The sequence below is a fragment of the Solanum stenotomum genome, chromosome 8 (genome assembly GCF_019186545.1).
Source record: "Solanum stenotomum isolate F172 chromosome 8, ASM1918654v1, whole genome shotgun sequence".
Lineage (NCBI taxonomy): Eukaryota > Viridiplantae > Streptophyta > Magnoliopsida > Solanales > Solanaceae > Solanum > Solanum stenotomum.
The window spans coordinates 20,568,170-20,640,258 of NC_064289.1; the positions used below are offsets into that span (position 1 = coordinate 20,568,170).

The following is a 72,089-nucleotide window of genomic DNA, read 5'->3' on the forward strand; positions in this document are numbered from 1 at the left end:
ACATATGATTTCAGCATGTTAATTAATGTATGTTCTGAACAAAGGCTGGCAAGATTCGGAAAGGTTCCGGCATTTTGTTCAAAAGATTTCCTAATAATCTTATTTGCCTAATCAGTGGAGACAAGGCTTAACAATTGGATATGATTGAGCAACTCCACTAATATGCTTCTAACAGGTTTTTTTGCCAAGTATCATCAACTAAGGTACAGAAAATGTATCTCCAGGCTTTCCACATATCAATTGGTCGAGCACTTGGCAAAGTAGCTGATGAAGCCACAGGCTAGACTCTGTAGGTATTTTCTAGGTGATAAAGCATTACATTGCAATCCAGCAAAGACTTATCCAAGCATATGCTAAAAACAATTGCAGTGAAATTGATTACAAACCAAACAACATTATATATAGCAGGACTTGGTTAATCTCCACGCATTAACTAAAACTAAGCTATAAATCTTATAGAAGCATGTTAGGGTCACTTCCATGGACCGATGACGAAACTATTAAGAAAAATAAATCCACACAATCAAGTTGCTAAGGGGAAGTAGTTTGAGACTCCAAACAAAAAGTAGAGCCAAGGGAAAATTAAGAAAACTTGTGCTTTGTAACAATAGAATATGAAAGTATGTTGGAAAACAAGCATAAGCCTAGCCAAATTGACAACTTTGTTGCTGATTGATAACTAATGACTACACCAATTGAGGCAAATGTTTGCATATAAAAAAGACATAAATGTCTTGATACCAGCATCATGCTCAACCAAATCTAAGAATGAAGTGCTTGCCAAGCAAGCAGAAGATTGAAAAACAAAGGTCTAAGCAAACAAGCACTTGTAGTCAAGGTTGTGGCCTAGCAGTCGATAATAATGTAGGTGAAACCCATGGATCAAATCATGGCAAAGACTTTTGGTGACTTCTTCCAACGAAAAAGAAAAAGACAAACGAACACTTCCTAGTAGCCAGACACCCTGAAAATTCCTAGAACAGCTATGTAAATGGATCGCTGCACAGAAATCCTGAAATTTCAAGCTTTGCTACAAACCTAGCCAGCTCACTGGAATATTCACAAGAATCTCAGTCAATTATATTGATCATGAGACCCGCCCTTCCCCCCATGACCCCACAATATTTTAATTTCAAGGAAAGTAACATGGATAGCTAAAACATAAATTTTAATGCAAAATAAAGGACATGACTAAAAGAAAATACATATATTACGGAACTATCATATACCAATAGGAGAGAGAGAGATCTTTTATATAATCATTTAGAGAAACTCAAAGAACCTCACTATTGAATCAAAAGATCAAGAATGTAACCAGTTGGGAGCCAACTAGTCATAAAATAAGTCTAACCAACATATCTAGCCAGTGAAACCTAATTCCCAACAAATTAAATTGGACAATGGAAAGACAATTTTAGAATCTGAGCTTCCTTCTACATAATAAAAAAAAATACTAGACAAGAAAAGATCAGACTTTGTATACCTACCATTAAATTCTCTTAAAGAGTAATTGAACCATCATTGAATAAAACAGTACTCCATCCCCCCCACCCCCACCCACCTCAATTCTCTCTCTGTGTTGTCCATCTCTTCTCAATGTCAGAGCACAAAACTAGTAATAAAACCTGAATACTCAACATATAAAGGCATATAGTATAAGTACAACAGAGAACATAAAATTTAATCAGCATGCTACAAGACATTCAGGTAAATTGACAATGTCATTTGTATAAAACTTCAGAACCAGCACCCAATTATCAATTCATACAAGAAATCCCAAACTTAAAAAAAAAACTCTTCATACCCCAAAATAAAACTAATCAAATCTCCTGAGATTTACATAAAAAGAACCCCACTTTCAGATAAATCACTTCACAAGACAAAAACAGAACTAAATTAAACAAAAACCCAATAAAAAAACAATCTTTTTTAACAAAGATCCAACCTTTGATATAAGAAATCAAAAGGGGCTAATGGATTTCAAGAATAAACAAAAAAACAACTTACAATAAACTCAAACTCACCCAAAAAATCTTTCTTTAACAAAACAAAAATTGAAAAAAGCACAAAAGAAAAGGAAAAAAAAAGATACCCACTTTGTACCAGAACTAAGGCTTGCAGCCATGAAGAACTTGGGAGATCTAAGACTGAGCATAGGTGGAAGAGCAAAAGAAGAAGAATACTTGTGAGATTGAAAGTTAATGGCATTCAGCTTCAAAGCCATTTCTCAATCCTTTTTCTTGCTTTTTTTTTCTGTAGTGATTTAAGCAGGATTTGTTTCCTCCACAGAAGTGAAAGCGAAGAGCAAACTTATATGAGAGAAAAAAGCCAAATGGTGGGTTACTCCTACACCAGTTGGACTCACAAGTGTCTTTCAACAAAATTTTGCCCCCCACTGTTTTTCTCATTTACCTGTGGGTAACATTAAAAACAAAATGTTTTTATGTTATACCGTCCTATTTTATTTGAGGTAGTTTGATTAGGCATGAAATTTAAAAAAGAAAGGAAGAATTTTAAAATTTGTGGTTCAAAATGAGTGATAGAAATTTGTGTCGCTGTAAATTATTTCATTAAGGGTAAAATAAATATTTTATAGTTAAATTGTTACTTGATATAAAAATATATCATTTTTTTGGGGACGGACTAAAAAAGAAAATAAGTCCAATAAATTGAGATAGAGGGAGTATGTTTTATACCGTCAAACATCGTTATAATGACGGTGTTAAATAAAAATATTACATTAGTAATAGTTTTTTTTGAAAAAAATTATGACTATAATTAATGAATATTGTTTAAATAAAAAAATCATTTTAAATATTTGTATTTGAAATTTATGTGTATGATAGTAATAAATTTATTATGTGTATGGTATTAATTATCATAAATATAAGAATAAAATATTATGACATAATCTTTGACTATAAGTGTTATAAGAAGGTTAATTTACAAAGAGTGTACAATTATAGCAAAGGTAGAAAAGTAAAATAATATTGTAAAGAAATAAAATATAACAGAAAAGATTAATTTTGTAGAAAACCGTTAATAGTAAAATATTGTTATAACAGGTTTGACGGTATTTGCATTATTATTATTATTATTTGTTTTTTACATTTTATTAAAGAAAATTGCTTGATGTGGTGGTAAGTAACTTGATTGTGTTTTTAGGGTTAAACTTTTTTTAACTAAAAAAAGAAGATATAAAAGTAAGTGTGTGCATTTTTTTTGTTTGGTTTTGTATTATTTGATTTGGATTTTTTGATTTTTGGTTTTGAAAAAGTGAAATTCAATCCGAATTAAAATAAATTTGATTTGTTTGATTTTTCTCTTTTCGGTTTGATTTTTTTAGTTCGCTTATTCGGTTATGTCAATAATTAATAAACATATCAAAGTTATATTTGCAATTTGAAAAGAAAAAAAATATAAGGAGAAGCAATAATATTGAATCTCTTAAATATACTTTCTAATATAAATAACAAGTAAAACTTAAAACACAATACGTAAAAGTATTCCAATGATAATTTATAAATGTCCAAACAAAAAATATAAACTAAATCATATTGAAAGGTGGTAAAAAGGAACAAAAGTGATTACCTCCAACTTAATTCTAAACGATTTTTTGGTTTTTGATTTTGATTTTTATAAATCTGAAACCAAACTAAAAAAAAACAAACAGGATATTATTAATCCAAAACCAAATAAAAAAATTAAAAAATCAATACAAATTAAAATTTAATTTGATTTGATTTTTTTATTTAATTCGAATAGTCCACATCCGTGCGTAAAAGTCAAGGGCATGTTTTGAATTAGCGTGTAAATATTGACAAAATAGAAAAATGAAAAGAATTTTGATGTGGTCGAGGAAAGAGTAGAGAAATAGTGTTAATTTAAAGGTAGAATAAACCTTTGCCAAGTATATTCCACTTGGCATTATTTATTGTTATTTGCATTGCATGACATCCATTTGTTTACTTCGTTTCTTTATTATTTGACAAGTTTTCAAACATGCACGTTGCAACTTGCAACCCCACCCCCCCTAACGGCCTAACTACACCATATATATATTAACGGCCTAACTACACCATATATATATACTAGAGGAGCATAGCCCGTGCTTAGCACAGGCCCAACATTTTACATTTTTAAAGTAGTAAATGCTTGATGATACACAACAGTAAGCGTCATTGGCTATATTGATACAAAAGTGTGTCGCTTAGTTTACATAAGAGAACACCTTCATAGATAATATAGACATTCTTAAATTAATTAAAACAAAATAAAATCATAAATACCTAAAAAATGGCTCATCTAATCCTCAGATCTTAAACTCAGGTAAGAGAGTTGAACTACTTCTAAAGAAGTGCATAAAATAACTATTCAACATATGCGCCAGGGTGAGGCTGATGATACAAACACAGCTGAAATATGTTGTTCAAAACGTTGGACAAGTCTATTTTCTCCGAGTCCATTATGGTAAGGAATAACATCAACAAAGGTTGTTCATAAGGTTGTGCATCAGACTCTAGTTCAGCTTTTGTTGACCTCTTCTATGAATATGTTCCAAGATTTGAATTCACAATGTAGTACTACAATGTTAATCAGAGTCATTAGCTGAGATAAGACCATCATTAAGCCAGTCATATTGGCCACAATTAAGGCAATATATAGAAAAACTACTATGTCAAGTAGGGGTCGAACCTATGACTTTCTGCTTAGGAAAGAGATACTCTATCCGCTGAGCTACATGCGTTTATTGTGCTCTCTCCTACGTTAAGACTTGTAGGAAAGCATTTTCTATTCTTTGAATTAATTTTTAATATACTTGTTTTATTCTTCACTTTGTGCCACAAAACATGTTTTTGCAGTAAAATAATTTACAGAGAATTTAGATAACACAATACTCTAAAGAAACATATCATCATAAGTTAGAATTGCAAGGAAAGAAGAAAGTCTAAGTTACATTATATTTCAAGCTTATCAATTCAAAAGTCAGGAAAAGAATCAAATCTTGATAGAATGTTTTACTTAAGAAACTATTTCATTGTGCAAGAAGATACCACTCAGTACATTGTTCCCTAACCTGGAATGGTGTGACTCTAGTTAACTTTGTGTTTCAGGTCTCCGGATAATTTTAATAAAATATTTCCAAAAGATAAATAGATGTTTATCCACAAACACATGCAAAGATAATTATTAAATTATAAATATTAAAAAATTAAGGCAGTATATGTTTGTATTGAGAAGTCATGGCCTTCTCTACTCAAATTCTCGACATTCTCTATAGGGTCTAAGAATAACTTATTTAACAAATAAAGATTATACCAGTATGTTTTTAAAATTATATTTATACCATCTATATTAGTTTTACAACAACATATTCCTCAATATGTACTCATACAAATGATCTATCAGCTACAAATCAGTTAACTTCATTAAACTCGACATTCTCTATAGGGTCTAAGAATAACTAATTTAACAAATAAAGATTATACCAGTATGTTTTTAAAATTATATTCATACCATCTATATTAGCTTTACAACAACATATTCCTCAATATGTACTCATACAAATGATCTATCAGCTACAAATCAGTTGACTTCATTAAACATAATTAATAGGCTCATTAATTTCAAAAAAATAAAATTAATAGGCTCATGAACCTACCATTGTAAATATATAGTATGTTAGTAGCTACTACCTTTGTCAACCTTAGTTTAAGCTTTGAATCAACTCTATAAGCAAGCCCTCGTACTTGACTTGAGAGGGCTATGGATTGCACTTACATGTGATCAATTCCTCGAAGAGATCCATTAACAACAATGACATTTTATACATATGTCACCTGTGAAAATCAATAGCCGCATAAAATTAGCAGAACTGGTATTGATACTAAAGTGCATTTTTGTTTAAATATTGAATTTCTCCTTTCTATCCCTACTGTTAACTACATAATCGAATTCCAAACAAAAAATATATGCTAGAAATAGAGAAAGTACTTCTCTTTTGAATTGTAGATTCTAGTCACCAGCTATTTTGGTTCCAACTGATAAACTGGGCAAAACCCTCCAAGCTAGCTATTCTAAGAACTTAAGTTTTCATCTGAGTTCTGAGTTCTGAGATAGATTACATGTTATCTTTTGGACATTTAGACATCTCAGGAGAAACTTTAGTTGGTAAATGGTTTCAATTATACATTTGGCATCTCAAAAGAGCACCTCATTTGTTATATGATTGCTTGAATTTTCAGAGCTTCTTTGTTCTTTCTTTAATACATTGTCAAGCACAGTTTTTTCAAGATTTCATGTATGGCATTTTATAACGAATTTGTCAAATACTAAATAAAATGAAAAAATTGTAGTTGATTGGTTACATTCATTGCTTGATAAAGTAGGTATAGAAGTGTAGAACTATGAGAACCTAAAAGAAAAAGCACCAAAGCAATTGTTCTGAAGCCTTTCTCTAGTCCCAAATGGACAGAATCCCCAATGTTTAATTTAGATTATAATTTTTTGTTGATATCGCTAATTCAAACTTATCATGGATGTGGTTACTGTAATACAGTGACATATTCAAAACAGATTGCTTGTTGTCTCTTTAAGCCCATATTTGTTCATGGCTAACATGCTTTTCTGTGATTCACAATTTCGTTAAATATGTTTAGAAGGAAACTAAAGCACACACAAAAAAAGGTGATCCAAGCACAGGAAAACGCCGACCCACAAAATTTTGAATTCACATACCAAAGCAGCAACATTAGAACATTCATGTCCCAAATTGTATAATCAAATGGGAAAAATATATATCCTAATGAAAAAAGAGACACCCAAAACAGGAGAAAACATAAACAACATTTATCCAGATTTGAGGTAAAAGAAAAACACAGGAGTGCATATTAACAACATTTATCCAGCTTCCACGTCAAAGAAATAACATACTTGCTACAATGAACCTGGAAAAATGAGACACATCTGTCCATCACTTGTCTTGAAACTTACATACATGCATATGGAAAGAGGAAGAACAATATGTTTTAAAATGGTCAATAGGAATAAAAGGAAGAATTCAAACTCAATATAGAACGTCAATGATATTAGCCAACTATAATTTCCAAATTAATTTTGATAACTAGGCTAAGGGTTCAGAGCATAAATGTAGGATTTTGAAGCAAAATTAAGAGAATTTCGATTGGCCTTAAATGGTTTTCTTAACTCTTATCATCTGCAGATTTATACTACAAAGAGAATATTATAAGTAATTATACATCATAAATGAGCATACAAAATCAATTTATTGACACCTAGGGCAACTCTACTTCAACTCACTAAGGAAACATGGTTTTTCTTTCTTATTTATACGACAATAGAATAAGGACAATCCAAATGCTAGCAAGCACATAAGTTATGCAGAGCCTCCTAAGAAATTAAAAGTTATAAGAAAAAATTGAGATTCTACTGCTCAACGTGAAAATGAAGTCTCAATTGTCAAACTAAAGAGATCAAATACATTATTTGCTACTTTAGTGTTTAGCAAGTACATAAGTAAATGTTTTTACACTCGAACTCTTCTTCTACGTGTTGTGTGTGCTTTCAAGCAATATGACTTCTTGCTAAATGAACGATTTCTGACAAAGTGCCCCATACCCGCACTAAGGGGTAACTTGAGATAAGGCATAGAAACAATGAGATTAATTTGACTTGAGTTTTTCTCTCCTCATAGAGTCTTGGTTCTAGTAAAGAGAAAACATCTCTCTGTAGGAAAAAACACTTACTCCCCCCGTGTTGAAAAATAAATAAACTTATTTAAGCACTAAAAAGCAAAGCAACAATAAGAAATGGAATGGGAGAAGCTATAGTGTAGATCACTTTTCACTTTTTCGATAGTCCAGACTTTGCCAATGGTTCTATCGAGTGTTCCTCTGATTCTTTTCATCTATCATATGGATCAAATCACAGGATCTCTATATGTATGCGCTGAGGAGGTGTGTCACCTAGACGAAATGTAAATTAAAGTGGAAGATGACTAAGGATGAAACAAACTCAAATTCCTAATAATGAAGTGAGTGAAATGAGTTAATGAAATGTAATTTGAAAATCTAGTATTGCCCCGCAACAAGTTTTGAGAGACTCTTCACCTTAGAATTTAGAGAGAAGTGCAAAAACAATACTACATGAGTGTAGAAAGTAGTAGCCACAAAGAAGAAGTCGTATTCAATAGATTATTATCTTAAACTTCTGGAATTCCACCTGACTTGTTGACTACGTTGGTTGGAAGTAGTTCTATGTGAAGAACATGTTATGTATATAGTTCGAATCAACTGACTTTTATATTCCTTCAAAGTTTAAAGGAAATTTCATCAAATAAGTGACGTGCAGACGAAACCCGACCTCTAGACTTGAAGGCCATTAACATGCTAGTACAAAAGAAAACACAAAGCATTCGTCTATCATTCAATTTTTTGAGAAGTAAAAATAATATAATCGCTAATTTGCAAAAGCCAGATCCTTAATAGTTTGGTGAAAAGACAAAAGTCCGGTGAAAAGACAAAAGTCCGGCCTGATTTGTTTGGATCTTTTTTTCTCTTTAAGTGTCCTAATTGAATCAATTTCATTAAGATGTATCACATGAATTGTGTTCTTGACAATTTTTTGCATATTTTCTATAGTGGTCATTTATTAGTCGCAGTAAAAATCAAAATCAAATAAGCAATATAAAACTAATGCATGATTTTACATCTAGACAGCCTCAAATAAGATTAGGTTAAGTTATTTTTCTATGGAAAACTAAAATTGGAGTCTTATAAAACTACATTCTATAGCAGCATTTACTTTAATCCAACAACATGGCATCAAAATTAGAACATACATGATTTGGTGGGGAAAATTTTCAGCGCCAAAGGGGAAAAAAGACCATACCTGTGACAACCAAGAAAAGATGAATTTACTGGAGTCCTAAATGATCGATATAATCTTGAACACCAGCCTTCTTCTTCATTTTTACCAGAGCCGTGGAAGTCGAAACATTAGTGCCTCTTCCATTATTTAGCATTGGAAGAAAGAAGAAATGAAAGCGAGTGAAAATCAATGGAGTAAAGAAGGTGGAATCCATGTGTCACAAAAAGAGGAAAGGGTTTGGTAAAGAGTAGTGTAAGAGTAGTGTTGCACTATACGTGTAACAATAGATCAAACTAATAAATAAGAGTAAAGTACACATTTCTTAGCTTGTTGTACAAATTGTATTGCTTTGATAGTCCTATTAACTCCCACTTCTATATAGGAGTAATATATATATATATATATATATATATATATATATATCATAAAAAGTAATATTTTGTAAGGTACATGTATTATATACATTGTGATGTAAATATAGAGTATAAATAAATGCTTCCCTTATTAAAATTAGTAGAATATTTTACTTTCGTAAACTTTCTCACACAAGTTAGACAGAAAAATAAGGAAATGATTAAAAGAGAGAGAAAAATATCTGTCATTTTACAGAAAAAGGTTGAAAGTAGTTTTGAAGTATTGCATAAAGATTTAAATATACTTTTTGTTTATTTATTTTGCTAAAAAAAAATTATTGTTATATTTATTACTAACTTATGTCCTTTTTTTAACGATCAATATTGAATTTTAAAAACTATGTATATTCGACATGACAATTATCTAATGATCCAATTTCAAATTCCGCTCCCAATCAAATAAATTCCCTCACCCAATTTTTTGTTTACTCGACTCACTGGAAAAATATAAAATCACTGCTAAAAAACTATCAAAAAATAAGGCCAACTTGTAAAATATTTTTTAATATGCAAATCAACCTCAGGATGTTGGTTTCTTATTAAAAAAAATTGCAAAAGTTCAACCATTGGGGTCGATTTAAAAAAAAAAATACTTTTGCAATTTTGTTTTTATTTTATTTTCAAAAATAAACTTTGAGGTCGGGTATTTTTATGAAAAATAAATTTAAAGAGTAAAAAAAAAGTCTCATAAAAGTTGGGTAATGTACTTAATTGGAGTCAGAATTTAAAATTAGATTATATAAAATTTAAATAATTTTTAAAAAATTGTTATTGATCGTTAGTCAAAGAACATAAGTGAGTTAAGAATATATAATCGAAGTGATGTTTTTAACAAAATAAGTGAATGAAGAAAATATTAAGACCTTCTACCATAATCGAGGGGCATTATTGATCCTTTTTGGTTCATCTTATTTGTATTGCAATAACACATTGTCATATTTAAAATGAGTTCACTTTAATTTAATCTCCCCATATTATTTTTAATGTCAATGAGAAGAATATTGAGGGGCAAAAACAAAAGAAAGAAAAACATTTTCTTCTATTTTGTTTTATTTTATGTGGCATTTGTTTTTGTGTTTTTTTATTAAACAAAAAAACATTTCAAGAAGAAGAATATATTTTTGTATTTAATTTTAGTATTATTATTTTATAGCCACAAAAATATCATGGAGCTAAGATCATAAATTTAGATAGTTTTGTTTATCTTAATAAATTTGAATCCAATTAAAAAGGTTTACATACAATAAAGAAACTTTTACAAAAATATACAGTTCAATACAAACTATCTATATAATCCATAAATTTAGATAATTTTGTATACTGCACACAATATTCAAACCTTATATAAAAGTATTATTATATATACATTTTATACATAATTATACAATATATACATACACATATTTTTAATGTTTAAATTATATATTTACACTACATAAATATGTATAAACATTATATGCATTTATGCTCAAGCACACCTTCGAATTATGACTACATCTCCATTTTCAACACCAAAATCAACACACACACACACAAAAACAAACAAAACAAAAAAAAAGGAAGAAATTTGTAGCCTATACACAACTAAACAACATATTTCATTTGTTCCTAATTACCTGCCCACTTTTGAATTGACATAACTATTAAGAAAATAATGATTGACATAATGAATTTATCATTTTACTCATGTTAATTATGAAGTGAATGAATTAAGAATTTAAGATTTTCAAAAAGTTCTATCTTTTTCAAAGTAATTAATTAAGGGTATAATTACGTAAAAAAAATTATCCTTTTTTGATTAGTCAAAATGAACAAATAAAAAGAGACATGTAAGAAAAGAAAAATTGAACAAATAATTAAGGACAAAGGGAGTACGATTTTTTTTTCTTCTCCTCATGATCAATATCCCAAAATGAAAGAAGAAGAAATAAACAAAAAGTAGAACTTTAAATCTACTTTTGGGATTTTCTACGTTTGTCTTATTTAAGGATGGATTAAGACATGAAGTTTCTTGATTTGTGATATTCAGTAATTATACGAAAAAAGAAAATCATTGTTACTGCATTTGTTTGTATTAAAAATTAATATATATTTTTACAAATTATAAATTTGTGGATTAATTTTTATTTTTAACAAATGTAAATTATGATATGAAATTTTTAAATTAATTTTTTTTACAGAATTTGAAATTTCATCTCATGATATGAAATTGCATGTTCAAACGTCTATTAAGATTTAGAGTTTATTAAGTGGTTGTTTGGATTGGATTAAAAGTTGGTCAAACCTACTTTTAAGTAAGTTTTGATTTCTGGAAGTGTTTGACAATATATAAAGTAACTTAAAATAAGTCAAAAAAATGACTTAAAATAAGTTAGAAAATGGTTGGCAAGGTTAAAAATAACTTAAAATAAGTTTAAATGATTTGTTAGGAAGTGTTTGACAAGGTTAAAAATGACTTAAAATAAGTTAAAAAATAAAAATAGATATTTCTCTACTTTTTATCTTTTGACTTAAAAGTCATTTAAATTTAACTTAAAAACTACTTTTTTAAATCAATACAAACAAGCTCTTAGTTAAGCGTTTTATAAGCCAAAAGTATGTTCTTGTTTTTCAAAAGCACGTCATTCTTAAATTTGATTGGTGTTTGGCAAAATAAAATAAAATTGAGGAATAACATTAACCGTTTTTCTACTCTTAGAAAGAAGAAGATTATTGTTACTAGTTACTACATAATTTCAACTATATTTTTTCAACCTAACTTTAAATACTATTTTTATTTTTGATGTGAAAATACCTACTTACACTATTTTGGTAAAGCATATACTTCACTTTATTCTGGTGCACTTGCATTGAAGCTCCAAACAAGTGCAATGTACTCCCTAAAATATGTGACAACTTTAAAGAGCCGTAAAGTCTTTCAAAGGCATTTATGAGAGGAAAATTTGGTTGCCTTAAAATTCTTATTCCCCTACACTTAACTATTAAGTAAACATCAAAAGGACTAAAGTGTTGTTATCTATACTCCCTCCGTCTATTTTCAGTTATCATATATTTATTTTTGAGAAAGTACTGAAAACACTCGTAAACTTGACGTAAATTATTAGTTTTATCTCTGAATTATTGACAGCCTTGAAAACACCCTAGACCAACTCAACTTAAATACATCCTCGATCTACCACATGGTAAAACAAGTGATCTCAAACTCTTGTAGGAATGTGAGATTTTTAAAAAAAAGTCGAAAGAAGTGTTAAAATATTCCTAAACTTGGTGAGAATCTAGGGGTGCATTTCACTCATGTGGCAAGATCATGGTTGTATTTAAGTCCAGTTAGTTAAGTAGAGTGATATTTTAGGGCTATCAATAATTCAAGGATAAAACTAATAATTCACGCCAAATTTAGAGATGCTTTAAATACTTCTCTCTTTATTTTTTAGAATCAAACTATATGTGTAATTAATGTATATAAATGGTATGGAAAATACTAAATATAAGTTGTGATCGGCTAAAATTTTCTATAACCTTGCCAAACTCTGTTTAGCATTTTTCAAAAAAATTGTCCCACACTATCCCATTAATGTTCCCCTATGAGTATCCTATCATATTTTCGTGTGTTATTTGTTTATTTTGCTTTTTTATAGGACCATCTCAACAAGATTCCAAGTCTCAGGCTAAATTTATATTTTAAAAAAATTGAATGACTCTAGAAGACTTTTAAGTTAAAAATCAAAATTAAGTGACTTTCTGAGAAAAGAATTCATAATTAAGTGATTTTTGAGTTAAAAATCAAAGTTAAATGACTTTCTAAAAATAATTCATAGTTGAATGACCATTTAAGATATTATCTCGGATGGATCATCCCACTTAATAGTATTTATTAAAGACATATAATACCAAAAAAAAACAAAACTAGAAAAATCACTTACGTTTTTTGGAAAATAATAAATACATTTTTCTTACCAAACACACCGTTAGAGTGAAGATAAAGTAGATGTTAAGACATACATATTAAATTTAGTTGTTTTTACTCCATCAAATCTCACCCAAATAGTGTTCTTATTTGACGAGTTTAGTTGTTCCAAACTTTTTATTTCTTTTTCTGAAAAAAAAAAAAGAGGGCATTAATTAACGAGTAAAGGGTTAATTAAAAAAAATTGAGGGTATATAAGAATCAATTTACATGTCATTTGCAAAAGAAAAACTATTAGGCTAATTCTATAATATAAGAGAAATTTTTCGAGTTTTCTTTATGTATCTGAGCGCACATTCCCTTTTTACTAGTAACATTATCAATTTTTCTTTATTTCTTTATGACTATAATATAAATATATAATAAGGATAAAGGATAAGATGATCGTTAAAATGCAAAAAAGATTGAATGTGCTATAAGATGCAGTGGCTTTGTTACTAGAGGTATTCGTCATTATAGGAAAGTCAACTAAGCAACGTATCCTGGTGAATTTGTATCAAACCAAAATACATTTCATTATTAATATGTTTTAGTCGGTTAGGAGAAGGCGAGAAACAACATCTTCTTGTAGATAATATCATTGATGGTTATAAAATTTTGAAAGTGTGCATTGTATATTGAGTCGTTAGTAGCGTACACATAATTTTTCATAATTTATGTCAAGCAATTGTTGCATTTTGTACTTGAGTTTGGGTTTGTACTTGAAGCTTTTTCCAGCTCACTTGCATTACGTGAAGACAAACTCTAAAAAGTTGTAAATTTCACGTTTGAAAGAAATTGTTGGGTAGGAAAATTAGGGATATGGTTGGAATGCTTCAACTAATTATTTGGTTTCAACTTCCAACTATATCATAAAATTTATGGCATTCATAACCACACATTTCTCCTGTTTTATAGTACTATATGATATTTTTTGCTTTTATATTTAGTCCAAAATAAATGATTTTTACATTACTAAAAAAGTCTTACTCGAGTTTATGATATTAAATAATCTTATTAATTATGTTTTGAAAAATCTAAAATCTGATTATTACTACATTATTTAATTGTAGGGAATTGTTAAATTAGGTCTTAGACTTAACTCACACTCCAAAAGCTAGGTCAAAGGGAGGAGGATTGTCCAAACCTTATAAGGAGTTCACCCATCTCATTAACCACCAATATGGGACTTTTGTCATTCTTTAATAGGAATATTACACAAATCTCATAGTTTTAAGAGATCGCGTCCTATTTCTGTTCTTTTTCAAATTACAAAAATCTCTTAAATTTGGTGAAATCCGGATACATTCCAAAATGTTCTGATACATCACTCAACGTCCCAATACTTCGCGTCTTGGTTTCGGATACATCACTCAACATCCTGATACATCACGTCCCTCCCGATGCATCATGTATAGTGATGTATTGCGTCCCGATACATCGTGTATTGGTGTATCCAACCGATACATCACATATAGTGATATATCCGATCGATATATCCGAGAATAGGAGAGAGTAGGGATTTTGTAATTTTTTCAAATAATAGAAAATTTTAGAGAATATAGTAAAATAAGTTGTGTATTTGAATAATTTTCTATTGATTATAAGCATCATATTATAAGAAAAAATAATGAAAAGAAGATTTTGTTAAAATAAACAAGAAAAACAAAATTATATTTTCAAGAAATGAATTTGGACAGTTAGTTGAACCTCATTCAATTTTCACTTTTTACTCAATTCCATTTTATGGTTATAAGTTATGACAATTATATTCACGAGTTTCATGAATTGTAGAATCATAGTAATAATTTTGTTTGATGAGGTGGATGTATCATGTATCAATGCAACTACAAGTTTTCAAGTTTTTAAACGTACGTAAGAATATGAATGGGAGTGAAGTATTTATTTTATGGGTTAGCTTTTTTCTTGTTTGATCATAAATTTTATCGTTGTGATTGGATATACGTTTTACTTGAAAAAGATTTGAACTTCTGTGAGTAAAAACAATTTTTTTACCAAAATTTGATTTGGATCGGTTTTTGAAATTGATTTTTTAAAAAGATAAATTCTTAAAATCTGATCCAAAATATAAACTGATATTTGAAGATAATTTTTTAAAATATAATTCAAAATTTATGACCGAATGCTAACTTATTTACTAATAAGATATATAACTCAATGGAACACATAATTTATCTATAAAGGATCGAACCTAAAATCTATGATTAAAAACAAAGAAATAATATTTATCACTCTATCACTATTTATGTTATTGGTTACAAGAAACATTTCTCCCTCCAAGCAATAAATTAGTAATGTGCATCAGAATAGTTTCATTATACACCTATGTCAAAAAATAAAAGTAGCTATGAATTTCTATTCCGTTCGTCGTTCGATTGATTAATTTTTTTAGATAATATTCTTTTTTTAAAGTAAGTTTCTTAAAATGAAAAAATATAATTTTCATAATAAGAATAGAAAAACAAGTGATATTTCATATTTATTTGGTACTACACACCTTACTCTTCGTCTCCACCTCACATGTAGCCTCCGTCTCCATCCCTACCACTCCATACCTCACCACCGCACACCTACCTCTCAAATTAAAGCCGCATGATTAGTCCTCGTATGGACTTAAACAAGTGCCCCGAAATAAATTAAGTCAACTTTTTTTTTTTTTGTGAATGCTAATTTTCTTTAATTTCATAGTCTTTTTTTTCACTCATCAAAGTGGAAATTATTTTATTTTTTATTTTAATATATATCAATAAAATTGTAATCCTTAGTAAAGATATTTGATAAAATGTAAATTGTTTATAGTTAGTTGGATCAGTTAGTCTGTTAGAAAGTTAGTTACAAGAGCAATTAAACACTGTTAGTTAGGAACTGGGTATAAATAGTGCATTGTTGATAATGAAAAGTTCAAATCGGTTATTTCCAGTTTACACTGTTACTCTCAATTTCTCTTCTTCTTCACTTCAGTATCTCTAACATAGCTAGAGGATTAGCTTTCAACATGGTATCAGAGCAACTGGTTTCGATGGAGATCTAGCTGAAACAGAGATAATTCTGAAGTTTTTTTTCCCTTCCGCACACTTGAGAATTGAAGAACAGTTGAACCGACCCAAAATCAATTTATTGATCCAAAGATGACAACGACTACAGTTGAAGAATCAGATCCAGAGAAGATCGAGAAGTTTACAGACATTCATCTAAGAAATCCTTTTTATCTACATCCATCTGATACTCCAGGTAGCATTCTGATCCCTCAACAGCTTACTGGCATTGAAAATTACACTGGTTGGAGCAACTCTATGAGAGTAGCGTTTTTAGCAAAGAATAAAATTGGGTTTATTGATGGTAAATGTCGTAAATATCAATACAAATGAGATTTAGAACACGAATGGGAGAGATGTAATGCTTTTGTATTGTCATGGATTACCAATTTAGTTTCGAAGGAGTTGTCAAATGGCCTAATGTTTTCACATAATGCACATAGTATTTGGAAAGATCTGAAAGAGAGGTTTGATAAATGTAATCTAACTAGGATTTATCAAATTCATCGAGAAATCAGTACCATAAGCCAGGGAACATCTAATGTTTCTGAGTATTATTCTTAGTTGAGAAATCTCTGATAAGTATGTATCTCTGGTACCTTTACCAGCATGTGAGTGTGATAAATACAGAGTATATGCAGAACACATGGAGAGACAAAAGCTTATGCAGTTCTTAATGGGATTAAATGACAATTTTGCTCAGTTGAGGAGCCAAATACTTTTGACAGTCCCTAGCCCAAGCCTTAATCAAGCCTACAGTATGATAATGCAGGATGAAAGCCAAATGATACAGTCTAGTCTGATATCCAATTGTGTATTGCCTCTACAGAAATTGGACATCAATGAGCCTACTGTATTAGCTTCAACTCACAATAACAGATTCAACCAAAACACAGGTCAAAATACAAGTTTATGCTATGATTACTGTCACTTAAGGATTCATACAAACGCTAATTGTTATAAACTCATTCGATATCCTCAACATTACAAGTTCACAAAGAAGAAAGGAATTGATGATATGAGTAATAAGGGTCAAATCTCAGGGAATGACATATCACAAGTTTTTGGAGGTAATAGAAAGCCTCAGATCAATAATGCACAATGCACAATATGCTGAGAATTTGGATACCAATAGGAATACTGATGTTAATCCCCCGTCCCTCCAAACTGTGCTAACTTTTACTTCTAATCAGTATAATCACCTGTTGAAAATGCTTGAAAAGGATTATTCATCACAAGAGGCTATAGCCAATATGGCAGGTATTGCTCACACCACCTCTCCATTACATACTTCTTATATTTGTTTTGCTGCAGGTACTGATACATTTCCCTGGATTGTGGACACTGGGCCACACATCACATGGTCTCTAGCTTGAACACTTTAATCAATCCAGTTCATGTACATCCTGATTCTAGTAGTGTGTATCTACCTAATGGTCAATTGTCTATTGTTACACATACTGGTTCTGTGAAGTTCTTTGAAAATCATGAACTACATAATGTTCTGTACATTTCTCAATTCTCCTACAATCTCTTATCCAATTCAAAATTGTCAAAGGACCTGAATTATTGTGTTTCCTTCTACCCTCAATACTGTATTTTTCAGGACTTTTGCACTGGCAAGGTACAGGGGATTGGTAAGGAAGAAAAAGGTCTCTACACACTACTTTCTACCAAGAAACCATCACATGTCATTGCACTCCATTCCAGTCCTTCCTACTCACATGATTCTACTACTTGGCACTTGAGATTGGGACATGCTCCTGCTGCTGTCCTTTACAAGATTGATTGTCTCAAACATGCTCTTCAGCATACAACATCTTTTCATTCTTGCCCTGTATGTCCTCTAGCAAGGAAAACTAAGCTTCATTTTCCTACTAGTTCTAAGAAAACTGTTTTACCTTTTGAGCTTCTTCATATGGATGTTTGGGGACCTTATAAACAATGTACTTATAATGGTCATAGATTCTTCCTTACAATTGTTGATGACTATACTAGAATGTCTTGGATTTTTTTGCTGAGCTATAAAAGTGAAGTTGTGACTTTCATTTCAGCCTTTATTACTCTTGTTAAAACACAATTTTCAGCAACCATTAAAACTGTGAGATCAGATAATGGCCTTGAATTCTTCAATCACCAATGTAACAATCTTTTTACTTCCCTTTGTATAATCCATCAAAGTACATGTGTCCATACACCCCAACAAAATGGCATAACTGAGAGGAAACATAGACACCTTCTAGAAATGGCAAGAGCTTTAAGGTTTCAAAGCTCACGTGGGGGGAATGTGTACTCACTGCAACTTTCATCATAAACAGACTCCCTTCTTCTGTTTTGAATGGTAAATCTCCTTATGAGGTTTTTCATAATCATGCTCCTAACCTAAATCACCTAAAAGTTTAACTTTTGGTTGTCTTTGTTATGCTACCAAACCTTTTATTACTAACAAATTGTCTCCCTAAGCCATTCTTTCTATCTTTATGGGTTATTCAGACACTCAAAAGGGTTATAAACTTTACAACATTGCAACCAGTTCATTCTTCATCAGTAGAGATGTTTCTTTTAGAGAAACTATCTTCCATTTTAAACATCCCAAACACACTTTCCTAGACTATATACCATCTCCCCATTTTTCTTCTTTTCCTATTCCTATATCTGCATTTCCACACCCCACTGATGATTCATTTCCCACTACTGCACCACCAGTTCCCTAGATTACACATTCACCTCTTATTTCTCATTCACATGTGGCTCCTACTGCATTGCCTTTACCTCCACGAAAATCTTCCAGACCTACTAGACCACCTATATGGCATGTTGACTATATTACCTCTTCCACAACCCCACATCCCATTTCCTCTTCCCTGTCATACTCACACATCACTCCATCTTACCAGGCTTATCTTTCCACTCTCTCTTCATCTATGTTAGAGCCTACTTCTTTTGATCAGGCTGCTCAGGACAATAACTAGATTCTTGTTATGGACCAAGAAATTCAAGCCGTCAGTGATAACCACACTTGGGAAATTGTTGATTTACCTGCTAACAAAACTCTTATTGGTTGTAAATGGGTGTATAAGATCAAGTATCAGGTTGATGGTTGTGTTGAAAGATATAAGGCTCGACTTGTAGCTAAATGATTCACACAACAGGAAGGTTTAGAATATCATGAGACTTTCTCACCTGTTGTAAAAATGGTGATAGTTAGATGTGTTGTGGCTTTGGCTGCTCAACATGGTTGGTTTCCAAATGGATGTGGCTTCCAAATGGATATCTACAATGCTTTCCTACAAGGTGATTTATTTGAAGAAGTGTACATGGTCCTACCTCCAGGTTTTGGCAGTCAGGGGGAGAACAACAAGATGTGTAGACTGCTCAAATCTTTGTATTGATTGAAACAGGCCAGCAGATAGTGAAATTTGAAACTAAGTACTGCTCTTACACAGTCAGGCTTCACTCAAAGCAAACTAGACTACTCCTTGTTCACCAAAACAGATGCTAATAGAGACATAATGATAATTTTGGTATATGTGGATGATCTTTTGATTACTGGAAACAATTACAAGTTGATACAGGAAGCTAAAGATATATTGCATAATAACTTCAAAATGAAGGATTTAGGTGAATTGAGATACTTTCTTGGCATTGAATTTGCTAGATCAAAGAGTAGAATATTAATGAATCAGATGAGGTATGTTTTGGAGTTAATATCAGAGTGTGGTTTAGCAGGAGCAAAACTAGTTTCAACTCCTCTTGAACAAAATCAGAAACTTACAAGTTTAAAGTATGATGAACATTTTAACCTCATGGATGATACTGAGTTGGAAGACAGAAGGAGCTATCAAAGATTGATTGGAAGGTTGCTATACTTGGCTATAGAAGGCCAGATATTTCTTTTGATGTACAACACTTGAGTCAATTAATGCATGCTCCCAAACAATCCCATTATGATGCAGCAATACATGTAGTGAGGTATATTAAGAGACAACCTGGTTTGGGTTTATTAATGAGCAGCAAGAAGTTAGACAGAATAAGTTCTTTTTGTGATGCAGATTGGGCTTCATGTGTGGTGTCGAGGGAATCTGTAACAAGCTTTGGCATCAGAATATGTGAGTCTTTAGTTTAATGGAAATCTAAGAAACAGAATACCATCTCCAAAAGTTCAGCAGAAACTGAATACAGGAGCATGGCAACCACTGTTGCAGAGTTAGTTTGGTTACAGGGTCTGCTACAGGAAATTAAAGCTAAGATTACACTGCCTATGGAGTTGCAATGTGATAATAAAGCAGCATTACAAATTGCTTCAAATCCCATGTATCATGAGAGGACAAAGCACATCGAAATAGACTGTCATTTTATTAGAGAACAACTACAAAAAGGGCTCATCAAGACTGAATACATAACAAGCAGGGAGTAGATGGCAGATGTTTTTACAAAAGCCTTAGGAAAACAATTGCATAGTAACATGTTGATCAAGTTAGGAATGTTGGACATATTCCACCATCCAACTTGAGGGGGAGTGATAAAATGTAAATTGTATATAATTAGTTGGATCAGTTAGTCTGTTAGAAAGTTAGTTACAGGAGTAGTTAAACATTGTTAGTTAGGAACTATGTATAAATAGTGCATTGTTGATAATGAAAAGTTCAAGTCGATTATTTTCAGTTTACACTGTTACTCTCAATTTCTCCTCTTCTCCTCTTCTCCTCTTCCTCACTTCAGTATCTCTAACATAGCTAGAGGATTAGCTTTCAACAATATTTAATTCATTACACCAAATCGTTGATTTGGAGATGGAGATGACACAAAAAGAATATCAGGAGTAGTTTATTCTTGTTTTGATTTTGGAAGCTATGAATAAAATATCCAAAACTTAAACAAAAAACAAACAAACATGTTTTTGTTCAAAAATAAAAAATAAAAAATATTGGGAGTAGTATATTTAGATTTAGTAAATATTTTAGGATAATACTTTTTATTTATGTGCGAATAACAGACTCTACTACTATAGCACCTTAACATGGATCGGGTTTTTTCCTATCGGTACCCGTAACTCTTTCAAAGCCCTCCAAAATCCCCTGCTAAACCCTAGAAATTTTGAATTTGCCTAATTCGTTTCTTCAATTTCAACTGAAAAAATGGAGGAATCACCACCGTCCTCCTCCTCTAATGGAAGAGTTGACGTTGTTACTGAGACAATGAATCAGTTGAAAGTAGCAGAAGAAGGCGATGATGGAAGTCGCGTGCAAGTCACGTGTTTCTCTGAAGTCGTTAACGATGCTACTCTCTACTTTCAGATCATTCGTCTTCAGAATCAGGTTTTGTAGCTCCCTTACTCCAATTAACCAAAGATTATCGATATGCATTTTCTTTTATATAACTATTTTGTTAGTATAAAATTATCAGAATTTAGTGAAGTTTTTTATTCGTTTTTGAGGTGGTAAAGTAAGCACATAGTAGTATGTTAGAGGAATTTGGGGGAAAAGTTGAAAATTTATGGAAGATTTGGAATATGATTTTTTGGGGGTTAGGTTTTGTTTGGCAATTCGGGACTGGAAAAAGACGAATTAGTCACTGTTTTGTCAAGAGTTATATCCAACATGTGCAAATAGCATAGTAATGTATTGGGTAAAACGAGAGAAGGCCGGCTGACATAGTTTGGCCTCCACTTGTGCTGGTCCATAACTACAATACTTTGATAGCTAAAGGTGTTTGAAAGAAAATGAGATTGACCTAAACTCACATGGAGGGGTAAGGGAAGCTGTCAGAAGAAATCTACCATTTCACAGAATCAATCTGGACTTAGTTTAAGGATAAAACGCAACGGAAGCAAAGTATCCAAATAAACTACCAACTCATTGGAATTAAAGTATGGCTACTGTTGTTACAGTTATAAGTGTTGGCTGAGAATCTTTTTTTGTTTGGTTAAAGAGTTTTCTATATTACTGTAGGAATAGATTTGCAATTCAGAGAACAAAAGTGATATTGGAATGATGTAGTTCCAACTTCCAAATCGAGCAAAAGAGTTTCCAAGAATTCATACAGCCAAAGCCCATTTGGTTGTGATTGAGTCTTAATGATTGATTGATTATGTTCATAAATCGATTGCTTATGAATGAAAATTACAGCTGAAGCCACAAGAAAGTTAACCATCGTGGTATTAAAAGTACTCACCGGACAATTGTTTTAAATACTTCTGATGTCAGTTTGCCATGGACTTGGTAGTATGTGCGAACTGGTGGTTGGTTCAGTTGAGTGACATTCAATATGCTTTGGGATTTTTTCTATTGCAATTGAGGTGTTTCTTCAATTATTATTTTCCTGGATGCATTAGCACTGCTGCCTAAGAACATCGGGTCCACCAATTTCACCATAGCAGCCTGTCTTAAACTCCTAGTAGCCTAAGAATAAACAATCGTCGAGATTGAAGAAGCTTAGGGCCTGTTTGGATTGGCTTATGACTTATAAGCCAAAAGCCATAAGTTAGGATTTCTAACTTATGACTTTTGGCTTATTTTTGTTATTTTGACTTAAAAATAAGTGCTTATAAGCACTTTTTAACTTTACCCAAACACTTCAAAACTGCTTAAAAACTATTTTGGCTTAAAAACACCTAAAATAAGTCAATCCAAACGGGCACTTAGTTCAGTAATGATTCAAATTGATCAATAAAAAGTTGTTCAAGTAGGAATTTGAAGGTTCATTATTTCATTAAGCAATTTTATCGGTTGGGCATGGGGATCTATATAATAATCCAGAGAAAATAAGAAGTTAGAAAGTTAGACAAAACGTTAGAAGTTTACATTTGACAGCAAATGCAACAGAAAATTGAGAATTACAGATAATACAAATGTTAGCATGTTGAAGGATCAACTTTGCTGATGCATTAATGACCCATTAACATCTTCTATCAAGACAAAGTGAGATGTTGTGTATAGAATTAAGAGAAGTATCGAAAACACCCCTAAACTAGGTGTGAATTATTAGTTTCATCCCCAAACTATTGACAGCTTTAAAAACACCCCTCTACTTGACTAACTTAATTTAAATACACCTCCGATCTTACAACATGAGTGATATACACCCCTAAATTCTTGCCAAGTTTAGGGGTGTTTTCAACACTTCTTTCGGCTTTTTATTAAGAGTTACATGTCATACAAGAGTTTGAGACCACTTGCTATGTCTTGTAGCAAATCGGGGGTGATCGGAGGTGTGTATTTAAGTTTAGTTAGTCAAGTAGATGGGTGTTTTTAAGATTGTCAATAATTCGGGGATGAAACTAATAATTTGCATCAAGTTTAGGGGTGTTTTCAACACTTCTTTCTAGAATTATTGAATTTCTTGATTAGTTGTTGTGGTTGCTGATTTTTGTTAATTATGCGTGTGAAATGTCTACAAGTTTTAATGAATAGGTTACTCTTTATTTACAATAATTTCTTTTCATCCTCTATAGATATATGCATGGATTGGTTGCAACTCCACCAAACTTGGGGATTTGTATGCAGCTGCTCCAACAAGACCTGTAAGTTTGGAACTTGATATATATTGCACTTCAATTTTTTCTTTATACTGCCACCTTTCTCGTCATCTATGTAATTGCTTTTGAGTAAAGTTAATGAGAACTGAGAGTCAATACTGATGATTATACTCATAAAGAAAAAGTGATATTGACTAAATAAGTTTTCGGAAATTTTTTTGAAATAAGTAGGGAACAAAACAAGACAAGAACTCAAAATTTCAAAATGAGATATTATAAAATTGTACAGAAATTTGCCGTACTCTCACATAACCTCTCTCCATATCCCCTTAAAATATTTAGATGTTGAGGTGGGGAATGAATGTTAGATTTCAGAGGAGAGAAGGTGGTTGTGATTCGTCTTGTCTATTTCAGTTGTCAAACTCTTTATGTCATGTGCAGGGCAATACTGTTAGCGTGAGTTCCTTGACAGGAGGATCATCTGATAATACAGGAGCTGGTATTGCCCGTAGAATAGGTATATTACTACTTAAAATAAGTCAGTCCTAGACATTATTCTCTTGATATATCGTCTGACATAGATCCTTGTGCAGTTCTTAAGACTGGAATCAATGTTGTACTTGCTTCTAATATCCCCAAGAACAGCCCCATGCTTGAGGTTTGATCTCTTTCTGTTCCCACTCTGTTTATCTTCCTTTTCTAGTTTCTATCTCTGAATGTTTGTGTTCCCTTGTTCAAAATTCTATTTGGACGTCATTTCCATTTATATAGCTGATAACTACATGGATTTGTAGATATCTATTGTCCATAAAATTACATATCTCATATTGTGTGTATATACTCCAGCTGTTAGCGTGATTGTAATTTCCCCTTTCTTGCTTATTCAGGCAGCAGCTGAGAAAAAGTTGGTGCAAAAGCTTATCAGTCTAGGCTACGGAAAGCCTGGACCTCGAGGAAGATCTTCGTAATAGATGGCCTTGCATATTGAGCATGTAGCAGTTAAATCATTGTGAGAAAATTGGAAAACAGAAGAATGAAAAGCCAACTATACCATGGATACGACATTCAACAACCACATTGAATCTATTAGCATCAGCAATGAAGAGGAATGATGATCGCATAGGAACTTGATTGTTGTACTATGCTTATGTTCCTATTACTGAATACTAGAATATTGGATGCGATAAATAGCTTCGGAAGTGCAATTTTCATGTCTGTGTGATGAAGTGATTGACATATTTACGAGATCATTAATTGATACGTCTAATTTGTTTACTTACCCTCTTAATGTTTTCTTTTCTGAGTAAAGCCCTATTAAGAACTTGTGCTCGTCATTATTGATAGTGGAAAGATAATTGTGAGCAAGGCTAAGTTTTCCCAGATCAAATGTCAAGACTGATGATATATCGCATTGGAATTATGTGCAAAAAGAGTGTATAGGGACAACAATTAGATAATTTTCAGTACCATGGGAAAATAATCAGATTCAGATGTCTAAAATTGTACTCCAACAACCTAAATTACAATCCATAGCCAAAGCCCAAAAAGGCACAAGTCTCAGCAGGTAAGAAACACTTGACTAATATTCGAGGAGATAAAATTAAGATTCCCAAAGTGTCACCATCGTCTGGTTAAAACACCGCCAAGGCACGAAGCATGGTCTCAAGACCTCTGATATGGAAAAATAAATGAACATGATAGATCACACACTAAAGATGATGCTAAAGTACTTTAGTTCCTTGATCATATTCAACAAAGTACCTCAAAATGGAATTTGAAAACTAGATAGGTCTATTCATTTGAACCAGCAGGACCAACAAGGACTCCTTGTGCAGAGCCTTCCTTTCGACCACCTTCCTCCTTTACTTCAGCATCAGGTTTTCTGATTCTAATTTTATACTTGGCCTCAAAGTCTGAAATCTCCTTTTTCTTTTTCTCCAAGGCTTCATTCAGTCGAGCTATCACTTCCTCAATTCCTTCCTTATTGCGTTGAACAGCAGGAAGGACCTCCTTGATGGTTCTCTCTACAAGAACACCTCCAATCATCCTATAACACCGCCTTGCAGGATCAAGTGGTTGTATAGCATTGATCACGAGTGAGTGCTCACTAACTTCCATTTCTAGTTCCGTAATTTTAGAGTAAATCTGGGTGATCTCAGACCTCATGGAACTGTAGACGTTGGCAACTGCTTGCTCATTGATTGGTTCTTCAGCTCTAGCAGCCATAGCGCTGAGACACAAAATAGACTATGTCAAACATCATATCTATATCAGCAACTCCAATCACAAATAGTGGTGATGAAAGAATCAAATATCAAAGTCCGCCGTATCAAGACAAAGGTAATCTCTACGAATTCATGTTATTAGGGCAAAAGAGAAACCAAAAGGACAGTAGAATTCATGTTATTAGTAAAAGCCTCCAAGAAATATAGTTGCATAATTGAAACACAAATGAAAACATTTGCTTGGAAGGGAAACTGAAGCTAGGACTTCTTGGGGCTTAGAATTGCATGGAAGCAAAGAAGAAAATTAACTGACAGGGAGAAGTGGAAAACAACTTTTCCTTTTGATCAAGGGAGAGCACGAAAACAATGGTACGTCAAAACATGATTCTCCTGTAATGTCTTCTCCAAAATCATTCTCATATCCATTAACAAGACCCCTATTCGATATTCAGTAAAAACACAAGAAGACCAGTTGACTAAACTTTCAACAATATGTACCATGATATTACCTCTCACAGCCAATATGAAATACTATATAAATGATTCCATCTACCAAATACATTTCCTCAGGAACAAGTCCTTAGATTTGTTGGCAGTATTCCCAGATTTCAGTTTAGCCCTCAATGGTTGTCATTATCTAGTATCCGTACATCACTAAGGGTCACAATGGAACCCAGAATTAATACATATTGTCCAAATGATGAAAACGTGCGGAACAAAATCAGCACAAATTTTGGATTCTAACTTGTTTTACGATATACCTCAAAGCTTATTGAAGTCCTAAAAATGGTTTTGGAAATGAGTTGTCCTTCCTATTCTCCTCCTCCTCCTGCATCCCCCCACCCCTAAATATGTTTATTATCAGCTGAAGCTCTATCTATAACCTAACCATTGCTCTTTTCTTTTCCTTGCCTTGTTGAATAGGCACTATTAATTTTTCTTAAAATATCAAATCTTCCTTGCATAAGCTTTAGTTGTCTCCCGAATAAAAGTATAATGTTATCTGAACCAAGTGAATAAATACTAATGTTTTCTAAAATGCCTTAACGAAAACATATTGTTTGAATGGTTTACCTGTCACATATAATGTTTCTTCTTGTTCCTACAGACACCCAAACTAGAGATCGTAAATTGAGCTATTAACAACTTGGATAAAGATTATTAGAATAGAAACTTAGAATATCCCCCAATGTTAGGCAAATGATGTGATCATACTCCCCCAATCCACCCCCTTAAGTAGCATCTCATCTCAAGATTATGCAGCTTTAGCATTAGCAAATATAAAAAAATTCTCCACTAACTTAATCCTTCATAAATCATAATAAAGGCTCAATGTACTAATAGTGCAAGCAACTTAGTGATCTATCTCCATTTACCCCTAAAACAAGTGATGTTTTCCTTGACACTAGCACACACGGGTTATATATCTGCAATATGCATCTTCTACAAATTGCTATGGACATTTATCATTACCAATTAAACCTAAATCAACAAATTAAAAGGCAAACAATATAGTAAAACCCATGAGAAACCAGTTGCATAGCCTTCAGTAAACTAAATCCAAGAAAATCAACCCGGGGAAGCAAATTACAGCAAAAAAACTGCAAAAACCACAAGGTTTGAACTTTATTAACCACAAAACGACCAGATGATTTGCAAAAGACCTAATTGTTAGGAATCATCATTAACTCATAAAACACAAAATCACAAAGCAAAATTCAAAGACCTAAAACAAGTAAATCATGACTTACCCGAATAATTCTGTGACCTAGCAAACTGCGAACAGTGGGAAAAAGAAGAAAAATAATAGGGCAAACTTCGATTTTGCTGAAGAAAATGGAGGAATCAGCAGGGCTTGTTTGGTGTTGAAGAAAAATGTTGGAAGAAGAGAGATTTATTTTGGGTTTTGGACTGGGCCGCTTTTACATATGGGGCGGGCTGCCCATCCTCACGGACATCATAGAGTTATTTTGAAGCATAAACTATATGACAATTTGGACGCTAATTACATCATATTTATTTCGAGACCTCAAAGTTTTTTAAACTATAATTTTTTAAAAAAATTCAAAATTCGCGAGTACATTGCTCATTCGTCCGTTACATAGTACATAAGTTATGTATTCATATAACTATAAATAAGATTCATACAATTTAGTTGAAACAATTGTACGCAAACAAAGTTATAATGTATTTGATAGAGGTAAGCTGATATATTCACATGATAAAAGAGAGAGCGGGGGAGGGAATTTTTGTAATTAATGGTAGAGATTTTTAGAGATAATGGTATCTTAAGTTGTGTAATTACGTAATTTTCCTATTTTTAATTTTTCAAAATGTTTGTTCAAGCTAACAACACAAATCAGACTAGTTTAAGGACTAATTACTTGTCTTCACTTTAGTTTCCCATTTTCGAAATTATCTTTCGTACCACATTTATTTACTTTGCCAGATACATGTATTCTAGTGCACTCGAATATATATCGATCAAATTGGATGTAATTTATTTCAGATATATTGTATTCACATATTTTTTTTTTTGCTAGTGAAAATCAAACGAAGCATAAAATTGAAAAATTGGAATTTAAAAATGCACGAAATTAACTGAAAACCTCCTAAGTCAATATTTTTCATATCTGCTTGCAAATTGGGTATATGCTTATTTTTTTCATGATATCTACTTGCAAATCATATCATATATATTTATATATAAAAGAGAACCCTAGGCCCGCCTATGTGGCGCCATCACAAATCAAGGTTTCTTTTTAAATTTATTTATTTTCAAAATTAGCATTTTCATGAAACGTTGTGACTTTTATGAAGGGTTGCGACTTTAATGAAAACTTGTGACTTTTATGAAGAGTTGCGACTTTTATGAAAAGTTATGACCTTTATGAAAGGTTGTTACCTTTCCGAAGGGTTGTAACTTTTCCAATGAGCTGTGACCTTTCCGATAAAGCACAATAAACATTTATTGACACTACCCTTTGTTGTCTATAAATAGAGGGATTTCCTCTCATTTTAAAACAACGAAAATTATGAACTTCTTCTTCTTCTGCACAAATAAATATTTGTGTACTTTGCTCTTGTTGAGTGACTTACTACACCATTGTATTTGTATCAATACACTGGTGAATAGAATCGTTGATCCTCCTTTAAACCTTGGTACTAGAGGGGAATAATTTCCTTAAAGGGACACTATGTATTCAGTGGGCTCAATTTTTTTCTTTCTGTTTCATTCTGTTGATACAGATCCTGGTATGTTTTTTTACAGTCATTAGTTTATGCTTATGTTATTAATATAGCACTTTAAGATTTCAGAGGAATGATTTGCCTTACGATAAAATGTTATTGACAATATAGAGTATGTATCGAAAATACAGATATTACTGAATAATCATATGTAAGCTTAATAAAAGAGTTCAATTCCGTGCGAAGCACAGGTAATTTACCTAGTTGGGTATATGCTGAAAAAATCTACTTGCAAATTGGGTATATGTTTATTTTGATTTCTATTTAGAAAGATAGATTTTTTGTGATGATTCATGAATTAATGTACTTTTTTATTGTTTTCCGCAACTGAATCCTCTGTTCATGAATCAGATATGCGATGAGACTCCTTTCTTGATAAGGATGGCTAAAATCTTTCTTTTTTAATAATAAAGACCGAGTTTCTAAGCTCGACGTGGGAAGTGGAGAGATGAATCTCCCAAATGGTTAAAATAGAAAGAATAAAACCGATTTTCAATACTTTGCTTATGTACCAAGCATTCTAATTGGATTAGATTAATATCTATAATTGAAATGTCACTACGTAAAACATCTGAAATTAATAACCGAAACTTTTTACTTCATAATTTATAGACAACTTTCTTTTACCGGACCTTAATGAAATATTTGCATTATTCATTCATAATGAAAGTTAGTTTCAAACTCCCAAGTATAGAATACCTAAAAGGCATGAGAAAAAGTAACGTTAGAATTGCAAAGGACTTTGTGGGAGTTATATATTAGTGAATAAGGATACTAGATTACATGTACATAAATTAACAAAAAAAAATTCCAAAAAAGGAGGAAAATGTCAAGAAAAAAAAAGATTTTAAAGATGTAGTTGTTATAAAATTAGGCACAAGTGGAATAAACAATAAGAAAAAAGTTGAAGAGGCAGCTAAGAAGATCAAATATGATAATCTTCACATGAATCATCAAAATGACTCGAAATCCATCGGTGACCACGTAAAAGTTAGCATTAAGTCACCACTTCCCCACCATAACTGATTTACCATAAAAGAGCACAAGCAGAGGGAGATCCAACTTAAAAATATACTAATTATCCTTTCTTCCTTCACTAGAGAAGTCTAACAAACAAGAGAATGTTCACACTTAATTATTTTACATTAGTGCTCTGTTAACAAAATACACCAATAAATACACATCAAAAAGAAGAAAAGAAAAAAGAAACATAGGTACTTTCAGAGCTAAATACAGATGGACATACAGGGAACAAAATTACACAAATCTTTGAAATGGTTTCCTCCCAACTACAGTGGGCGTCGAACCAGTAGAATGCACACTCATATGATCTCCCATAGATTCATGTTCCTTTAAAGAAGCAGCATCCTTTCCAGACCCTTTGTTCCACTTGACGGATCCAGTACTACTTGGAGTCAAAGGAAACGACAACCTCCTCCTCGAGCTGTTTGATGGGGTACCTATATTTCTCTCCTCAAGAATGGTTTTTCCTCTGAATTTAGCTTTGGCTGAGATGGTTGGTGACATGTAACTTGGACCTGAAAAAGGAGGACAGCTCGTGAGGCTATCGTCATCCTTCATGGAATGATTGAAAGGGGAATCAGCAGCACGGCGTCTTGAATACTTTGATACGCTCGAGCTGCTCATTGGTGATGATGTTCTTCTGGGAGTATGCATTAGTTTTCCCCTTAATGGAACTGCAGACTTAGTTGATCTTGGTGTAACTGATTCATGACTGTCATAATCCAAATGGAGGTGTCTGAAGTTTTGACTTAGACGCCATGGACTAGGCTTGTGTTCCGATATTGCCATTGATGGTGTTGAATGGACGTCTTTTACAGCAGATTGGCTCTCGGAATCATTTCCTGGAAGTAGCTGATGGTCCAACCAGTTCCACCACCAAGGAATTCCACTGGTTCGGACGTCCGTAGCTGATTTGGGGTTGCCTCTCCACAACTATTAAAAAGAGGTATGCAACATGGTAAGCCATATATAGGGTTAGCAGAAGTATTGAGTTTGTCAACATGTCTTGGCCAAGAATAACAAATAATGATAATCTTTGAAAGATATTATGTGTAAACCTTAACGGATTGCCAGAATCACTAATGTGAAGTTGAAACAAGAAAATTGAAAGTTTTGACGTTTGTGGTAATTTGCACAAGTGCATCTTAATTTGATAATCTTTGAAAGATTAGTCAAAAGCAACAAACAGAGAGATCATTATGATGCACTTAGTACTAGGATTCACAATAGATAAAAGATTTGGTAAGAAAGAGAACCACTAAAGAAATATCTCAATAACTTGGCCGTAAACAGTTAGGAATTGCTATGATGCACTTAATACCAGGATTTGTACAACATAAAGGAAGTGACAAGTGTTGACACCCAATTTTGGCTTAACATTTTCAAAATTCGTAACTTTTAAGTTTTATTTATTCAATAGTTCAAATACATTTTTATAATTTTAAATAAGTTTATCGATATTTATCCTTATTTCTCAAAATGTCAGGATTTTTTACATTATTTTTTGTCACAATCAATTGAATATGTTGTGAACATCGTATCTTTGATTAAATCATTATTTTTTATGAAATTGCATTTTTTATATGTCATTCATTTTATTTGTCACATCTATTAATATTTATTTTATTTGTTACTTTTATTAATATTCATTTTTTATGTTTTTAGCACAGTTTAGAAATACATTCAAATACGGATAAGATTGCATACACAGATATTTTATAACCGGTGGTTTTAGCCCACGGTTTTAAGATAGTGGTATTGTACTAAAACGGTTTTCAATTTTCTATTTAAAGAATTTCTTGGTCATTAAGTTAGTGATGGTGAATAAGATTTTCAGATTTGGGGGTGTAATTTAGAATTTTTTTAAATTTCTTTTATTTATTTATTTTTGAGAAGGTAACATTTTAAATTCTTTTATTATTCATTATCTTTATAGGTACCCATAGTTGCTTCCCATTGAAGCTATTCGAACGAAGTTCGAATTATATTATTTATTCATTATTTTAATTGACGTAAGGCAAGCTTAGGCAGATTATCATATTATAGTTTTATTTTATTATTTGTGTATATTGCATTTTTATAATAGTTGTATATTATTATTATCTCCTCCTCAATTTGAAAAAAATGAATTCAGTCGGGAGTCGAGACCCACAATTGTGGATTTCAAAGAATGTCTAACACATTTCCTTCGAAATTACTTGAACCCTTACCTAGAATCTATTGGTTTCGTAGATCATTTAATTGGTTTCCTAAAATTAGGTGGCGACTCCCTTAAAATTCGTTTATTCTTAAAATTCTTTTAAATTCAATTGAATTGAATTAATTGATTATTTTTTGAGTCACGACGATGTTTCTTCTTATATGAATAAAGTAGGGATGTAAACAGAATTCCCTGGTGTGAGCTCGCCTGATTTCAGGTGGAAGAAAGGGGGTGTTTGGTGATTTCCGGCGTGGAGGAAGAAATGGAGAGAATGGTGGGTTGTGGTTCTGGTTTACTTCGTTTTGGTGGTTGTATGGTATCATTGGTAGCTCGTGGGTGGAGCAATGGTGGTCGGAGCTCATGGGTTTCACCGGAGAAGAGGGATAACAGTGAGGAAGAAGAAGAGTTTGACCCGTGGGGTCTGTTTGCTAGAGAAACAAAAAAGATAAAACCAAATGGGGTTTTGCAAGAGTTGGAACCTCCGGTAGATCCGAAAATAACAAGGAAAAAGCTAAATAGGTTGGGGTCTTTTGGTGGTGGACTAGGCGGGGCTCCGGCGAAAAGTTTGCCGAAAAAATATGAACACAAAATTTCTTAAAGACAAAAAAATCTGAAAATTACACTCATTATCTAAAATCTTATCCACCACCACTGACTTAATGACCAAGAAATTGTTTAAATAGAAAATTGAAAACCGCCTTAATACAATACCATTATCTTAAAGCCGTGGGCTAAAACCACTAGCTAATAAAATATCTGTGTATGCAAATCTTTTATGTATTTAACTGTATTTCTAGACCGCGCTAAAAACATCAAAATGAATATAAATAAAAGTAACAAATAAAAAATGAATTTTAACAAATGTAATGAATAAAATGAATGGCATGTAAAAGAAATGCAATTTACCATAAAATAATGATTTAATCAAAGACACAATATTCATAACATATTCAATTGATTGTTACAAAAAATAATGTAATTAAAAAACTAACTCATAAAAATCTAAATTTTGAGAAATGAGGATAAGAATCGATGAACTTATTTAAAATTATAAAAAATGTATATTGTACTATTGAATTAATAGAACTTAAAAGGTATGAATCTTTAAAATGTTAGGCCAAAATTGGGTGTCAACAATAAGCATGAAACAAAATGATACATTTCTGCATTATCAAAGCACATTTACGCAATGGTTACCACAGATTTTACATGCTTAAGAACATAAGTCTAATGTACCTGGTGAGAATATGCATAGCTCATTGCTCTCTCCCTCTTCATGACTGCCTCCACTTTTTCCCGCCGCCTTGCTTCTACCTCATCTTTAGTTAGCATACTATTATTCCAATCATCATGGTTACCTGCTTCAGTCTAAAACAAAATTTCCTTTTTAACATCAGACGTAATTCAAAATATGTTGGAAGACGAAAAGAACTTTTGTTCGACAACTCTCATATCCTTACACTACAATATATGTACAAAAACGAATTCCTAGAACCTAAATTGGAATTGTTGAAGAAGCTGTGTACCATCTTTGACCAGTGGAAGAATCCATCAAATCTTTCACAAGATAATCAAAGCACCAATAATGAGGAAAACTACCCAATTCAAATGACCCAAATTAAACCTACTGAAGAATGTAGGCGAACAGTGCCTCCAAAATATGGCATCGGCCTATACCACTAAATAGGTGAATACCACAAGATATGTAGCAGCTTAAACTTACCAGCTGAGTCCATTTGCTTAGAGTGCTCTCAACTTCTTTATCATTCATGTATGCTTGACTATGGAGTGCCTGGAACATCTGACTCCTCCTTGACTGAATTTGCATTTGAACCCTACCTAGAAGTTGCATTTGTTTCATGGCATTTACTGTCTGCCGCTTTACACTTCTGCTTCTGACCACTCCTTGAAGTCTTGCTAAACCACTCAAAGATTTGAAACCCCTCCTTGCCTGTGAAAACAAAGTTCATTCACATAGGATATGTAACACTTGTTAGCAATTGATACACACTCTCTTGGAACCAAACATTCGTGTCCCATCAATGAACTGCTCTAGAAAGGGGAGAAAATGGGAATGGACTCTAATGGTTCTTTTTAAAAAAAAAAAAAAACTTTATATGATGCAATGAACTTCTATTCACTCCTACTTGAATCACGACAAGGGAAATAACAATGATAAGATAAGATCCTATATTGTTTTCTTTGACTTAAGAAGTTTTTCTAACAAGTTGATAAGAACAAAATTACTCGAATTTTCAAGATGCTTATGACAGATGAATGCAGACTCTGTATTTCCATGTTTTTTTTAAATCAAGAATTAAGAATTCAGGTCCTACGGGGTCCGGGAGTCATAGTTTCCACGGTTCAAGAGTATAATTAAGACATTGAGGAAAACTACTCTAGCAGTAAAGTCATTAGAACTGGAAATGGGTTTCTTGAAAACAGCATAAGAAAAGATTGGGGGTCCCAATTACTTATACAAAAGTTCTAATCTCTGTTTTTTCCTATCCTGTTTCAGATAATCTGCAAGTCACTTAATTTTTGTCAAAATTTCGAAAAGAAAAATGGAGTTCTCAAACAAGGAAAGTGACCTCCTTTTAAATAATCAGTTAAATATAACCTGTTCCACAGTCAATCTACTAAAACAAATAGTGAAAGGTATAATATTAAGGAAGCTCAGCATTTTAGAAGGAATTGTGAAAGATTGAATTCTCAGGTAAAACTATCATAAGAAAAATATGAATTATAAAAGGTCAAAGCATTTCTACGGATCAAGTGAAAATGCAATAACAAGATCCTGATTGTGGTAGAAACAAACTTCTTAGGTAGAAATGCTCCCTGAGACCACTGAATGAACTCATCCAGAGCTTTAACCGAAGGGTTAGAAATTTGTTTACCTGTTACCAGCTCTCTAACACACGGCAGGGAGTTTCCTCACATAAAAAGCACCTAAATTTTAGACTAAGAGAGCCATAAGTCTTTAACAAAGCATAAAGCTTTTCACATAATTGATTTACTCTCTCAGCTTGATGCTCGCCTTTGGCAATAACAAATAGTTGCAGCAGACATGGAAATGAATACTTGGGAGACAATTAAAGTTGTTTCAACAATGACATAATTGTTACCAATATATCATGAGTTTGCAATAACATGACCTATAACTTTTCACTCAAGATCTGGCCAACTCACAAAATCAAGTAGTATTCTCAAAGGCCATTTTCAGCAAAACATTGATGAAGGAGTTATCTTGAATCTTACCATGTAACTTCTGTAGGCTGCCTGTATCTTGGTTGCTGAAAGATGGAGCGTCAAAGTTGGTTCTGGTCTGTTAGCATAGCTAATCACATTATGGTTCCTACTCAGCTCTGGATAAGTAGATCTAGGGGAAGAGACCCTTGAAGAAGCCTCCCTAGGAGCAGTAGCCTTTGGGGAAGGAGCACTAGCAGAGGTTGCCTTTGGAGAAGCTTCCCTAGGAGAGAAAGCCTTTAGGGAAGGAGCACTAGCAGAGGTAGCCTTTGGAGAAGCTTCCCTGGGAGAGGTAGCCTTTGGAGAAGCTGCCCTCGGAGAGGTAGCCTTTGGAGAAGCTTCCTTGGGAGAGCTAACCTTTGGAGAAGCTGCGTTAGAAGAGATGACCCTTGGAGAAGCGGCCCTCGGAGAGGCGATCCTTGGAGAAGTGGCACCAGGAGATGTAGCCCTATAAGAAGTCCGAGGAGATGCATCTCTAGGTGAATTGATTCTTGGAGAAGTTGGTGTCACAGGGAATGCAGATGGAATGCCAGATTGTTCAGAAGTAGGAGGCCTAACAAGTAGGTTCTGATCATCAACCTCCCCCAGTATTTTCTCAATACTGCTTGGTTCTCTGAAGAGGAATGATTTGAACTCTCCATGCCTCAGTATTCTACGACCCTTCTTCTTTTCCTTGGCAGTTTTCTTCCCTGATCCCTGTAACAATCATCCAATTTAGCTAAGGGTTGTATAATAATGTTAGAAGCATAGATATCCAGCAAGTTCTTCCCCCATCCTCGTATGATTTGTAAAGGAATATTTAAGGAAATCAGCCAGAGCTGAATTTCTCCAATAGTTCACCCTTGGTCCACTTTATAAACACAATTCTCAACCAGGATCAGAAGTTAGATTGACTTGAATAGGAAAGAAGAAACTACATCAATTATTGAAGTTAGTTTATTTCATCATAAGATAACAACTTCTGGGACATACACAAGTAATATGAGATTATCAAGTTCAAGAAACCAGACTTTTATAAACTTACATAAGCAGACTTCTTCTTGGAGTTACACGTAAAAACCCTTTTGAGGGCATAAAACCAACTTCCTTTTTTCCCCATGCTTCTAGCATTACTGTGTCACCCTGAAAGAGAAGGAAACTTAACTTAATTGAACACATGCAGTGCGAAAGCAACATCATACACTTATTGTATTGAACAGAGATATTCTAGAACGAAATCCAAGATGGAGGCATTTTGACCCTGCCGAGGAGAATGCAACGCAAGCACTCCAGAAAAAACATAGATTGCCCACCTAAAACCAAATACATCAAAAATTTGCAAATCATCTAATTTACTCAGTTAGGTCCCCTTATTGATAAGCATCTTGAAGTAAAGTCATCAGTATTATTTAAAGAAGATTTGTCCGTAAGTTCAAATTTGGAGTTTGCACATTTAGCTGTCATAAGGTGATCAAGGGAGAGGAAAATTATTCACCACATAGAAACGGGAAAACCAAAATAATGAAAAAAAAGGAAAAGGCAAACAGGGAAATGGATTTTTAGGCTATTTACTCAAACTCTTCAAAAATGTCTACAGGTGCGCTGTCCAATTCTCTAAAAGTTTCTTCAACAGTAGTGTATTTTTGGAGAATCCGACACGGGTGCAACACCAAAAGTGAACTTAGTTTTTAGGTCCCTTTAATTTCTTTTCTAGATATTTCATTCTTTGAGTTGACTTTCAAATTCAAACTTCAAGAACAAGAAGGAATCAAACTAAAGGTCAATTTTTTAACTAGCTAAAGACAATAACACACAAGTTCATGTCATCTATCATCTAAGATGATTTCATAATACTCTTCCTTTTTTCCTTTTTTTTTCAAATATAAATAAATTCCTTGCTGCTTTTCAACCTTCTTCAAGATGGTGATGAGATAAGAAAAGAGAAACACAAGGGGGCAGAAAAAAAATAGATACTTTATTACAATAGATGCTAAAATTACTTTCTGATGATGAACTATGTTGTTTTGTCCTTATTTCCTTGACAATTACCAAGAATGTTACAGAAAAATAATATCAAGAAATTATAAAATTTAAAAAAAAAAAAAGACAAACCCCCAAATTCTACTCCACATATAAACACACACACAAAAAAATTCAATTTTTTAGTTCACAAAGGAGTAAAGATTACATTTTTTTTGCCCTAAAATCACCATCCAAACTTGCAGAGTTTACAGAAAGTAAATTAATTTATGAAAGAAAGAAGCCCCATGTACCTTAAGTTATGTTTAAAGTCCTCCATGAAAACCCCTTTCAGAGAAAGCTGAAACCAAAGCCAAAAAGCCAAAAGCCAAGTCCAACAAGAAACCCAAAAGCAAAACTTGAGCTACCCTTCTCTTCTCTTCTCTCTCTCTCTCTCTCTAGAATCTTTCCCCCTTTTCTTCCTCCTAACCTCCTCCACTTTGTTATACTAATACTACCATTAACTTGGTGCTCCTTTTAGACTTTTTGAGTCTAATTACCCAATTATTATACAAAAGAATCTGCTTCTTTGTTGCTTGCACAATTTATTAACCTTTTCTTTTTGTTCTTTTTTGACCTTTTTTTCCCGACCTTTTTCAGTTTATACTTTCCTCTTGTTTGTCCGGACAAAGTGAATTTAAATTAGTCAGACTCAAATGCCTGTTTGATATGAAGAAAAAATATTTTTAATGTAAAATGTATTTTTGGAAGAAAAATAATTGGACTTTTACTTACTTTCTAGTGTTTAGTAAGTAAAAAAATATTATCTCAAAAATATTTATATGTGATTTAGCAGGAAACTACGGAAGCATAATGGGATGAGAAGTGGAGTTGGGGATTGGTGAGATTGAGAGAAGATAATAAACTTGAAACGTCGAAACTTATTTTCTCTATTTCTAAATTGGAGTCATTTTTCTCCTTTATAAAAAAAAATTATTATCAAACATAAAAAAAATTAAAAATATTTTCCTCAGTGACAAATATAGCAATAGATGATAAACTAAAAAAAGAAGAAAAAAATTGTCTAGGAATTTATTAACAATTCAATAAGGGGTAACTGATAATAAATTAGTAATTAATTAATGGAGTTTGGAGCTGATCAAACAACTTAATTGTTTAATAGAGCATTAATTAATGACAATAAATTTTTTTCTATTTTAAGTTATAAGTTATATGACTTTTCTCTCATTTGAAAACGTATAAAAATATTTAATATATTTCTAGTTTCGTATAACTTTCAAATTAGATACAACGAACTATTAAATTTTTAAAATTTATGTAAACTTTTTTTTTATATTATCACCACATAAGTCATATTAAATTTCTTATTCAGCCAACTTTATTTTTTTATTTTATTTTTTTGGTGGCCACTTTGTCAGTCAATAATTGGTGTGATCCAGCCTCAGCTATAACGGATATGTTTGGTTCTTTATTTTTTTTTATTTAATATATGTATTTCATTTCGAATATTGTTTGTCGTGACAATGACATTGATATCATGGGAGAAGGAACACAACATAGTACAATAACGTGATTATTTTTTTTCACTCGATATTTAATATTTGCATTGAAGTTTAATTAATCTGAAGTCATACTGCGTAGTATAGTAACGTAATACGAATGCCACTAGCTCTTTTTTGTACTAAAAAGATATAATATAATAATAATATTTTGAGGCAAATTTAGAAATTAAAATTTATTAAATTCAAAATAAATAAAATAATCAAAATTAGAGTTGGTTGATCTTCATTTATATTAATAAATATATATTTGTCACATTAAAACTTTAAATAAGATATGTTCAAAAGCAAAAGGCAAGAAAAGGGACACTTGCCTCTTTGAAAATTTTATTTAGAAAGCAACGTGCTCCAGGCTTATAATATGTATATATGAGCTACAAATAAATGCGTGTTCGATTGTTGGTTGATTAGTTAGGGTCGGATTTACAATATAACTAGTAAAATTATCTGTGCTTTACGCAGGAATTTAATACACGGAATATATAAAATAATTCTTAAAATCTATCAGTCATTAAAAGTTTAAAACTAAAACACTATATTATCTTATATAAAAGATTAATAATGTAAAGGGAAATGAAAATTATTACATTTTATCATTTATCCTTACTAACATAAGCATAAATTAATGACTGTAAAAATACATACCATGATATGTAACATAAGCAATGGTATCACTGAGCCACTCAACATGAGTAAAGTACACAAATATTTAATTGTGAAGAAGAAGTTCAGAATTTTCGTTGTTTTAAAATATAAATGAGAGGATCCATCTGCTTATAGACAATAAATGGTAGTGTGAACAACTATTTATTATGCCTTATCAGAAAGGTTACAATTATTTGAAAAAGTTACAACTCTTCAGAAATGTCACAGCCTTTCATAAAAGTCATAATTTTTCATAAAAGTCGCAACTCTTCATTAAAGTTGCAGCTTTTCATAAAAGTCACATTTTTTCATAAAAGTCATAACTTTTCATAAAAATGGAAACTATTCATTAAAGTCGCAATTTTTCATAAAAGTCACAACTTTTCAGGAAAGAGGGAGGCTAATTTTAGAAATGAATAAATTAAAAGTGAATTCTACTTTGTGGTGGTTCTCTTTTATATATATACTAGACATCGGAGCCCGTGCTAGCACAGGCCCAATATGTATCATTTTTTGTTTCAATTTATGTGACAAAGACAAAATTAAAGAGTTAATCAAACTTTAATATTAATTTAAAATAGTTTAAATTTTTAATTATTATTAACTATGGTGAAATTTTTTTTTATGTCTTTTAACATTCTAAATTGCTAATTATTGTTGTATGATTTGTAATATCTTTTACGCAATTTTCAAATAATAAAGGTTATTTCTTCTTTCTCAATTTATGTGGTACTAATAAAATTTCGAGATTCAATCAATTTTTTTTTTTGTCTTTAAAATATTCTATTGTTAATTACTGTAAATTATTGTACTTTTTAAGTAATTTTCAAATAATATATATTATTTCATTTGTCCAATTTATGTGTCACCGATAAAAATTGAAGAGTTAATTAGATCTTTTACATATTTTTATATCTTTTGAATATTTAAGTAAATAATTATTGTGATTTATAATATTTTATACAATTATTTTAAAAAAATTAAACAACAAACAAAACGAATTCATAATAGGAAAATTACTAAAGCATCCTTCAATACATCAATAATGGGTCCCACTTTTTGTTTAAAAAAATATGCATATTGGGAGGATATTTTTGTCCAAAGTGGAAATAGAATAAGTATAAAGAATTAAAGTCTTTTAAAATTTAAAATTGTTAATTCTTATTGTATGATTTGTAATACTTTTACGTCATTTTCAAATAATAGAGGTCATTTCTTCTTTCTCAATTTATGTAGTACTAAAAAAAATTGAGATTCAATCAATTTTTTTTGTCTTTGAAATGTTTCTAGCTGTTATTTATTGTAATTTATAGTACTTTCTAAGAAATTTCAAATAATATATATTATTTCATATGTCTCAATTTATGTGTCACCGGTAAAATTTGAAGAGTCAATCAGATCTTTTATATATTTTTATATCTTTTAAATATTTAAGTAATTAATTATCGTGATTCATAATATTTTATACAATTATTTAGTATAGTAAAATAAATTAAAAGAAACAAACAAAACGAATTCATCATAGGAAATTACCAAAGCATCCTTCAATACATCAATAATGGGTCCCACTTTTTGTTTTTAAGAAAGTGCACATTCGAAGGATATTTTTATCCAAAGTGGAAATATTGTGTAAAAAATGTGTATTTATTGTGATTTTGAATGTTTTGTGGGGTAATAGGACACACGCAAAGTTAAGGTGTCTTTTTGAAAATCTGGGACAACTTCAAGTATTACTTAATGTTTTTTTTCAAAATCTAATTTACTTTCGTAAAGTATGTGTCGGGTCAAAATCAGATTAACAAATTCAAAAGGAATGAGTAATAAATAGCTCATACAATGAACTCATTTTGGTTGAAAGCTAACAAGATAGTTACAACGTAACTAAATACTATAAAAATCTTTGCATTGTGACTTATTATATATATATATATATATATATGATATATGATAGATAATTTGACGTACTCTTAGAAATTTATAAATTTTAAATTTGTTGTTATTTAAGATTTGTTATTTGAAATCGGATTGGTTTAGAATTAACATTTTATTTAGATATACAATTTGAATTTCAAAAGTTAGAATTCTTTTTTTCTTTTTATAAGCATGGTAATTCCAGAATTTTACATAATTTATAAATAAGATATAAAAATATCTTAACGCGTCGAATTAATAAATCACATATCTTTATATTTCTTTAATAAATAAATTTTTTGATTACATGTTATTACAAATTTTTAAATACACAACTCTACAAAGATTCAATAGTCTAATAAATGAACAATGGTATTAACAGTCTATTATTTGATAAATCTTTCTATATGGTACGAATAATCTCTTCATATCAATCATGAGTCTTTTTCTTTTTACATAAATCTAAATTTTTTATTTTTTTTTAAATTATAAAATCTAAACTTATGAATCAAATTTTATATTAAAAAATTAAAATCATAATTTGAAGTTAAAATTGAAACTTTTTACAAATTCCATAAACTAACATTAATTTTTCAAATTTTTATGATCAAACACTAAAAATTATATTCCTCCAATTGCATCAGCCATTTTTTTTATGATATGATTTGCTCATGTCATGTCAGATGAAAGTTAAGTTTGGTTAGGTGATGCAACACCAATTGATGTTAGTCAACTTCATGCTGATATACACACAGAGAATCCTAGAAGTTTAATTTGTCTTCCTTATTTTTTTAAAATATAAATATGACTCTATTGATAATTGATAAATAAACGTATAAAGATGGTGAAATTTAATACTAAAAGTTTTTTAAAAAACGTTTTTTGAGATGGGATATACCAAAAGTATTTTGGAGCGTAGATAAAAGATGTAAAATTTATAGGTTGTATAAATATAAATTCGGGGTAAAAGTTTATGCCCTAAGCGTTAAGTAGATTTTTTATTGTTTTAAAATCATTTTTTCTTTATATCATATTTCTTGTCATTGGTGTGATGATTTTATACTTTATGTTATCACGTTGTAGTGATTTTTTTTCTAAAATAAATAAATTAATAAAACAACTCTACACTCCTTAAATTGTTTTTTTTTTTTAGAAAATCTTGTATGAAATGGATACATAGAGATTCATAGCACTATACGTTATTGAGGCAACTTATTCATTTTTTTGTCATTGCTCTTACCCTTCTTATCTTTTTCCTTCTTTGAATTAGTATATAAATAATAACCAGTGCAATAGTTGAGGGTGAGATGGATTAGTAGATTTGAAGATCGGTAATGATTTCATTTTAAAGATTATTTCAGTCATTATTTTTGTATCTTTTTTAAATAATAATTATAATATATATTTTTTCTATATTATTTATGATTTATTTGGATTTATTGGTAGAACTATTCAAAATTTTAATTTTACTTATTTTCTTAGTAATAAAATTATAAAATGGTGATACATGAGATATACGTCTTAAAATTTCATAAATTTTAGCCCATATTTTGAGGCTTTGTATCGATAGATTTCATTCCGTCAGGAACAAAAGTTTTTTCCTCTTTTCAAGTAGGAAAAAAGCATCCAAAGGAAGAAAAATAAAATAATAATAATAATAATAATAATAATAAAATAATAATAATAATAAAATTAAAAAAAAAAAAAAATATATATATATATATATAGATATATAAAATACATCTCATCTTCGCGCCCCACTTTTTAAAATATTGATTAAAAGTATTTATTGGCTTTAAGAAAAGTCATAATTAAATTTTTCATTAGTCTATTATTTTAGTATGAGAATTGTGAAAATTTCATAAAATTAAATGGAAAAAAGTGGCATCGACCAAGAGACACAGGCCACGAGGCAACACCAATTGACCATTAGCCATATTAGCTTATGCATCATCCTTTAAAGTAGAGAATCATTCACAATACTTTATAGCTAGCATTTAAATTGGCAATATATATATTTACACATCTTAACACTATAACAATTATTTACTTTTAGTGGCAATATTTATTGTCACAAAAATATTTAGTGATAATTAAATTACATAGAGAATTGCTAATTTCTTTAGTGACATCTATATATATAGAATGCTAATTATAAATATTGATATTCCTCATTGTCGCTAAATATAATATAGCGACAGATATATATATTATTGTTGCTAAATTCTTTATTTGTTGTAGACAAAAAGCCATGAGAAAACTTGTGGAACGATTGGGAGCAGATGGAGAAATATTTTGTGGCTTTATGTTGTCAATTTTTGACCCTCTTACTTAGAATACCATCATATAAATCAAGACAGAAGAAGCACACATTTAGTTGGCTATATTGACACGTTACTCACGAAGAATTTAAATATTGTCATAGACCTTAAGGATTTTTATCAACAAAAGCATAGACTTTTCATTTTGTTACTTAATATATACTCCATCTGTCTAATAATAGTTGTTCATTATACTATTTTGGAATGTCTAACAATACTTGTCCATATTTTTTTTTTATCATATTGATATGCAAAAAATTGCAATTTTTAGTACTTCTCGTATAGTTTTTGAATATCTAAATTTTTTGTTTAAAATATCGAATTAATGTTACCTAATTTAACTTTAAAAATTAATCAAATTGGTTTTCGAAAAGCGCGACGTGACAAATAAAAGTGGACGGAAGGAGTAGTTTCTTAAGAAGTGTTCAAAGTCAATAGTGGACAAATATTGTTTAACAGAGAGTATATTTTTTTTTGTTGAATTGTGAAATTTTCATAGAATCAAATGACCAAAAGTGTCATCAAGAGAGACACATGCCATGAGACAATTAACACCATTTAAGAAAGAAGTTAAATTAAACATACTCAAATGGCTATATGTAATGGCAAATTAAAATGGACATAGAAACTACTCAAAAGTAAATAATTAATTAATCTTCCTCAGCCAAAACCATTCTACTTAAAGGACTTGGGCCAAGTTTTTTTCTTCTTCTCAAAGAATTTCTTCTCCTAATAACTTCCATTTGATTCCTTCTTCTTACTTGCATCATTGCTTCTTCTTCAATCACAAATCTCTTCATTAACACATCATCATTCAATGATTTTCCCCTAAATATTTTCCTCCCTTCCAAACTCATCCTTCCACTTGGTATTCTTTCTTGTGAAATACTCATTGGTTTTGTTCTACAATTACTTTTTCTTGGTGGAACAACATGATGATCTACTTGAAATACTTCACTATAGGAAGATATTGGTGCACATAGACAAACTCTAGTGAAAGAAGTTGCAACTCTTAAAGAGGTGCATCTTCTTAGCTTTTGTGATCTATTATTGGAATTTGTGTTTGATATCTCTCTTGATGATGACTTAGATATGCTTCTCCATAATGTTGGATTTGTTGTGGGAATTTCACTTGGCTTGGCAAATGTTTTCCATAGTGAGGCCATTTCCATTGCCTTTTGGTACCAAGCCTTCCTACAAAAGCATATAACATGTAACTATATATTGAGTTTAAGTTCCGTGCACTATCAATCTACACATGTTAAGTATTTCTAATAGGTAAATCTTCACAACAAGCCTGATATGATAATCTGAAAAAACATATTATAACTAACTAAATTAACTTAATAGCAAAAAAATTATTTAAACTGTCAATGTATATAATTTAACTCGAATATTTATATATGATGCAATTTTTTATATACAATTACACTAATTATAAATTTAATCATATGTAATTAAAAAACTATCAACGGGCAATAGTTAGTAGCGACTGATAACCTAAGAAGTATTGCAAGTAACCTACTACAATTGTTTTTTTTTTATTGTCCACATATATAAGTTAAAATTCATATTTAATAAGGTTGTCAATTTCAAATATTAAAAATATCACACAATAAACACCACATAAGTTGAATTTTTAATAAGCTTGTCAATTTCAATTATTATTAAAAAATATCACACACAAAAAAAAAAAAAAAAAAACCACTGATGGGATATAAATGTGAAACTTGAACTAATATAGTCTTTTCAGCTTCTTCTGGAACTTCAAATTTTCAATTTGTTCCCTAAATAAAGAGTTGAAATACCAAGGTTGACTTTATGAAAAGGTGGATAACCTATGAAAGTCATGAGAAAGAACAAAATTGTCATGAAGTTAATTAAATCCAAGTCAAATACAATTCTCTAGACTGTGACAAACTTTGAAAATGACTAAGAATTTATGTTGGACAAGTCTTTTTGGGATAGGTCAAACCTTGATTTAGTCTTTAGCAAAAATAGTAACATTTAATTACAGGTTTTTACAAATGGATTGATCTTTAATTTTTGCCATTAGTAATTGAAGTTATGTCTAACGGCACATAAGTTATGAGCATAACTTTTGAGACATTATGATCCAAAAATATAAATTCATGCCTCACTAAAAAGTTATTTTTTCTTGAAAGACAAAGATTAAAGACCGACATGTACAAATGACCCAAATGTTAAAGGTCAAGATATTGAATTCATTAACCTTGTACGACATGAAACTCATTCTATTATAAGAGGATTTTAGTAGTTCAGTTGATTGACAACCTGAATTTTCACCTTGTTGATGAGGATTCAATTTTCAGCTTGTAATATCTTCCCCCATTTTCCCTTCTGTACTTTCCCCCCAATTTATTAACTTTTTTTTTTTTATTTTATTTGAAAAAAAACCCATCCCATCATGTTAAGGCTTTTGATATGGGCCTAAAGTGTACTGCTGAAAATTGGGTCACTTGCTGAGGTCGAAAGCCCAACTAACAGAAGTTGTACACATATGTCTTTTTGTCAGAACTCCCCCACCCCCCCCTCCCCCTCCTCCCACCTCCCACCTCCCACCTCTTACCTCTTTTTCTTTTAATGATAGTGGTGTCCGGGTCAGTTTTCAAGCACGTTAACAAATTTCACGGGATACCTATTACCTCCCACCAGCAACAAGTATTAGGCAATTATGTCCACTAAGAATAGGATGGTACACAATTAAAATAAAAAAGATTGAGATATATGTGATTGAAATTGAGTGAACAATGTTTCATTGAACTTATATTGTCTATCCCTAATGATTTGGATTGGTCCGATAGAAAAAAGTGAAACACATTATTGTTGGTTTTATTGAGCTTGATTGTTGAAGAAGAGAAAGTGAGTTCGTAGATTTTTGAAGGTTTGGGTTGAATCTTTCCTTGAAAATCTTCCAAGTTGGATGTCAAATCTCGAGTTGATTTGAACCAATTTGGATCAATTTTCTAGGACAATTTGTACTTAACTCCTCGCCATAAACTTGTAGCAACTCTATCCATTGAAAAATCCTAATAACCCTCTAGGTCAATTTGTACTATGCTCATCATGACTATGTGTACAATTTATACTTAAGTTTTGGTGATCCACCACTACAATTTCTATTGTCCCACCAAGCGTTTTGCAGTCAAATTTTTACCAAAAAGCTATTTTTCACACGACTTATTTAAATAGAGCTAAAACTTTAAAATAGTACATGAAAATAATCTATTGGCCATTTCTTAAAAATTGGAATCATATGAATTCGATTTTAAGTAATAAACAAAAACTTTTATATAGTAAAATTTGAAGTATTTTACTAGAAATTGTACGGAGTGCATAGTTGAGCTGGGCAAGTTTAATTATTAAGTAATACATTGATAAGTAAATTATTAAGAGAGAAAAAAACGCAATGTTTATGGATCAATCAAGTAAAATTTACTTTAAACAAATTAAAGTGAAAATATATGTAATTAATCATAATTAAATACTTTAACTACAAAACACATTTCATGAATTTAAAATTTAATGCATAAATGTTTCTCTAGGGAGTAACATATGTTCTCTTTAAAAAAGATGATATATTTATCATACAAAACTTCAATTTTGAATCAATGAGCTTAATCCACAAAGTAAAGCTAAATATAACCAAACAACCAATTTGATCAGTTTTACTTAACAACAAAATCCTCAATTTTATTAACTATACAATTATAACCATTAATTTCATACAATATAAATAACCTCAACACAAAAATAAGACATACAACCTATATATTATAACAGATTAAATTACAATAAATTCTGATGTTAGCTCAGGCTCAGCGTATATACGTTTAAAGAAAGAAGAAATTGAAGGAGAGAAAGTTACCTTGCTTGTGAAGAGTTCTTTGGATCTTGCATGAACAAAGAAGAAAATCAAAGCTTTGTGATTCAAAGAAATATAGAGAAATGAAGAAGAAGAAGAAGAGGAAGAAATTTCTTCTCATCTATGATATTAATTGTACTATACTATAGTATAAAAGAAAAGGAGTATTATAAATGACAATTAAACTTTTTTTTTTGCTTAAATTAGAGAGAGTTTCTGAAAGATGGGTTGTCAAATTTATACCTTTCTTTCTCTTTTTCTTCTTTATAGTATATAGTAATAATTAATAATATAAGGCTCTTCCTTTTTTTTGCTTTGCTGCAGGCAAATGATTCAAATTTCAAAAGTGCAGTGTTACACTATACTACTTTATTAATTTATAATATAAGTATTGCTTTGTTTTTTTTTTTTTTTTACCTTTGAAAATTTTATCTTTTAGATTCTCATGGGTCATTTTGTAGGGGCCCCAATATCAGATCATATACTTAATGTGGACCATATAAGTGAAAAATAACAACTTTTTCAGAATTCCTACATTGGGGAATGAGGCAAATTAGTACATTTATATTAAGTCATATATAGATATGCTTTTGAAATTGTTTTAGTCCTAACAACAAGAATTCAAATAGCTAATCCCAAACTTAATTGAAAATAATAATAGTAGTTTAAGTTGTTGATATAGTTGGTTTATCAGCTCATGAAATCAGTCTCGAATAGAGTGGAATTTTTTTATTTTTTTAAAAATATTTCAATTGTCTACTATACTAAATATAGATTTTCATTTTTTTAAGTTTAATTTGAAAATCAAAAAACGATTTATCATTTTATATCCATTTTGTCACAATCTGAAATCGAAAAAGTGATGACACATACCTCAACCTCATCAATAGATAAACCAACAAAAATAACTTAATCATGATACGAAACATAAAAACACAAAAAAATAATAAGCAACTCCTTTTATAAGAAATGCGAAAAATCTATAGAAAACCTCCCAAAATTTGAAGTCACTAGTACATGCCTCTACAAATTTCAATACAACCCAATAAGTCTCAAAATCATTAATCTCAATTGTGATTGGATCGACTAGACCAGATCATGAGTGTGGAAAAAAAATAATGTACTCAGTTATTCCAGCTAAAATACTTGAAATAATTCTACCACTTTTATTAGGAGCAACTTTTTTAGTGCTAGCTAAACATAAAATATTGACTTTTGTGCAATATCGAAAGGGTCCTGATGTAGTGGAATTGTTTGGATTGTTACAGCCTCAAGCAGATGGTTTGAAATTGATTCAGAAAAAAAATCAATTTCACCAAATACTGTTAATTTCTCCCTTTTTAGAATGGATACAATATTTACATTTATATTAAGTCTAATCGCGTGAACCGTTATATCTTTTAATTATAGTCAGATATTATCATATCCGAACATATGACTATTTTATTTATTTACCATATCTTCACTAAGTGTTATGGATAAAGAAAAGAGTGGCCATATTGGACATGAGTCACATGACTCTATTGATTCATTGCCCTCATTCCCAAAACAAGAATATTTAAGAAGTTGAGCTCCTAAACTTGATACTTCATTCTGTGATTCCCCCATTAGTAATTAGTTTTTTTTCACTTCACCAAAAAGCTCTTGGTAATTATATGCTATGATTGGGAGCATGTACTTAAACTATTTTGTGCTTCTCTTATGATAGACTTTAGAACAATCATGTATATGTAGCTTTAATTTGCCCCTTTTATTTTCTATTGGATAATACATTGGTCTTTCAAACCTTTACAAGTGGCTTTAGATCATATCCAAATGGCCAAAAATCTTTCATCCGAACCCTCATTGAAAAATCAAACACCATATATATTAAGTTATTGAATTTTCTTGAATTCACATGTTATCTTCTGAATCCACTCATGTGTACATAGCCTTCCGATCCTCTAACTCCATCCTTAATTCCCTATGTTCGATTAGTATGTTCTTTGACCTAAATAGTGCCAAGGTACAAAGTATGGGAGGTAATGTGACACTCATAAAGGAAGACTAAATAGAAGGATTGACAGATTTTTATGTTGATGAGTATTTTTTTAATATGGTGCATATGAAGATTAAACTTATATATTTAAAAATACTACTTATATAATACTATCTTATAGTTAAAATAAATGTATTTAAGAGGGTCACGAGTGTGGAGATAATGCATAAATTAAGTAGCCAAAATGGATGACATTATGATTCCTTTTATTTGGTGGTGTTAAATCAATGAACCCAAAAGCTGATACAGATGTCAAAAGACAATATGATTACATGTACTTTTATTAGGTTTTGCCATTAGCTCTAAAGTAACATTAATAAAGCCTATATATATCACTTATCACAAATTAAAACTTTTTTTTAAAAACCATAATAAAGAGAATATAAAAGTAAAACAACATGACAATAAACTCAAGATCGTGGCCTAGTGATCAATGATAATGAATCAAATGTGTGGCCTTGTAGTCAATGAAGTATTGAATGAGAGTTATGACTTATGAGGTTTCAGGTTTAAATCACTAGTGAAGACAAAAAATATATTAAGTGATTCTTTTCATCTGTCCTAGTTTTGGTGGATAGAGAGAACTAAGCTATACTTGATACCTTTTGTGGATGACAGTAACCTGCGAAATTAGTCGAAGTGCGTGAAAGTTGGTCCGAACACTAAAATCATATAAAAAACAAGATGACAAATCTTTTTAGAGTCATCAATACCTCGTGGAATTAGTCAAAGTACACGAAAACTGATCCATGCACTAAAATCATATGATTAAAAAAAGGCAAGATGCCAAATCTTTTTAGAGTCATAGTAGCTATTTAAAACAAGGAATTATCGTATTCTTCAACACAAAAATAGAAAGAAGTTAGACATAATTACTTATTTTCTATATATTTACTTTTTAAAACTTTACTTATGGCACTAACAATGAGATAAATTGAACCTATAATAAATTCTTTCTTTGTTGGTTGGTTTGTCTTCATAAAAGGAATTTCCCCTTTTATATCACCATTTTTTTTCTTTCTACTTTTTATATATCACTACTAATATATTATTGAAGAAGAATTGAACAAAGAAATTCTATATGCTTACAAATCATAGGCCATAATTAATTTTTCTTTCAATTTTATCCTTATTATTAAGTTATCATTTCCCAAATTAATTGATGCACGAGTAGTCAAGTTTAGATTTTCAAACTCATCAGTAAAATAAGCACAAAATACAAATCAGACAAGTAAAGGACAGAGCAAATATACTGTTAGAGAATCATTAGATAAGTTTATTGAAAAATATGGTATGCCTAGACAAGTCATTTAGCCATGGCAAATTAGTACTAGTTAATTAAAATTACTAGAACTCTAGACGTATGAATTGGGAATACATGGGAAAATTAATACTATAACTCAAGATTGATATTTGTTTTCTCTATTCAAATGTGAACCTAAAGTTTGACTCCAAAAAGAGAAAAAAAATAGTGACAGAAAAGTGAAAACTACTAATTAATGTAAGATCCCACATGTATGCAGGTTTTCAGGCTATCTTTTTATTATTTATTATTATTATTATTATTATTATTATTATTATTATTATTGGCCAAAGTCATTGTATATGTTCATTACTGGACCACAAAATCTTATGATCTCTCATTCTTTGTTTTCCTTTTCAGTATTTTGCTATATGTGATATCATTATCCATGTTTCATCTTGTTTTTTCAAGTCATTTTCTTTTGACCCTACCCCACTAAACAATATCCCCAAACATATGAAATCAAATGATGTTAACAACATAGGTGAGTGGGCTTAATTAATTACTTTAGATTAGTTTATAATCAAATTATTTTAAAAAAATCACTAGCAAACATTATCGAAGATCTAGCTTTAGCAATTAAAAATTCGCTAAGATTCATTTAGTTGTACTACTTATTAAAACTATTAGTTTTCACCATTGCGATGGATAAAGCAATAAGCCGCGACGAGTCCATCGCAAAACGAATGGGCTGGTAGGCCCAATGAGTTACTTGGAAAAAATTCCTTGAGTCACATGTGGTGTAATTATTTGGGACTTTCGCAGCCTATACAAACATGGTGTATCGCTTTCATTAATCATTGTTTCATAACAAATTTGACCTTGTAAGAGATGTTTTACGATTCGAAATTCCTTTCATGACTAATAAGTAATATTTACTCTCTTGTTTTTAGTTTCATGTTTCATGTCGGAGTAAATCCCCGATTAATCCATTAAAGTAAAAAATTACTATTTATCAAAATTCTTTTTTATATTCAAAAGTCAAACTCAAAATCTATAATTAATGGCGGGGATTCCCTACTCTTGGTGGTCCAACCTGATCATTCACTAACCAGGCATGGCTAGAACACATACACAAGTCCGGCTGCTCTGTCACATCTACACAAGACAAAAGTCTTGTTGCATGCACTTGTTTAATTTTTCACAAGACAATTAAATTTAAAAAGAACACAACTTTAATTTCATTTTTTTGTCATTATTATTGAGTTAGTCTAATTGGTCCTGATCAGTATGTTCCTAGTTCAATTTCTCTAATCTAGAAAACTACACTTGCTTCCAAGAACAATCAACCATGAATGCCTGACTCATCATGGATATTTTTTTTTTTTAAAGTATAGTCATCTATACAAAAAAACTAGTTCAAATCTAGATCGCTCGAGAGATAATTAGTGTTGAATGTCAATTGCGTTCAATCCCGATTTTAGGATATGATAGTTTACAAAAGTAATGATTCCGTTAAAGGTGGTTGTATTCTAGTTGTCCTTGTAGTAATTTTGTTGGGTTTTAAAGGTGTGAACAGAAAATGAAGGGTTGTGACTCTCCTGAAGGGTTGTGACTATGCCGAATGGTTGTGACTTTTCCAAAGTGTTGTGACCTTTCTGAAAGGTTGTCTTCTTTCCAAAGGGTTGTGACCTTTACCCTTTGTTGGCTATAAGTAGAGAGGATTTCTCTCATTTTTCTGCATCAAATTCTTCCCTTCTTTTGCATACATTTCTTACAAAATAAAATCGATCGATCGTGTCTGTGTGTGATTCGTTGCTGTCATTTTGAGTTCATTGAAATTATCGAAGTTTGAGGTACCACTACTTCTTTAATGCTTAATCCGTTTATCTTGGGAGAAATTAATCTGCAACCTCGGGTACTTGAGGGGATTAAATTTCTTAAGGACACACAGTGGGTTCTGTGGACTCGGATAGTTCTTTGTGTTTTTCTTTTCATCTTTTATTATTTTTGATTTACTAATCTGAATACAAGAGATAACAAGCTTAAGAAATTTATTGTTGGTATTTTTTGTGGTAAGGAAATTACTTCTATTTACTGGGTTCTTTTTATGGGAAAAGAAAAAGAAGAAAAAGAGAATTATTTTATCATATGATAAAAGAGATTTGGGATGAATTAGTACTACTTTAATATGTTCGAGTATATTTTTTGTAGTAGGTTTTCCTTGGATGGGTAAGATTATTTTTATTTTCTTCCCAAGTGCATTCAAGAATTGCATCCTTTCAGTTTTCTTTTCAATGAGAAAAGTTATTTTGTGCATAAAGGCTAAGATGAACACTTTAATTTTAAAGTAAATGAATAAATGTTGTCTCCTAACAATATTTGAACATGAGTTTAGTTTCTTGTTGAAATTAATGTCTTCTTGAGGAAAATAGGAATATGATGGAAACTGAGAAAAGAAAAGAAAATTAGCAAGAAAAGTGACTTGCATGAAATTATTGCTGACATATAGAATATGATTCAATGAGAGTAAAAATCAGGTTCTATCTTTATTTTCCTTGATTATTATTTTCTTTTTCTATCCTTTATAAGTTATGAAATTTATTTCATAAATGTTAGGATAAATGATCATTATGTGATGATCTCAGAATATATCTTTATTATTATTAATATGTATTCTGTTTAGAGGAGGAAAAATAAAACTTTTGTAGTTTTTTACTCCAAGTGAAATTTGATTGTATTTGACTTTTGAAGATTTTTTTTTCTCCTTTGATTTGAAGAATATAAGAACTTCACGAACAAATCAGATTGTGCATTGGTTTGAAGAACATAGAAACTTCACCAATTTGTTAAATACTCTATTTGAATGAATATTTTGACTTGAAGAGTACAAAATCTTCGTCAGGAATATTAAGGCTAAATGATTGAATAAAATAAAATCTTCATCATTAGCTCGAAACAATGTTGTATTTGAGGTTTCTGGAGATTAAAATATTTTTGGTTTACTACTCTGTCTGAACGTGAAATTGATTCGAAGAATATTAAAACTTCATCAGAATTGAAGGTTCATTCGGTTAACGATTAGAAGAATATAAAAACTTCATCGTTAAACTAGAAACAAGTTGTATAAAGATTGAATCTTTATTATTAGTATTCTAAATACTAAGTGGTTTGTCTAGTTGTGACAAAACGGAAAAAAAAAGACACTAGTGACATAAAATTAGTGATTTTTGTGCTTGCAATATGTGTTTATATTGATTAAATCTCCAAAAGAAGGCTTCGTGTTGCCAATGTGTAAGCATGGGAAAAAATATGTGAAAAATAATTTCAAATACTTGAAAAATATTTTTGAGAACATATTTAAAATGTGGGGGGAGGGGGGGGGGTGTTCTTTACTTGTGATAAAGACAAAATTAAACTTACTATCTAATTTAAATTTGAAAGTACAAGATATGAAATTTAATGACATTCTTGTATTATATTAGACCCACAAAATTCTTGGAGTATATTTGATATTGTGGACGTTGAGATTCTCTTTACTAGTATATGATATGACTAGTATAAAACCACACAATTATATGACTCGTTCAAAAGAATTGTATTCTTTGATGAAAAAGTTTCACTTAAAATGTTGTGATTTTTCATGAAAAGATATGTCTATTAATTTATTTTTTATAGACATGAACATTGGTGAAAAGTGATATGTTATGTTTGTGTTGTAAAACAAACATTTGGGTCATATTGCCTTTATTGGACCGATGAAACTATGATCATGGGTAATTCTATAATAAATTGAATCTTATGGAAAGGACCTTCTGAAAATGACACATGACAAGGTATTGACTCTAAAACAATGTCTGTATTTCAGAAAGTTATAAAAAAAGTAAAGAACAAAATATCTGTGGGAAAAGGTTAGAAGGTCTTTTCAAACTTAGTATTTCTGTTTGTTCTTACTTGCTTGAATCAAATTGTTTGTGACATAAATGCTTGGGACATGTCAATTACAAAACCTTGCAAAAACTTATCAACTTAGAAGTTTTGCCTAACTTCTAATGCAATAAATCAAAATGTCAAGTATGTGTTGTTGAAGGGAAGTTTAATACCTTAGAATTGATTTGCACTGGCATTTGTGATATGAAGTCAACACCATCTCGTGGTGGGAAAAAGTGTTTCATAATTTTATTGACAATTACACTAGATATTGTTATGTTTATTTGTTGAATGGTAAGGAAGAAGCAATAGAAACATATTGGCAATATAAAACTAAAGTTGAAAATTAGTTGGATAAAAAGTTTGTCATGATTAGAAGTAGTAAATGTGGAGAATATGAATCTTCTTTTGCAGAAATATATTTGGAAAATGGAATCATCCATCAAATTACTGCACATTCTCACCTCAATCTAATGAAATTGTTGACAGGAAAAAATCGAACTTTGAAGGAAATGTTGAATGTCCTATTTATAAGTTCATGTTTACCACAAAATTTGTGGGGGGTTCTATCATTATAGCAAAAGAGAACAACAAAAATAAAATAAAACTTGTTTGTTCAGAAAGAGAGAAACAAAAAGTTTTGTTTGTTAGTAAAGAGAGTAACAAATATATATAAAAAAAACTTTTGTTTGTTAAGAAAGGGAGCAACAGAAAGTTGTGTTTGTTCAGGCTTTGTTGTATCCTGATAGAGAATTGTTTGTCGTCCCTTAAAGTTTATACAAGCAATAACTCTTGAAAGATAGTGATCAAACAATTTCCAATGCAGTCTGTTTCATATGAGAAATGGGAATGAGGGAACTATTCCCAAACGGGTCAAAATAGGACCTAAGACTTTGGATTGTATGTTCATTGGATATGCTACAAATAGTAAAGCATGTCGAATTATGGTTCATAAGTCCGAACCGTAGGATAGTCAAGTGAAGGGTCTAAACGACCTTGGGAAGAACCAAAGGAAAATGTACTTAATAAAGAGATCCGGAGGCGTAGTAAATGTCAATGGACAAATTACTTTCTACGAGTTTGATTTTGTAATATTTCTTCTTGAAAATGAGTATCATATATTCTAAAAGTTTTGTCCTTTGTGAACTCATTCTCTTTGAGAAAAGGCTGTCAATAGTAAGATAGATTCAATCTTGAGTAACCATACTTGAGAGTTGGTTGATCTTCCTCCAAGAAATAAACTTTTGGATTCAAAGTGGATCTACAAAAGGAAAAGAGAGTTGATGAAACTATTGACAAATACAAAGACAGACTTGTTGTCATAGGCTTTAGGCAATAAGAAAGCCTTGTTTGACAGATAATAGCACTAACTAGGATTGCATCAATTCAAATGTTAATTGCGCTAGTTGCGAAATATGGCCTTTAAATTCGTCAAAATGGATGTGAAAACATTTTTTTAAAATGGAAAATTGAAGGAAGAAATTTACATGAAACAATCCGAGGGCTTTGTGGTTCCTAGTAAAGAAAAGAAAGTCTGTAAACTTGTTAAGTCACTTTGTGGACTAAAAACAAGCGTCCACATAATGACATGCGAAGTTTGACCAAACTATGTTGGCAAATGAATTCAAGATTAATGAATGTGATAAATGTTTTTACATTAAAGACACTCCAAATCACAAGGTCATTGTTTGTTTTTATGTTGATGACATGTTGATCATCAAAAGAGACATTTCTGATGTAAATGCTACTAAGCATATGCTAGAAAGTAACTTCGATATGAAAGACATTAAAGTTACTGATGTGATTGAGAAGGTACTTGACAAGTTCAAATATTTGAATTTCAATATTGTCAAGACTTCAATAAATATGAGTTTTGTACTTCAAAAGAATGAAGGCAAAAGCGACTCACAATTGGATTATGCTAGAGCATTGAGAAGTATGATATATATCATAAAGTATACGCGATCAGATATAGCATGTGCTATTAGTAAACTAAGTCGGTTTACGAGTAATCTCAATTAAACTCATTGGATGACAATGAAAAGAGTTTTGGAGTATTTAAAACATACTTAAAAGCTATTGCTTTGCATTATAACTAATATTCAATAGTATTAGAAGAATATAGTGATGCAAATTGAATCAACAGGTCAAATGAAGTAAAATCCACGAGTGAATTTGTATTTACTCTTGGTGGAGGAGCAGTCGCTTGGAAATCTTCCAAACAGAAATGTATGGCTCGCTTTACTATGAAATCTGAGTTTATCACTCTAGATAAGGCCGGTGAAGAAGTTTATGACTACAAAATTTCTTGAAAGATTTTTTGCCCAAACCTTTTAGCTCCAGTATACATACACTGTGAGAGTTAATTTGCAATAGGTAGGGCATAAAGCATAATGTAACGGAAAGTCTCGTCATATATGACGTAGACATAATATCGTTAGAGAACTACTCTCTAATGGAATTATCATAATTGACTATGTAAAGTCAAAGGATAATGTGTCAGATCCACTTATAAAAGACCTAACTAGAGAGGAGGTTGATAGATTATCAAAGGGAATGGGACTATGGCCGAGAACAAGTCATTGTGGCGGTAACTCTACCTAGAAGACTGGAGATCCCAAGATCTAGGTTCAAGGAGATCAAACAAAGTCATTGATGACGGTTCAATATTGTCAAAATATTTTTTATGGTCCATTCTCATGATAAGACAATGTTCAGTAACAAGGATAGAGGCATCATGACTTTTTTATGGTTTCTAAGTTTGATACAGGGTATATCAAATGGTGTATCTACGTGATAACACATTCAGAAATCACCTATGTAAGTGTGAAGTGTAAGCCGCTTCAAAGAGAATCCGGTAAGGCCAGTTCTCTACGCACTTATAAACCAAGATGTGCTCATGGCTGAAACGAACAAAACAATGAGAACCAAAGACAGTTCAAGGGTTGATTGTGTGACTTATGTTGTCTAGGTGTACACCAAAGCTTGACGGTTCAAAGATATCAAATCTATCGATTGACCGAGTATATACAATATATGTTCACTATGGAAAGTTCAAAGGGAAGCCCACTTATCCAGATGCAATCAATCCTTACTTATGAATCACACAGTTTTTCATGCATATGTTTTAACAATAGTCATTCCCTATTCATGTGGGGGAATGTTGGGTTTTAAAGGTGTGAACATGAAATGAAGGGTTGTGACTATGTCGAAGGGTTGTGACCATTTGAAAGGTTGTGCCTTTTCCAAAGTGTTGTGACCTTTCTGAAAGGTTGTCTTCTTTCCAAAGGGTTGTGACCTTTACCCTTTGTTGGCTATAAATAGAGAGGTTTTCTCTTATTTTTTTTGCATCGAATTCTTCTCTTCTTTTGCATACATTTTTTACAAAACAAAATCGATCGATCATGTTTGTGTGTGATTCGTTACTGTCATTTTGAGTTCGTTGAAATTATCGAAGTTTGAGGTACCGCTACTTCTTTAATGGTTAATCCGTTTTATCTTGGGAGGAATTAATCTGCAACCTCGGGTACTTGAGGGGATTAAATTTCTTAAGGACACACAGTGGGTTCTGTGGACTCAGATAGTTCTTTGTATTTTTCTTTTCATCTTTTATTATTTCTGATTTACTAATCTAAATACAGGAGATAACAAATTTTATGTTAAAAATTATGCTACTTGGTTTTGAATTTTGATGATTTTATCGAGGATACAATTGATATAATAATGAAAAGTAATTTTTTTTTAAAAAATGTAATTTAAGTTATATTTTTTATGATAAAGTTAATAAATAAATAAATAAATTAAACTTATGTAATTCGAATCATTTAATATATAATTTGCTCGAAACGATTCACGTTTATGATAGGTCGAATTTTTAAAAGAAGAAAGAAGATGTTGGAGAAGCCTCTCATCGAAGAGCAAACATGAAATAGGAGAAAGGCAAGCTTTTTTTCTATGAGGTTAGGAATGATAATGGGGTGGTGCGGGGTAGATATGAAGCGAGTTTAAAACTATGCGGGATAGGTTAATCTCTAAGCAGATGCATGTCAAATATTATGCGGATGCGAGTCTCCTCTCTTCTTGCGTTTTAGTGCTTCTTATTTGATAAAAAATTCTCAAACAACAATATAGCAATTTTCTTGTTTATATTATTTTATATTTCATTTGCCAACAAATTAGGAAACGTTTTATATACATCCAGATATAGCTGATACTTTAAAAAAATTCTACAAATTGATATTTATGTAAAAGTTTTATACACATATCTCTAAGGGGATATACAGTGTCTCAAAACTTCATTCTTCTCAATTTTTATACAAATCGTGTCATGTTATCATCATAATATTAATAGGGCATTTTACAAAAAAATTATATATTTGGGGCTAATTGTATCCTATTTCAAAAGTTTTCTCAATTACAAAAATCACAGATTTTCAATTGCTTTCAGATACATTTCTTAATTGTCTAATACATTGCAAATGATACATTACTTAACAGAGGGATGTATCCGAGAGGGAATAGAGATGTATCCTAGAGGGGAGGGATGTATCCGAAAAGGGATAGAAAAGTATCAGAGAGGGGATTGATTTGAAGTTGAAGTATTGTTTGGACATAAAAACCCAACTAGTTGTGAAAATTATCAAAATTTCTCCAATTCTTATACAATTTTACAAATGATCGAGCAAACCATATAGTTTATAAACAAGTATTCTAAGGCGCCACATTGACAAATCACATATCTCCATGTTTCTTTTATAAATAAATATTTGCTATTATAAACTTTCAGATAAACACAATTTTATAAAGATCCACTCGTCAACAAAAGTAGTAACTAGCTATTCTTTTATATAATCATTTCACGTGGTATGGACAATCTTTGCGTTTTAGATGTTTTTTTCTTTCAAAATTTAAAATAATGAGTGTTATACATTTTAAAAAATAATTAAATCATAATTAGGAATCTCAAATCTTACTTTTTGCAGAATTAGGAATATGAAATACTTTTGGCAATTATAAAATAAAGTACTAAATATTAGGATATCTTATCTATTTCAAAAATAAGTATTTTAAAAAATAATATTAAATGACTATTTTTGAAATATTTTAATTTTTAACATTTTAATATTGTAGTAGAGAATTAAAGGAATAAATTGTCCACCGTCTTTTGGTTAAGACGGTGGATGTATATATAAATTCTCCCGCCGATACGGTGGATGTCTCCTCTCCTCTCTCTCGGCTACTACTACTTCAAGAAATGCAGGTATGCTTTTGTTTCATCTTCTTGTTTGTTAAAGTTGATTCTTGCTCTTTATTTCTACGTTTTAACGAGATAGAAGCATATTAAATTGGGTTAATTAGTTTATTCAATCAAGATTTTGCGGTTTCCTTTTTTCTTCGTCTTTGTTGTNGAAAAATAAAATAATAATCAAGGAAAATAAAGATAGAACCTGATTTTTACTCTCATTGAATCATATTCTATCTGTCAACAATAATTCCATGCAAGTCACTTTTCTTGCTAATTTTTTTTTCTTTTCTCAGTTTCCATCATATTCCTATTTTCCTCAAGAAGACATTTAATTTCAACAAGAAACTAAACTCATGTTCAAATATTGTTAGGAGACAACATTTATTCATTTACTTCTTCTCATAGTTATATAAAACCAAGAATATAGGGAAAAAATTAAAGTGTTCATCTTAGCCTTTATGCACAAAATAACTTTTCTCATTGAAAAGAAAACTGAAGGGGTGCAATGCTTGAATGCACTTGGGAAGAAAATAAAAATAATCTTACCCATCCAAGGAAAACTTACTACAAAAAATATACTCGAACATATTAAAGTAGTACTAATTCATCCCGAATCTCTTTTATCATATGATAAAATAATTATCTTTTTCTTCTTTTTCTTTCCCCATAAAAAGAACACGGAAAATAGAAGTAATTTCCTTACCACAGAAAATACCAACAATAAATTTCTTAAGCTTGTTATCTCCTGTATTCAAATTAGTAAATCAGAAATAATAAAAGATGAAAAGAAAAACACAAAGAACTATCCGAGTCCACAGAACCCACTGTGTGTCCTTAAGAAATTTAATCCCCTCAAGTACCCGAGGTTGCAGATTAATTCCTCCTAAGATAAAACGGATTAACCATTAGAGAAGTAGCAGTACCTCAAACTTCGATAATTCAACGAACTCAAAATGACAGCAACGAATCACACACACATATGCGATCGATCGATTTTGTTTTGTAAAAAATGTATGCAAAAGAAGGGAAGAATTCGATGCAGAAAAATGAGAGAAATCCTCTCTATTTATAGCCAACAAAGGGTAAAGGTCACAACCCTTTAGAAAGAAGACAACCTTTCAGAAAGGTCACAACACTTTGGAAAAGGCACAATCTTTCAAATGGTCACAACCCTTCGGCATAGTCACAACCTTTCAAGATAGTCACAACCCTTCATTTCCTGTTCACACCTTTAAAACCCAACAAAATTACTATAAGGACAACTAGAATACAACCACCTTTAACGGAATCATTACTTTTGTAAACTGTCATATCCTAAAATCGGGATGAAACGCAATTGACATTCAACACTAATTATCTCTCGAGTGATCTAGATTTGAACTAGTTTTTTTTGTATAGATGACTATACTTAAAAAATAAAATAACCATGATGAGTCAGGCATTCATGGTTGATTGTTCTTGGAAGCAAGTGTAGTTTTCTAGATCAGAGAAATTGAACTAGGAACATATTGATCAGGACCAATTAGACTAACTCAATAATAATGACAAAAAAATGAAATTAAAGTTGTGTTCTTTTTAAATTGGGAAAATGCATAAGTACCCTCCTAGCCTATACCCAAAATCCCAGAGACACACCTAACCTTTACTAAGGTCCTATTACCCCCCTGAACTTAATTTATCTATAATATTCTACCCCTTTTCGGCCTACGTGGCACTATCTTTGAAAATTTTGTCAACATGCGTTGGGCCCACAAGATAGTGCCATGTAGGCCAAAAAGGGGTAGAATATTACATATAAAATAAGTTCGAGGGGGTAATAGGACATTAGTAAAGGTTAGGTGTGTCTCTGGGATTTCGGGCATAGGCTAGGAGGGTACTTATGCATTTTCCCAATTTAAAAAGAACACAACTTTAATTTCATTTTTTTGTCATTATTATTGAGTTAGTCTAATTGGTCCTGATCAATATGTTCCTAGTTCAATTTCTCTGATCTAGAAAACTACACTTGCTTCCAAGAACAATCAACCATGAATGCCTGACTCATCATGGTTATTTTATTTTTTAAGTATAGTCATCTATACAAAAAAAACTAGTTCAAATCTAGATCACTCGAGAGATAATTAGTGTTGAATGTCAATTGCGTTTCATCCCGATTTTAGGATATGACAGTTTACAAAAGTAATGATTCCGTTAAAGGTGGTTGTATTCTAGTTGTCCTTATAGTAATTTTGTTGGGTTTTAAAGGTGTGAACAGGAAATGAAGGGTTGTGACTATCTTGAAAGGTTGTGACTATGCCGAAGGGTTGTGACCATTTGAAAGATTGTGCCTTTTCCAAAGTGTTGTGACCTTTCTGAAAGGTTGTCTTCTTTCCAAAGGGTTGTGACCTTTACCCTTTGTTGGCTATAAATAGAGAGGCTTTCTCTCATTTTTCTGTATCGAATTCTTCCCTTCTTTTGCATACATTTTTTACAAAACAAAATCGATCGATCGCATATGTGTGTGTGATTCGTTGCTGTCATTTTGAGTTCGTTGAATTATCGAAGTTTGAGGTACTGCTACTTCTCTAATGGTTAATCCGTTTTATCTTAGGAGGAATTAATCTGCAACCTCGGGTACTTGAGGGGATTAAATTTCTTAAGGACACACAGTGGGTTCTGTGGACTCGGATAGTTCTTTGTGTTTTTCTTTTCATCTTTTATTATTTCTGATTTACTAATTTGAATACAGGAGATAACAAGCTTAAGAAATTTATTGTTGGTATTTTCTGTGGTAAGGAAATTACTTCTATTTTCCGTGTTCTTTTTATGGGGAAAGAAAAAGAAGAAAAAGATAATTATTTTATCATATGATAAAAGAGATTCGGGATGAATTAGTACTACTTTAATATGTTCGAGTATATTTTTTGTAGTAAGTTTTCCTTGGATGGGTAAGATTATTTTTATTTTCTTCCCAAGTGCATTCAAGCATTGCACCCCTTCAGTTTTCTTTTCAATGAGAAAAGTTATTTTGTGCATAAAGGCTAAGATGAACACTTTAATTTTTTCCCTATATTCTTGGTTTTATATAACTATGAGAAGAAGTAAATGAATAAATGTTGTCTCCTAACAATATTTGAACATGAGTTTAGTTTCTTGTTGAAATTAAATGTCTTCTTGAGGAAAATAGGAATATGATGGAAACTGAGAAAAGAAAAAAAAATTAGCAAGAAAAGTGACTTGCATGGAATTATTGTTGACAGATAGAATATGATTCAATGAGAGTAAAAATCAGGTTCTATCTTTATTTTCCTTGATTATTATTTTCTTTTTTCTATCCTTTATAAGTTACGAAATTTATTTCATAAATGTTAGGATAGATGATCATTATGTGATGATCTCAGAATATATCTTTATTATTATTAATATGTATTCTGTTTAGAGGAGGAAAAATAAAACTTTTGTAGTTTTCTACTCCATGTGAAATTTGATTGTGTTTGACTTTTGGAGTTTTTTTTTTCTCCTTTGATTTGAAGAATATAAGAACTTCACGAAAAAATCAGATTGTGCATTGGTTTGAAAAATATAGAAACTTCACCAATTTGTTAAATACTCTGTTTGAATGAATATTTTGACTTGAAGAGTACAAAATCTTCATCAGGAATATTAAGGCTAAATGATTGAAAAAAATATAATCTTCATCATTAGCTCGAAACAGTGTTGTATTTGAGGTTTCTGGAGATTAAAACCTTTTTGGTTTACTACTCTATCTGAATGTGAAACTGATTAGAAGAATATTAAAACTTTATCAGAATTCAAGGTTTATTCGGTTAATGATTAGAAGAATATAAAAATTTCATCGTTAAACTAGAAACAAGTTGTATAAAGATTGAATCTTTATTGCTAGTATTCTAAATACTAAGTGGTTTGTCTAGTTGTGACAAAAGGGGAAAAAAAATCCACTAGTGACATAAAATTTGTGATTTTTATACCTGCAATAGGTGTTTATATGGATTAAATCTCCAAAAGAAGGCTTCGTGTTGCCAATGTCTAAGCATGAGAAAAAATATGTGGAAAATAATTTCAAATACTTGAAAAATATTTTTGAGAACATATTTAAAATGTGGGGGGTTCTTTACTTGTGATAAAGAAATTAGACTTACTATCTAATTTAAATTTGAAAGTACAAGATATGAAATTTAATGACATTCTTGTATTATATTAGACCCACAAAATTCTTGGAGTATATTTGATATTGTGGACGCTGAATCTCTTTTTACTAGTATATGATATGACTAGTATAAAACCACACAATTATATGACTCGTTCAAAAGAATTGTATTCTTTGATGATAAAGTTTCACTTAAAATATTGTGATTTTTCATGAAAAGATATGTCTATTAATTTTTTTTTATAAACATGAACATTGGTGAAAAGTGATATGTTATGTTTGTGTTGTAAAACAAATATTTGGGTCATGTTGCCCTGATTGGACCGATGAGACTATGATGATGGGTAATTCTATAACAAATTGAATGTTATGGAAAGGTCCTTCTGAAAAGGATATATGACAAGGTATTGACTCTAAAACAATTGTCTGTATTTGAGAAAGTTATAAAAAAAAGTAAAGAACAAATTATCTGTGGGAAAAGGTTACCTCACAAAAGGTCTTTTCAAACTTGGTATTTCTGTTTGTTCTTACTTGCTTGAATCAAATTGTTTGTGACATAAATGCTTGGGACATGTCAATTACAAAACCTTGCAAAAACTGATCAACTTAGAAGTTTTGCCTAACTTCTAGTGCAATAAATCAAAATGTCAAGTATGTGTTGTTGAAGGGAAGTTTAAGACCTTAAATTGATTTGCACTGACATTTGTGATATGAAGTCAACACCATCTCGTGGTGGGAAAAAGTGTTTCATAATTTTATTGACAATTACACTAGATATTGTTATGTTTATTTGTTGAATGGTAAGGAAGAAGCAATAGAAACATATTGGCAATATAAAACTAAAGTTGAAAATTAGTTGGATAAAAAGTTTGTTATGATTAGAAGTGGTAGATGTGAAGATTATGAATCTTCTTTTGCAGAAATATATTTGAAAAATGGAATCATCCATCAAATTATTGCACATTGTCACCTCAATCTAATGAAATTGTTGACAGGAAAAAATCAAACTTTGAAGGAAATGTTGAATGTCCTATTTATAAGTTCAGGTTTACCACAAAATTTATGGGGGGTTCTATCATTATAGCAAAAGAGAACAACAAAAATAAAATAAAATTTGTCTGTTCAGAAAGAGAGAAACAAAAAGTTTTGTTTGTTAGTAAAGGGAATAACAAATTAAAAAAAAAACTTTTGTTTGTTAAGAAAGGGAGAAACAGAAAGTTGTGTTTGTTCAGGCTTTGTTGTATCCTGATAGAGAATTGTTTGTCGTCCCTTAATGTTTATACAAGCAATAACTCTTGAAAGATAGTGATCAAACAATTTCCAATGCAGTCTGTTTCATATGAGAAATGGAAATGAGGGAACTATTCCCAAACGGGTCAAAATAGGACCTAAGACTTTGGATTGTATGTTCATTGGATATGCTACAAATAGTAAAGCATGTCGATTTATGGTTCATAAGTCCAAACCATAGGATAGTCAAGTGAAGGGTCTAAACGAACTTGGAAAGAACCAAAGGAGAATGTACTTAATAAAGAGATCCGGAGGCGTAGTAAATGTCAATGGACAAATTACTTCATACGAGTTTGATTTTGTAACATTTCATCTTGAAAATGAGTCTCATATATTCTAAAAGTTTTGTCCTTTGTGAACTCATTCTCTTTGAAAAAAGCCTGTCAATAGTAAGATAGATTCAATCTTGAGCAACCATACTTGAGAGTTGATTGATCTTCCTCCCGGAAATAAACTTTTGGATTCAAAGTGGATCTACAAAAGGAAAAGAAAGTTGATGAAACTATTGACAAATACAAAGACAGACTTGTTGTCATATGCTTTAGACAATAAGAAAGCCTTGTTTGACAGATAATAGCACTAACTAGGATTGCATCAATTCAAATGTTAATTGCGCTGGTTGCGAAATATGGCTTTCAAATTCGTCAAAATGGATGTGAAAACATTTTTTTAATATGGAAAATTGGAGGAAGAAATTTACATGGAACAATCCGAGGGCTTTGTGGTTCCTAGTAAAAAAAAAAGTCTGTAAACTTGTTAAGTCACTTTGTGGTCTAAAAACAAGTGCCCAAATAATGACATGCGAAGTTTGACCAAACTATGTTGGCAAATGAATTCAAGATTAATGAATGTGATAAATGTTTTTACATTAAAGACACTCCAAATCACAAAGTCATTGTTTGTTTTTATGTTGATGACATGTTGATCATCAAAAGAGACATTTATGATGTAAATGCTACTAAGCATATGCTAGAAAGTAACTTCGATATGAAAGACATTAAGTTACTGATGTGATTGAGAAGGTACTTGACAAGTTCAAGTATTTGAATTTTAATATTGTCAAGACTCCAATAAATATGAGTTTTGTACTTCAAAAGAATGAAGGCAAAAGCGACTCATAATTGGATTATGCTAGAGTATTGAGGAGTATGATATATATCATAAAGTATACGCAACCAGATATAACATGTGCTATTAGTAAACTGAGTCGGTTCACGAGTAATCTCAATTAAACTCATTGGATGACAATGAAAAGAGTTTTGGAGTATTTAAAACATACTTAAAAACTATTGTTTTGCATTATAACTAATATTCAACAGTATTGGAAGAATATAGTTATGCAAATTGAATCACCGGGTCAAATGAAGTAAAATCCACGAGTGAATTTGTATTTACTCTTGGTGGAGGAGCAGTCTCTTAGAAATCTTCTAAACAGAAATGTATCGCTCGCTCTACTATGAAATCTGAGTTTATCACTCTAGATAAGGCCGGTGAAGAAGTTGAATGACTACAAAATTTCTTGAAAGATTTTTTGCCCAAACCTTTTAGCTCTAGTATGCATACACTGTGAGAGTTAATTTGCAATAAGTAGGGCATGGAGCATGATGTATAACAGAAAGTCTCATCATATATGACGTAGACATAATATCGTTAGAGAACTACTCTCTAGTGGAATTATCATAATTGACTATATAAAGTCAAAGGATAATGTGTCAGATCCACTTATAAAAGGCCTCACTAGAGAGGGAGTTGATAGATTATCAAAAAGAATGGGACTATGGCCGAGAACAAGTCATTATGGCTGTAACTCTACCTAAAAAACTGGAGATCCCAAGATCTAGGTTCAAGGAGATCAAACAAAGTCATTAATGACGGTTTAACATTGTCAAAATATTTTTTATGGTTCATTCTCATGATAAGACAATGTTCAGTAACAAAGATAAAGGCATCAGGACTTTCTAATGGTTTCTAAGTTTGATACAGGGTATATCAAATGGTGTATCTACGGGATAACACATTCAGAAATCACCTGTGTAAGTGTGAAGTGTAAGCCGCTTCAAGGAGAATCCGGTAAGGCCAGCTCTCTACGCACTTATAAACCAAGACGTGTTCATGGCTGAAGCGAACAAAACAATGAGAACCAAAAACAGTTCAAGGGTTGATTGCGTGACTTATGTTGTCTAGGTGTACACCAAAGCTCGACGGTTCAAAGATATCAAATCTACCGATTGACCGAGTATATCCGATATATGTTCACTATGGAAAGTTCAAAGGGAAACCCACTTATCCAGATGCAATCAATCCTTACTTACGAATCACACAATTTTTCATGCATATGTTTTAACAATAGCCATTCCCTATTCATGTGGGGGAATGTTGGGTTTTAAATGTGTGAACAGGAAATGAAGAGTTGTGACTCTCCTGAAGGGTTGCGACTATGCCGAAGGGTTGTGACCATTTGAAAGGTTGTGCCTTTTCCAAAGTATTGTGACCTTTTTGAAAGGTTGTCTTCTTTCCAAAGGGTTGTGACCTTTACCCTTTGTTGGCTATAAATAGAGAGGTTTTCTCTCATTTTTCTGCATCAAATTCTTCCCTTCTTTTGCATACATTTCTTACAAAATAAAATCGATCGATCGTGTCTGTGCGTTTGATTCGTTACTGTCATTTTATGTTCGTTGAAATTATCGAAATTTGAGGTACCGCTACTTCTTTAATGGTTAATCCATTTTATCTTGGGAGGAATTAATCTGCAACCTCGGGTACTTGAGGGGATTAAATTTCTTAAGGACACACAGTGGGTTCTGTGGACTCGGATAGTTCTTTGTGTTTTTCTTTTCATCTTTTATTATTTCTGATTTACTAATCTGAATACAGGAGATAACAAATTTTATGTAAAAATTATGCTACTTGATTTTGAATTTTGATGATTTTATCGTAGATACAATTGATATAATAATGAAAAGTAATTTTAAAAAAATGTAATTTAAGTTATATTTTTTATGATAAAGTTCTTTATTGCTTTTTCATGTGTGCTACATTTTTTATTTGCAAAAAGATACATTCATCTGGGGCCGATAAGCGATATGAAATTATGATTTGAAATCAGATTGATTTGAAGTTGAAGTTCTGTTAGGACAAACAAATTAATTTTTTTAAATTGTATTTTCTTCTCATAAATATGAAAACCCCGCAAGTTGTAAAAACTATCAAAGTTTCCCCTATTCTTATATAATCTTACCAATGAGCAAATCATTGTTCATAAACAAGATATCAAAATATCCATAGACGCCACATTGATAAATCACAGATCTCCATTTTCTTTTATAAAAACAAATGTTTGTTATTACAAACTTTCAGATATACTTAATTTTATAAAGATCCACTAGTCAACAAAAATAGTAATTAGTTACTCTTTAATACAACTTTCACATGGTACGAACAGTGTCTTCATGTTGAGCATGAGTTTCAATTTTATTTTATTTTGTAAATTTTAAAATGATGAGTCTTTTTTTGTACAAATACAAAACTTATAAGAAGTTTGCATATGAAAAAAAATGGAAAAATTACACAAATCCCACCTTTTAGCTTACTTATTATCATTATTCCCTATAAGTTTTACAAATCTCCAAAATCCCTCATTTTCGCGCATCAGATTAGTGTATCAGCGCTTATATTATTGTATCTCGCGCATCAGATTAATATATCAACGCTTATATTATTGTATCTCGCGCATTATATTAGTGTATCAGAGCTATATAAGTGCTGATACATGCGCGGGATACAATAATATAAGCGCTGATACATTAATCTGATGCGCGAGATACAATAATATAAGCGTTGATACACTAATCTGATGCGCGAAAATGAGGGATTTCTGTAATTATAAACTTTTAAAGGATAAATTGTAATTTTGCCTTAAAAATATGTGATTTCTGTAATTTGCACAAAAAAATTAAGATCATAATTTGGAATTCCAAATTATACTTTTTTAAAAATTAGAGATAAAATCATAATTTCAAATGCCAATTTGAAATTAAAGTGCATGTTGAAATTTGTTTAGAACACATGAATGAGGATATATACAAAAGATGAGGAATATTGGAGGTGATTTGGAATCAAAATTAAGAGTCGTAATGGATATGAAAAGCATCAGTGTAACAACATATCACTTGTATCACACCACAATTTTTCTTATAAATAAAATATACATGTAATACACAAACATATAGAAAATATATGCACATATATCCAGGAAGATATATACATAGATGTATACCGATCTAAAACCATTTTCCCTCTATTTTCACAAGAGATAATTTCGTGATTAATTTACAATAAATACAGTCATATTTTTATTTACATAGAAAATAGTCAAAAGTTACAGAAAGTATATACTGACTATACATTATGGTACACTGAAAATTGAATATAGTTACTACACACTGACTATACATTATGATACACTCAAAAAACTGAATATATTAACTATACTCTATACATGAAGTATACACTGCCTATTTAATTCTAACCAACTCAAAATATCATCTAAACAGTCCCAAATTTTAGATATGAATTCCTCTTGATATTTCAAATCTTTTGATATATAATTCGCTCGAAATGATTTATGTTTGCGGTACATCAAATTTTAAAGAAGAAGAAGAGGAGAAAGGCAACGACTGGCTGTTTTTTGGTAAATACTATGAAATTATCTTGAGATTTCGAATCATTTAATATATAATTTGCTCGAAACGATTCACGTTTATGATAGGTCGAATTTTTAAAAGAAGAAAGAAGATGTTGGAGAAGCCTCTCATCGAAGAGCAAACATGAAATAGGAGAAAGGCAAGCTTTTTTTCTATGAGGTTAGGAATGATAATGGGGTGGTGCGGGGTAGATATGAAGCGAGTTTAAAACTATGCGGGATAGGTTAATCTCTAAGCAGATGCATGTCAAATATTATGCGGATGCGAGTCTCCTCTCTTCTTGCGTTTTAGTGCTTCTTATTTGATAAAAAATTCTCAAACAACAATATAGCAATTTTCTTGTTTATATTATTTTATATTTCATTTGCCAACAAATTAGGAAACGTTTTATATACATCCAGATATAGCTGATACTTTAAAAAAATTCTACAAATTGATATTTATGTAAAAGTTTTATACACATATCTCTAAGGGGATATACAGTGTCTCAAAACTTCATTCTTCTCAATTTTTATACAAATCGTGTCACGTTATCATCACAATATTAATAGGGAATTTTACAAAAAAATTATATATTTGGGGCTAATTGGATTGTATTTCAAAAGTTTTCTCAATTACAAAAATCATAGATTTTCAATTGCTTTCAGATACATTTCTTGGTTGTCTGATACATTGCAAATGATACATTACTCAACGGAGGGATGTATCCGAGAGGGAATAGAGATGTATCCTAGAGGGGAGGGATGTATTCGAAAGAGGATAGAAATGTATCAGAGAGGGGATTGATTTGAAGTTGAAGTATTGTTTGGACATGAAAACCCAACAAGTTGTGAAAATTATCAAAATTTCTCCAATTCTTATACAATTTAACAAATGATCAAACAAACCATATAGTTTATAAACAAGTATTCTAAGGCGCCACATTGACAAATCACATATCTCCATGTTTCTTTTATAAATAAATATTTGCTATTATAAACTTTCAGATAAACACAATTTTATAAAGATCCACTCGTCAACAAAAGTAGTAACTAGCTATTCTTTTATATAATCATTTCACGTGGTATGGACAATCTTTGCGTTTTAGATGTTTTTTTCTTTCAAAATTTAAAATAATGAGTGTTATACATTTTAAAAAATAATTAAATCATAATTAGGAATCTCAAATCTTACTTTTTGCAGAATTAGGAATATGAAATACTTTTGGCAATTATAAAATAAAGTACTAAATATTAGGATATCTTATCTATTTCAAAAATAAGTATTTTAAAAAATAATATTAAATGACTATTTTTGAAATATTTTAATTTTTAACATTTTAATATTGTAGTAGAGAATTAAAGGAATAAATTGTCCACCGTCTTTTGGTTAAGACGGTGGATGTATATATAAATTCTCCCGCCGATACGGTGGATGTCTCCTCTCCTCTCTCTCGGCTACTACTACTTCAAGAAATGCAGGTATGCTTTTGTTTCATCTTCTTGTTTG

The 72,089-nt window shown here is 31.0% G+C and overlaps 5 protein-coding genes across 5 annotated transcripts in view; 1 reads left to right on the top strand and 4 right to left on the bottom strand.

The window, feature by feature from the left end:
- The window catches only part of LOC125872398 (stearoyl-[acyl-carrier-protein] 9-desaturase, chloroplastic), a 4,291-nt gene extending 1,962 nt beyond the window's left edge, over positions 1 to 2,329 (bottom strand). The window contains exon 1 of the mRNA XM_049553115.1: positions 2,097 to 2,329. Within this exon, the coding sequence (XP_049409072.1) occupies positions 2,097 to 2,224 (128 nt within the window). The 5' untranslated portion in view covers positions 2,225 to 2,329. The remainder of the gene's footprint in view (positions 1 to 2,096) is intronic.
- Positions 2,330 to 21,311: 18,982 nt separating this feature from the next.
- On the top strand, positions 21,312 to 25,053 carry LOC125874231 (uncharacterized). Its single transcript, XM_049555073.1, has 5 exons — positions 21,312 to 21,622; positions 23,758 to 23,826; positions 24,223 to 24,298; positions 24,375 to 24,439; positions 24,669 to 25,053. The coding sequence occupies exons 1-5, from the start codon at positions 21,443 to 21,445 to the stop codon at positions 24,747 to 24,749; spliced, it is 471 nt and encodes a 156-aa protein (XP_049411030.1). The 5' UTR covers positions 21,312 to 21,442; the 3' UTR covers positions 24,750 to 25,053.
- Positions 25,054 to 25,460: 407 nt separating this feature from the next.
- On the bottom strand, positions 25,461 to 27,925 carry LOC125874232 (probable prefoldin subunit 2). Its single transcript, XM_049555074.1, has 2 exons — positions 27,758 to 27,925; positions 25,461 to 26,011 (listed from the first exon to the last, which is right to left on the bottom strand). Exon 2 carries the CDS (start codon positions 26,005 to 26,007, stop codon positions 25,573 to 25,575), a length of 435 nt encoding a protein of 144 aa, XP_049411031.1. The 5' UTR covers positions 26,008 to 26,011; positions 27,758 to 27,925; the 3' UTR covers positions 25,461 to 25,572.
- A 2,393-nt stretch (positions 27,926 to 30,318) lies between these two features.
- Positions 30,319 to 38,227, bottom strand: LOC125872162 (protein IQ-DOMAIN 14-like). Its single transcript, XM_049552847.1, has 6 exons — positions 37,977 to 38,227; positions 36,749 to 36,846; positions 35,737 to 36,420; positions 34,202 to 34,429; positions 33,715 to 33,846; positions 30,319 to 31,211 (listed from the first exon to the last, which is right to left on the bottom strand). The coding sequence occupies exons 2-6, from the start codon at positions 36,821 to 36,823 to the stop codon at positions 30,513 to 30,515; spliced, it is 1,818 nt and encodes a 605-aa protein (XP_049408804.1). The 5' UTR covers positions 36,824 to 36,846; positions 37,977 to 38,227; the 3' UTR covers positions 30,319 to 30,512.
- Positions 38,228 to 44,596: 6,369 nt separating this feature from the next.
- On the bottom strand, positions 44,597 to 48,227 carry LOC125873835 (uncharacterized). The gene is made up of 2 exons (XM_049554684.1): positions 48,009 to 48,227; positions 44,597 to 45,313 (listed from the first exon to the last, which is right to left on the bottom strand). The coding sequence occupies exons 1-2, from the start codon at positions 48,038 to 48,040 to the stop codon at positions 44,770 to 44,772; spliced, it is 576 nt and encodes a 191-aa protein (XP_049410641.1). The 5' UTR covers positions 48,041 to 48,227; the 3' UTR covers positions 44,597 to 44,769.
- Between the last annotated feature and the right edge of the window lie 23,862 nt (positions 48,228 to 72,089).

What these genes read in the sequence shown, in the direction of transcription:
- LOC125874232 (XM_049555074.1), bottom strand. Translation starts at nt 26,007, where the DNA reads ATGGCTGCTAGAGCTGAAGAACCAATCAATGAGCAAGCAGTTGCCAAC.
- LOC125872162 (XM_049552847.1), bottom strand. Translation starts at nt 36,823, where the DNA reads ATGGGGAAAAAAGGAAGTTGGTTTTATGCCCTCAAAAGGGTTTTTACG. An exon ending in CAGCCTACAGAAGTTACATG is followed by an intron (nt 34,430 to 35,736) that starts GTAAGATTCAAG and finishes TTGTTTTCACAG; the next exon opens with GCAAGGAGGGGTTTCAAATC. An exon ending in TAAGCAAATGGACTCAGCTG is followed by an intron (nt 33,847 to 34,201) that starts GTAAGTTTAAGC and finishes ATTTTGTTTTAG; the next exon opens with ACTGAAGCAGGTAACCATGA.
- LOC125874231 (XM_049555073.1), top strand. Translation starts at nt 21,443, where the DNA reads ATGGAGGAATCACCACCGTCCTCCTCCTCTAATGGAAGAGTTGACGTT. An exon ending in CAGCTGCTCCAACAAGACCT is followed by an intron (nt 23,827 to 24,222) that starts GTAAGTTTGGAA and finishes TGTCATGTGCAG; the next exon opens with GGCAATACTGTTAGCGTGAG. An exon ending in TGGTATTGCCCGTAGAATAG is followed by an intron (nt 24,299 to 24,374) that starts GTATATTACTAC and finishes ATCCTTGTGCAG; the next exon opens with TTCTTAAGACTGGAATCAAT.
- LOC125873835 (XM_049554684.1), bottom strand. Translation starts at nt 48,040, where the DNA reads ATGCAAGATCCAAAGAACTCTTCACAAGCAAG. An exon ending in AAGAACTCTTCACAAGCAAG is followed by an intron (nt 45,314 to 48,008) that starts GTAACTTTCTCT and finishes ATGCTTTTGTAG; the next exon opens with GAAGGCTTGGTACCAAAAGG.